At 35.5% G+C, this 72,089-nt stretch overlaps 4 protein-coding genes and 3 long non-coding RNA genes across 9 annotated transcripts in view; all 7 read right to left on the bottom strand.

The window, feature by feature from the left end:
• Nucleotides 1-3,023, bottom strand: part of LOC593339 (cytochrome b561) — a 9,946-nt gene extending 6,923 nt beyond the window's left edge. Inside the window, exons 1-2 of one of the 2 annotated variants that reach the window (XM_030974493.1) lie at nucleotides 2,290-3,023; nucleotides 325-538 (exon numbers count right to left, since the gene is read on the bottom strand). In XM_030974493.1, coding sequence (XP_030830353.1) covers nucleotides 325-505 — 181 coding nt within the window. In that variant the 5' untranslated portion in view covers nucleotides 506-538; nucleotides 2,290-3,023. The remainder of the gene's footprint in view (nucleotides 1-324; nucleotides 539-2,289) is intronic. The other variant, XM_030974487.1, reaches the window with a different exon arrangement.
• Nucleotides 3,024-9,380: 6,357 nt separating this feature from the next.
• LOC115919979 lies at nucleotides 9,381-13,053 on the bottom strand. The gene is made up of 3 exons (XR_004062101.1): nucleotides 12,963-13,053; nucleotides 11,342-11,442; nucleotides 9,381-10,094 (listed from the first exon to the last, which is right to left on the bottom strand). It is a non-coding gene; the product is annotated as an uncharacterized LOC115919979 (long non-coding RNA).
• A 3,699-nt stretch (nucleotides 13,054-16,752) lies between these two features.
• LOC115919746 (tyrosine kinase receptor Cad96Ca-like) lies at nucleotides 16,753-19,728 on the bottom strand. Its single transcript, XM_030973841.1, has 6 exons — nucleotides 19,704-19,728; nucleotides 19,269-19,439; nucleotides 18,998-19,102; nucleotides 17,950-18,131; nucleotides 17,196-17,298; nucleotides 16,753-16,778 (listed from the first exon to the last, which is right to left on the bottom strand). Exons 1-6 carry the CDS (start codon nucleotides 19,726-19,728, stop codon nucleotides 16,753-16,755), a joined length of 612 nt encoding a protein of 203 aa, XP_030829701.1.
• Nucleotides 19,729-20,195: 467 nt separating this feature from the next.
• LOC115919976 lies at nucleotides 20,196-21,954 on the bottom strand. Its single transcript, XR_004062099.1, has 3 exons — nucleotides 21,833-21,954; nucleotides 20,715-20,745; nucleotides 20,196-20,266 (listed from the first exon to the last, which is right to left on the bottom strand). It is a non-coding gene; the product is annotated as an uncharacterized LOC115919976 (long non-coding RNA).
• Nucleotides 21,955-41,274: 19,320 nt separating this feature from the next.
• On the bottom strand, nucleotides 41,275-43,806 carry LOC115919974. Its single transcript, XR_004062097.1, has 3 exons — nucleotides 43,716-43,806; nucleotides 41,979-42,079; nucleotides 41,275-41,415 (listed from the first exon to the last, which is right to left on the bottom strand). It is a non-coding gene; the product is annotated as an uncharacterized LOC115919974 (long non-coding RNA).
• A 952-nt stretch (nucleotides 43,807-44,758) lies between these two features.
• LOC105437489 (angiopoietin-1 receptor-like) lies at nucleotides 44,759-57,347 on the bottom strand. The gene is made up of 12 exons (XM_030973824.1): nucleotides 57,257-57,347; nucleotides 56,535-56,579; nucleotides 55,052-55,096; nucleotides 50,731-50,775; nucleotides 50,001-50,132; nucleotides 48,883-48,913; nucleotides 48,374-48,444; nucleotides 47,442-47,612; nucleotides 47,171-47,275; nucleotides 46,117-46,298; nucleotides 45,201-45,303; nucleotides 44,759-44,784 (listed from the first exon to the last, which is right to left on the bottom strand). The coding sequence occupies exons 1-12, from the start codon at nucleotides 57,345-57,347 to the stop codon at nucleotides 44,759-44,761; spliced, it is 1,047 nt and encodes a 348-aa protein (XP_030829684.1).
• Nucleotides 57,348-61,706: 4,359 nt separating this feature from the next.
• On the bottom strand, nucleotides 61,707-68,952 carry LOC100890994 (cytochrome b561). Of its 2 annotated transcripts, XM_003728586.3 has the most exons (5): nucleotides 68,622-68,952; nucleotides 65,571-65,816; nucleotides 63,789-63,988; nucleotides 63,095-63,231; nucleotides 61,707-62,247 (listed from the first exon to the last, which is right to left on the bottom strand). In XM_003728586.3, the coding sequence occupies exons 2-5, from the start codon at nucleotides 65,788-65,790 to the stop codon at nucleotides 62,112-62,114; spliced, it is 693 nt and encodes a 230-aa protein (XP_003728634.1). In that variant the 5' UTR covers nucleotides 65,791-65,816; nucleotides 68,622-68,952; the 3' UTR covers nucleotides 61,707-62,111. The 2 variants fall into 2 exon arrangements, with proteins under 2 accessions (XP_003728634.1, XP_030830333.1); XM_030974473.1 differs by lacking the exon at nucleotides 68,622-68,952 and having other exon boundaries at nucleotides 65,571-65,994.
• Between the last annotated feature and the right edge of the window lie 3,137 nt (nucleotides 68,953-72,089).

Raw genomic sequence — 72,089 nt, 5'->3', positions numbered from 1 at the left:
ACGGCCTTTGACCTTTGACAACCATACTCCGAAATCGACATCAGGTTAAATTTTGATACCATGCCATGTACCCTCATATCAAATTTCTTTAAAATCCGTCAAATATTACTGGTTATCGAATACAAACAAAATTTCGATTAATTACCTTTTTCGAATTTTTTTATTCAAAAAAGTAAGCTTCATGCATTCTGTGATTATTTTCGGGTCATATTTCGGGTTATATTTCGGGGTTGCTGAAGAGGTCAAACTAAACTGTAAAAAATTCCATCATGAATAATGAAAGGGGGGGGGGGGGTAAACCCCAGAACCACCAAGTGAGTTTACCTTCCGCATAGAGAAAAACCATGCCGATCGTTAGCAGAAGATAATGATAGCTGCCAACTCCGTTTCCACAGTCCCAGTCATAGCCTCCGCCGTATTCTGATAACCATGTTGCTAACAGGATCACACTGACGACTCCCAGGACTTGAGAGAAGAGCACAAGCGTCCAGAAGAGCGCTTCCATGGCGATAGAACCTGTCTTCTAACTACCTGAAGTCTGGAGGAAACAATTTGTAAACAGGATTAGACAAACTTTATTATTGATTCATCATGTATTCTACATTCAAACATGATCAATGATGACGAATCCAAATCTGATCAAAGACATTTAAAGCTCATCAACACTAGTGTGGCTAGGAGGGATAAGACCACACAGCGAGGTCACTGACAGGTGGCTATCTTATTAACTCAGCTCTCAAAGAACATAAGAAATAGAGGATCATGGGGGACCAACATGCACCGCTTGTGGAAGTTTTCTATATAGAGGGAGCAATTAGCTACAAGTAGGACAGTGGGGCTTTAAGATTGTGCTTGGGAGTGAGAGTCGCATCTTGACAACAAATATGGACAAAATTGATAATTATCTTGGTGTTAAAATTTAAAAGATAACTTTGTCATGAAAGGTCAGCAATCAGTCAAAATGCAACTTTGTCAATTCTTCTGTGTCACTTGTATTCAAATTTCAAAAAGAAAGAAGGTTCTTGCTCGTATCAATATTATTATTGGAACTACACAGACGTCAACTTTTCCTCTCATTCTACTCAAGGGGGGAGGGGGATCATTGAGAAAAAGATTCTTTAAATGTTCGCCGTACGATATCATAATTGACAGAAATTGCGAGTATATTTATGTCAAGTTACGGTACACCTTATTATTTCAAGTGCTCTTGCTTTCTAACATAGTTATCTGCCTTTTTATCGACATGTCATCCCTTTGCCTGATTGTCTCTCCTTCTCTTCTTTTTTTTCCATCTTTTTCTGCATCTTTTTCTTCCTCTTCCTCCTCTTCTTTTTTCCCTTCTTTTTTGGATCGTGCCGAGTTTGTATGGTCAAGACACATTAACTTCTCATGAAGGCCTAATATGACAGATCTACATGTAATTCTATAATACTGTTTCAAACAATCAATCATCTTCTAATTTTTCATTCTATTATGCCATAAAGCAGGCACTAGCCCGTCCCATTCATCTACTTTTCTCCTTTATAAAGGCCTCGGGCCTATGGTTGACACAAAACAAATCAATAAAATGAAGAGAAAAGAAAACAACCATGTTATCGATATCTCCCACCCTTTGGTTATTTGCCAATCGGCACGTGCTTCTAACTCAAATCCATATTACACTAAAAGACGGATTTCAAGATTTGCAATGCTTTATTTTCAAACAATATATCTGAATATTGCTTTTGATATATATTTTTGTTATCACTGTTCCACAATAGGCTAAAATGTAATGTTTTACTTTAAATGTAGTTTAACTTCACAAACCTGCGAGTTGTTACATGCAGCTAGCCTTTGGTTATACTTACAAATTTTATTTATTTTTTCTTCCAAACTTTAAAATGTTTTTGCTACATTGAAAGAAAACACAAATTAAATGAAAAGTCGAGAATGTAGTTTAACTTCACATACCTGCGAGTTGATATATACAGCTAGCCTTTATTATATATATTTTTTTTAAATCTTCCAAACTTTTGCTACATTGAAAGAAAACACAAATTAAATGAAAAGTCTACGAAGTTTAATCTTTTTTTCTGTCTCCGCAGTGTAAATACCCCCCCCCCCCCCCCCCCCCCCCCCCCCCCCCCCCCCCCCCAATATCCTTCGTTCCGTTACGTACTAAAGGGATTCGGGGGTGCTGGTATGTGCTATCAAATAATAATAATAATAATAATAATAATAAAAACGTTACTTATAAAGCGCTTACCACCGAAGTCTCTATGAAGTTGTTATGAAATGAACTAGGCATACTTATTTGACCTGAGGTTACTCACGAATTTAAGACTCCCGCATGAGTTGAAGATCTCAGGAATCTACAGATCCAGATGGACGAAATATAGACAGGTCGATTTCTTCAACAAGTTCTCAATTTAGCACACACAATTACGTGTAACGACTCTATTGTTCCCTGCCGCTGGACAGTGATGATTTGAAAGACGTAATCCCAAATAATATCCACGGATTAGATTCGTCCATTATCCAGTCAATAGAACTCTAACAATTTGCCCAATCTGATCTCACTATTCGTAGGAAACAGTCTCTGAAATCGCTCAAACAGCACTGGAGAAAGAATAATTCAGGAATTATAGCAGTCGCTTGATCCTACACGGCCTTCCGACCTCCCGTGATCCCGATCTTGCGTGAGTTTCCTCCCGGCAGTCTCGGCGGAGTTGCACGTGACAAATTCCCAGTCCGCAGCAAGCCTTATCTCTGCAGGATTCACTGAACAAACGATCAAATTTCACTGCCCTGATAGCTGTAGCACTCCTAAATCAAAGTTCATGTCAAGAAAAAAAATGTTGTATGTTCCCTCCTCTATCAGAATGTATAGTGTTGGCCAATTCTAAACGTGATTTAGTCACGATTCTATACATCTGTCTGTACGATGGTTTACACACAACTTACAATATTGACAGTTACACCTGTCGCTGCTTCGTGTGTGCGTTGTACATGTACTGTGTGTACATGTGAAAGTGTGCGTAAGAGTTTTGTACCAAATGAAAGTATCGCATTCATTCACCCGTGTACCGCAAGTCGCTCCTAATCGCCTTTTCTTCGGATTATGAGTCATTTTAGCCCCCATAATTTGGCCCATTGTATTGAGTGACGTCATTGTTTGGCTTTCACTTTCACTTTTGTTGCTCCATGAAAGTTGTGAGAGGGCAAAGTTCCCCGTCTCGACAAGTTTTAGAGATACAAAACGTGTTAAAATAAAGATTTCCTTCGTATAATGGTCAAAGATAGGGCAACGATAGGTTTCTTTCGTCTGTTTGAACTCCAAATCGTGATAAAAAAAATTGACTTTGATATCTAAATGATGAGCAGTTTCTTCTTATTAAATATTATTTCATCTTTATGAAATATTTAGTCATCCTTATAGTGAATACTACCACGGTATAGGTAATAAAGGTATATGCCTATCGTAATAATTTGGAAAATAGCTCCACCTTTAGGTTATGATGGGAAGCAAACTTGTATGGATGTCGACGTTATGGAATGTTCTTTGAAATGATCTATTTATATATTATATAGTATTCATTGGAGTTATTCGTACTATCCTAGAACAGAATTATTGAAAGTCAACTTTCAACAGTATTTTCTCCTGTTTTCACGGCTAAACATTGAACAGTTTTCTTAAATAATATTTTCTCTTTTGTATAACATTCATGAACAGATCAAAACGATTCAAATGCATTTATCAGGAGTCGAGGAAGAATCCCTTCATCGCTCTCTCGCTCTCTCTCTCTCTCTCTCTCTCTATCTCTCTCGCTATCTCTCCGTCTCTCTCTATCTCTCTCTCTCTTTCTATCTATCTCTATTACCCTCCCCTCCCCCTCTCTCTCTCTCTCTCTCTCTCTCTCTCTCTCTCTCCATCTCCCTCTACCCCGCCCTTGTCCCTCCAACCCGCTCTGCCCTCTTCTTCATTTTCTTCTTTTCTTCTTCTTCTTCTTCTTCTTCTTCTTCCCTTTCTCTCTCTCTCTGTCTCTTTCTCCTTTATCCTTTTCGCTCTTTCTCTTATCCCTTTTTACCCTCTCTATCTCTGAAGTGATAAAGAATATAAATTTTAAATCCCATAGCCTCTCGTTTACATGACTGACTCAGTACGCTAGTGTATGTTCAGTACCACACGGATTTAGGATTATTTCAAACTTCAGGACATTTTAAATAAAAGGACATAATTACATACATTTTCACTTCACATTGATTTCCTTTTATTTATAAGTATCAACCATTTCCAGTCACTATTAAAATAAGAAGGCCCTATCTTACGTAAAGTTTGTGACTTGTGTCAATTCCGTCTTATACTTACTATTATTCCTACTTCCCTACCGATACATTATAGAAAATAAAAAATAAAAAACTTGTAAATGTGTTTTTGTATTTTGTAACTTCCTCTTTTTATTTCCCAGGTAGCCTAATTTGTGTCGATCATAAATACGTACATAAACAGAAAGGCCAATTTCAGGATATAATTATCAATGCTCATGAGAGAAGGGCCCTTTGTTATAATATACAAATGCGATGACAAAACAAATATTGTGGGCCTTTCCGTAGAGCAGAGATCGTGTTTGAATCAACTTCAATATAATTTTGGATATTTTTGATATATTTTACTTCGGGTACACCACATAACGATCTTAGGAATAACGAGGCCTCTGAATGAGCTTCACCCTCAACTATACTACTACCACACTCACTGGCGTATACGGTTACGGGGGGGGGGTAGGTGCTTCAGGCCCCATCGAAGGCAAATATGGGGGGGGGGCAAACAAAACTGGGGAAACGAAAGGGATGGGAATGATGGATCGTTAATGAAAGACGTGTCACACTGTGTCACGTAACAAATGCCAGAGGTAAAAATGCGGAATGTTTTACCTTTGGCATTTCTACCTCTTACATTTCTACTTGTGATATTTTTACCTTTAACGTTTTTACTTCTGGCAGTAGTTCCCTTTAACATTTTTATTTCTGACATTTTTATCTCTAAAACTTTTACTTCTGGTGTTTTTACCTCTGACATTTTTACACCAAACCCTCCCACACATTCTTCCTTTTCTTTCTCTGTCCGTAAATGTCATGCATCTTGTAAGATTGCGAGCCCCCCCCCCCCCCTCAATCATCATTTCTGATTATGTGAAACAAATATTGGATACTTCAAAGTACTCACATCCACAAGGCGAGGTGCTAATGGAGTTGAAAAGGTGCACACTTTGCCTTAATTTGATGATCGCAAAATTATTATCATTCCCACTCGTATTATCATTGCTACAATTTTAGTATTCTTGCTAATAACAACATTTTGCCCTTCTTCAACCGTTGAAATATATCGTTGCTAATAATTACGATATGAGTAGATATCAATAAAATATAGTTGCTAAAAATAGTGATATGAATATACACTAAGTAAATATATCTTTGCAAATACGTATGATATGAAACGACATACATTGAATTCCAGTGGCGCTTGATACAAAAGTTTGTTCAGCTCTTTACATGACTTTTTTCAAAAACATACAAAAGTGGCGAATCTTGAAGAAAACAGAAACAAGATAAATGCTTAGATTATCCCGTATCAAAACAATTAACCCCTGGACAATCACCCCCGGAAATTACCCCCCAGAAAATTACCCCACAAGGAAAATAACCCCCATGAATATTACCCCCATCCCTAAAAATACCCCCCCCCCCCCACCAAGGACACGGAAGAACAATTACCCCGAGGATGATTACCCAAACCCTAAAACTTACATCCTAGGGCAACCAAGGAAATCCACCCGAGCACAAGTAACCCGCCCCCTCCCCCTGAAAATCACCCCTCCTCTCGAAAATCACCCCTTCCCCTGTTCTTTAAAGGGGAATCCTACCATGATTATAAGTTGATTTTTGATAAAGCATAATTTTGTTTGGGTAATCGTCCGCGCGGGGTGATATTGTCCTAGGGGGTAATATGTCCAGGGGGTAATTGGCCTCGGGGCTGGTTGTCCTTTGGGGTTATTTCCAGGGAGGGGGGGGGGGAGGTAATTGTCCTTGGGGGTATTTTTCCGGGGGTTAATTTTCCAGGGGTTGATTCCCTCTCTCTGTGTCTCTCTCCCTCTCTCCGTATATACATTTTTTGTCTCTACTTTATGTTTCTGCTTCCAACTTCTTTTTTTTTTTTGGGGGGGGGGGGCTGGATTTACCCGTGTTTTGTTTAACCCTTTGTAGTGCAATAGGTGAGGCGGGTTCTCATGCAATACACGCTTCGTTTTTGTATTAATTGCTGTGTATTTTTTGTAGTGTAATCCATGAAATAGGCAACAATGAAACCTTGATTATTTTTATAATACGCAAACTTAATTTGCATCCATCACATTTATTTTTACTCTATATTTGCCCTATCTACGTTTGGCATCAGCAGTATCTCTTCGATTGTATCAATATTATATATTATATTATTTGTTAGAGAAATAGACTTTTAATAGACCTAGTCAGTAGTACAATATCATGATCTTTTGACAAATCATCGTCAGTTTGATTTGAATCATCAGTGTCAAAGGTTAATTAAAGTTTGATATTTCTTGAATAATAGCAGTACTCATTAACAAATTGTGAAAAAGTATCAATATCAAATAAATTCACAATCATATCAACTTTTCTTTAACAGATGTTAATAGGCTTACAAGCAATAAATATGTGATTTACCTTTAACCATTGCAACAGTACGCAATCAATATATTGGGAGAAGTTTATATGTTAAAACACCTTGCATATCAAACACAATAGATCCATCAATAGATCCATTCTGTAAAAAAAAAATGTATGAGAAATTATATATATACAGATCTTAGCGATGAAGAGAAATGTGTAAGCAATAAGAAACTTTAGAATATTAAAAAAATAAAATCGATCACTTCTGTAAGTATATTAAAACAATCAAAAATACCTGAGGGGAATTTTAAGATCCAACCCATTTTTTTTTAGAACATCAATATCGAAATTGTCATTCCCATTTGTTTTGTATCTTTATTGTCAAACATAGACTGGTACGTATCATATAATTATTTGTTATAATATAATTTACCACTGCATATACAAGCTACAATGTTTATGGTTAATTTGTGATTACTCGGGAAACTATACTACTTGCTGATTTTCTTGTTTATAAAATTGTTTTATATATGTATTATGAAACAAAATGTTCATGTATATGATTGAAGTTTAATAATAAAATTCAAAATTCATACATACTGTGTAGATATTTTTTGCCTAAGTAGGGGACCTTTTTAACATTAAAATCTTTGAAATCTTTAGAACATTAATCATGCACAAATAACACAAAAGGTAAGTACAACATCAAATTTAACTTACACTTGTTATTAAAAATTTAAATGAACTTTTATCTTTTCGTTTGTTATTGTACACTTTCCTTTCTGCTAGATTGTTATTCTATGCCTTTTCTGATCTCTCTTTCAAATACAGAATATCCTTGTATCTTTCTCCAATTTTGTTGCGTTGTAAAATATCTTTATGTACACTCCCGAATGTTGTCGTCTATATCTAGTAAGTGCTGAGTTGTATATATATTTATATAATACGTTGAATATTTAGCACAGTAGAAACATTATGTACAAAGAGAATTGTGCAAAAAAGAGAAGCATAGAGAATATCAAAACCGTAGAACCATACGATGATATTTTACCGTCTAAACAATATTGACATAACCTTAGCACAGTTACTGTGAACTAGATATTAGAACATACCCTTTATATTTATAATCAACACAAACATACACGCCCGCATACACACACGCACACACACGCGCGCGCAGACACACACACATACGCACAGGCCAACATAATAGTATACCCTGATGCCGATGAAGTTGTAATTGTGACATTATTTTTGTTTTCTTGACAGATAAAGCTTGTTTATATTCCCATAACTTTTTTGATGAATCTCTATGACCCTTTAAATTAATGAATATAGTTCCTAACAGACATAAACTTAATTGTTCAAAAATAAATAAAATGTAACAATTATTTCATGAAAATAGGTAAGCAAATAATATTCCAATTTTGGGGGAATAGAGCACGTACCTATGGGGTCAGGCCAGCTCAACAATCGATCAGACATAGTATTGCGAGGCTATTTGGTTTTAATGTAGGGTTAAAGTATACTATAAAAGGAATAGTTATTATATTATAATACTGCATCGCAGCCAGGGGCTGAATTGTACAATAATTTTACAAAAGTATCTACATAATAAGAAATACATTAAAGGTATTACAAAGTTTTGGTATGGGGTCATGAATTTGGTTCAAATGAACATATTGGAAGCATATACTATCCTACAATATTCAGTGATCGTTGTCGCGGTTGAAATCGAGTCTAAAGTTATGAAATTGTAAATAACTAAAGTTTTATGTTGTATAGCTACCTCTCAAGGTCAATATATTAATTAAGCTATAAAACAATGTTTATTGACTAAAATCGACCGATTAGCTATTCCGGTTTGGAAATTATATATCACAACTACATATTCTAAGATTTTCATGGTCGCAGTTACCATTGTATGGCCGTAGGCGCTATTAGAAATTCATCAAAATTTACCGGGAGCACCGTTAAATTTTTATATTCAATTTTTCTCGAAAACAGAAATGTTTTAGGGGCTAAATTTTATAGTGCTTATAATACATCCACATGGGCATCCAAATATATCAAAATTGTAAAGAATCACCATCCACCCAATTCAAAATTCCCCCAAACTTTGTATTACCTTTAAGCAGGAACATACAAATACGAGTAAACAATCTTTATGCGACTGGAAATTACTCAAAATTGTGATAATTGTGTGTCTACTATTGAAAGAGAAGTATATGTTTTTAAAGGTAAAGACCAGTATTGGAAACGCCCCAATTTCAAAAAATGAAATGGAAGCTCTCATTACCAATCATGTGAAAGAATATGTTTTGACTAATACATGATGATAAAAAATTTGCCGGGAAACTGCCTACTAATTCGTATATTTGGTAAATTTGTTTCTCTCATGATCTGTGAGAGATATAGGGTAGTCCCATATACATCTTTCTGTGTATAGTGCTTGTAACTTTACGAAGACTGGGCCAAATTTCTTATCATTTTGATGATTCCAGAACCTTGCAGATGCTAGATGCTGGATGATCAACCTTTTCTGATCGATTCCACAACGTTTCTTTCACAATGCATTCGCATGACCATAACTGGTCTTTACCTTTAATGTATAGATGAAGGTTTCGAAATAGTATTGTGTGATGTAAATGATACCCTAAAGGGAAGAGTGAGCCATATTAAAGTAAGCTCTATGTTTTGAAAAGGCAGGTGAAGGGGAGAGGGTGAGAAAGAGGACTAAGAGTGCAAAAGATGGAAAGAAGAGGAGAATAGTGGAGAGAGATAAATATGGATTGACAGACGGAGGGGAGAATGGAAACAAAGGAAAATATATATATAGAGAGAGAGAGAGAGAGAAGAGAGAGAGAGGGGTGATGAAAAGAAAGAAGAAAGGGGGTAGGAGGTCATCCACATATACAATACTATGAAATAACACAAAGATTGGCAAACGTTGCAAGGTAATTAGAAATAAATTTCACACAGTAAAAACAAAAAAATTGCTGTTGAATGTATGAGATCAGTTGTTATACTAGGGCCTCTTGATATTCACAAATTTCATGTTTTCTAAAATAGCTGCACATCCAGACATTGTCAATTAAACTTCTTTAACTATTTTACAAATTCTACTTATTGATATTGAAAAAAAAGGAAAATCTTTCAAAATGACGTAAACTCAACGCAAAATATTTTTTTAAAGTATTTGCGATAGCCTAATTCTGCACTCTTGGCTAAATCTAACACAAGTTAGTCCTTTTAATGTCCCTACAACGTCCCTATAGTCCAATTAGTTGGCTCGGTTCCAGTCATCATACAGCGAAAAAGGTGAAGATGCATTGTAGTACCGCTGTATATCCGACCTAGGCTTAATCTCACATGTCCAGTGTAGACACAAACAATCCTTCATCTAAGTCATTGAGAGACAGGTAAATCTGTGAAATTCAAAATGATAATACTATTAATATGAAAATGATAATAATAACAATTGCAATGTTACACCATATCACAGGCACTGATAGCACGTAGGACCATGTATCTCAGACTAAACATTAAACGATGCCTATAAAACTAAAGTAGTATTTTGACCCTGGCTTTAGATCTGAAAGCATTTCTTCCCGGCATCATTCTGACGCTCACATTGCAATTTTAATGTTGACAAATAAAAAAAGGAATTGTCAATATGAGACGTTTATTGCCTCCTTCTTAATTCTATGGAAAAATTGAAAATAAGAAAAATTATGATTATATATGAATACAAAAAAACTTAAATATATATGAAAAGGCATCGGAAGGATATGGGAGATAAATAAATTAAAAAACATAGATAACCATTAAAAAAGGAAAAGAAGTTTCAAGATCATTATTAAGTCAGGGTTTTTCATGATACCTGTTCAACTGAGGTTAATATACCGACGGGATTATATAAATGAATATAAAGGCCCGGTCCCACTGCACTTACGGATGCAAAGAGGATGTAAAGCGTAACAAAATCTTGCCATCCGTTGGAAAACGCTATGCATCCGTTGTGTACTCATTGCATACGTGTTTCATACGCTCTATCCATCGAGCATCCGTCCACTGTGATTTCATCCGCGCAAAAAGTTTTGAGCTGCACAAAACTTTTAGAACGGATGAACTTCCGCCGTGTACGATGTAAATCCGCGACAAATACGAGCAACAAACGTTCTATGTCCGTTATCATCCGTTAAACGTCCGCTGTATCCTCTCTGCATCCTCTGGGCATCCTCGCAACTCACATCCGCTACACCTGAAAACGGAAAGAGGGAGGAAAGATAAGGTACACGGAACGTCTGTACATCGTTAGTAGCACGGAAATAGAAAGGATGTAAGCGTATGCATCTCGTATATAAAGTTTTCAAAGCTGTCATCCACTTCCATCCGCTTTCATTCGCTAGGCTTCCGATGAACATCCGTTTAACATTCCCGCTACATACTACCCACGTCCGTTATTTTCCGTTCTGTTTTCGCAAATTTTCGCAAATTTTGTCCATTTCTGGAGCGGATGAAAACGGATGGAGCCACCCGCGAAATTTTGCTCGTCCGCTGTGTCCTTTATGCATACGTGTTGTGTCCATCGGCCAGTGGGACCGGGCCATAACATGGGGAAAATAAATTCTGCATTGGACATATAAAAATAATGCAGTTGAGTTCATCTTACGTGATTCTTTTTCTAGAATCCTCTCCAAACTCGTGAGGGTCTGATCAAAGTTACTCCGATTCGTAGGTTCCTTCTCCCAACAACCAGACATGACCGTATACCTGAAAGATAAGAAGAAGTTGATACTTATCTAAAAGAAGTGCTAAACGTTTTATTTTCAGGTTCCCATATAGAGTCAAAGGAGAGATTTTTCGTGTAACTTACCTTAGATATATATCGGTGGGAAATATAATCCGCATCTGATGATCAACATCATCATTAAATCTATCCATTATTATATATATATAACAATCATCGTCATGTACATGTATGTCAAGTATTGATATGGTAGACATTGAATCGAAAATAAATTCTTTGTACTTATCTTTGATGAGCAAATTATTGGATGAACAAATTTTGCAGATGAAAATCATTACTAAATATTTGATCGAAATGATAGGAAATTTTCCAGATATCTTTAGATATTTAAATATTTAGAAAAATATGAATATGTTAAGTAAACAAAATAGACTGCCAGAGTTTTATCAAAATCTTTGTAATGCATGGTACAATTTTTAATATCAAGGTTTGGTTGAGGTAACAGAAATAAAAGAGGAGATATTATGGAAAAATAGTCATATCACATCAACAATTCGACATTATTGTTCTCAATGTGGTACGTAACATGAATGTGTAAAGTGAAGCACGTGATTATAAATGTAAGTTGGAAAGATTCGATTCTGTTGAATAGTAAAGTTGGTATTCATCAATTATTATTTTAGTTCGAATACGCGAAATTTAAGAAATGTTTTCCAAGCCATAAGTTAAATGTATACTGAAATTGGATATGAGTAGCTACAGGAGATTCGTTAAACTACAGTATTCAGTTTGAAGGCGAAACATTATTACTTATCCCTCCTGAAAAAAAAACTTAAAAAAACCTATTGTAACACGTCACTGGGTAAATTATTTGAATATACCTTTTTCATTTACTTGGCAGAAAGTCTTAAATTGTCAATTTTAACAAAAATAATATATCAAGTTTTTTTAAGTATTGCTTTATATCTTTCCATCAAATCATAATCTATGCACATGGCGTATAATGGACAATGACCAGTTTGATGTATGTTAAGAAACATAAACCAATTTTATTATTTTGTTAAAATATAATAAGGTTCGAGTTTTTTGGAAAAAATGAAAAGTTGTTTAATAATCACTTTCATGAGAAAATAGATATTATAACAAAATTAAAAGTTATATTGAAGAAAAGGGAAACATGATAAACCTCATGTTAAATTTAGGCCATTACGTAATAAACATAATATATATCAACATTCTCTATGATGGTAAAGAGTATAATAGTAATATTAAAATTCTGTTTCTTTATTCATTAAAAAAAATGCAATATCATATAGCAAATAAGCAAAGCGTTTTATTGACGAAATACAATGAAATTATTCAAGAAATAGTAAGGTTATAACCATTCATTCATTCATTTCCCTTTGTTATTTATCTTGTGTTTAAAATGTAAATTTATGTAAATATATATGATGATCAGTATGTGATGATCAGTATAGTCTCCAGTTATCCATTTAAGCCTAAAAGCCTAGACAAAGTAAAGCCTAAAAACATGATACTTTACACTTCTTGTGCACAATGACGAGGGCGTGGCATCTGGTAACCATTGTCAACCTCCGTTTGAACAGCGTCAAAGGTCATATTAGGGTACGGCCTCGCACCTTTAAATAATCAAAAAAAATAACAAGTAAAACATTTAATCCAATATATGAATATGGGGCATCTGGAGGTCTTGGGAGGAATTAGATTTAAAGGTAATACAAAGTTTTGGTATGGGTTCATGTATTCGGTTCAAATGAACATATTGGAAACATATGCGATCCTACAATACTCATTGATCGTTGTCGCGGTTGAAATCGAGTCTAAAGTTATGAAATTGTAGATAATAAACTCTTTATGTTGTATAGCTCCCTCTCAAGGTCAAGATATTAATTAAGCTATAAAACAATGTTTCTTGACCGAAATCGATCGATTAGCTTTTCCCGTTTGGAAATTATATATCACAACTACATTTTCTGAGAATTTCATGGTCGCAGCTACCATCGTACGGCCGTAGGCGCCATTTGAAATTTATCAAAATTTACCGGGAGCACCGGTACATTTTTATATTCAATTTTACTCGAAAACAAAAGAGTTTCAGGGTCTAAATTTTCTAGTGCTTATAATACACCCACAGGGGCATCCACATATATAAAAATTGTAAAGAATCACTACCCAATAAACAGAACACCAAAAAGTAACCTCTTTTGGGAGTGTATTTTAAGTGATTTTAAAGTATAGTGCCTTTTGAACTAGATTTAAACGTTATCGACACGTGCCTTCATTTAAACAAAAAAGGTACTCCTTGTTCACGTTTTCATCTAACCTAAAAACCACCAGTTTATCACGCGACTGGAGTAACGGGATTCCACTTACCTCTGTAAATCAAGTGTTTATGACCAAATAACCACTTGACCAAGGAACGAGTTTTTTGTCAGTTAACCGATGGTGGCGATAAATACGTAATTATTTGGTCTTGTAAGTACCTTTATTGATTGGTTTCACAGGTTATCCAAGGTTGATGGTAATAATCACGTTACTTACACCGGCTAATCGTCTTATTGTTCTGTCCGTGAATCTCTGGTTATATTCAACTAGTAATTCTGAAGTGTCTTACACACCTCTTTAAAAGGTTTCAAAGTTACCATAAATTTCTTGGTTATGATCACGTGGCTCAAGCTGATTACTAATCTAAGGTGTGAAAACGTGATATGTAGGTGTGAAAATTAGTAATTATTAAGTGTTTTAAAACACCTTTTTAAATGGTAGTCAAAGTTGCCATAAGTTCCGGGGTGATGATCTCGTGACTCAAACGGATTATTGATCTAAGCTTGTCATACGTGACTTTTAGGTGTGAAAATTAGTCATTATTAGGTGTCTTAAAACATCTATTTAAATGGTTTCAAAGTTACCATAACTTTTTTGGTGATGATCACGTAGTTAAAACTGATTACTAATCTAAGCTGTGAATCCGTGATATTTAGGTGTGAAAAATTAGTCATTATTAGGTGTCTTAAAACACCTATTTAAATCGTAGTCAAAGTTGCCAGCAGTTCCGCGGTGATGATCGCGTGACTCAAACGGATTATTAATATAAGCTGGGAATTCCGTGTTTTCCATGTGTGAAAATGAGTTATTCTTGGGTGTCTTGATGGTTTCACAGTTACCATTTAAGGTACCATATAACTGACTGTTGGCATATTTTCATTGCACCAGTTGATAACTGGAGTGTGCATATTTCCAGTTGCACCAGTTGATGACTGAGCGTTGGCATATTTCGAGTTGACCCAGCTGACACCAATTCATTTGCATATTGAATATGGGGTGCGTGCAGATCTATGTTTTTTAAACAATTTATCTGAATTTACAGCATATTTCTTAATTACTGATGATTTAGTTATATGCAATTCATTTCGAAAATACTACAAATATAAATTACCAGTTATTAGGACATTTCGCTACTACGTATAAATAGTTAAACATGAATAAGGGAAACATTAACTATGAACTAAAAATAATTTCAATAAAGTACAAGTATACGAATTTATTTCAATTAATTCAATTATGTAAGTCTACTTATTACCAATGCCCTTACATTGGAAATACAGACGTACCAGTATTGAAGTATTGTTGCTGTTCAACTGGTTGGAAGTTTTACCAAATGGTTCTAATGGCTCAGCTAGACCAGTTGAATTATAACTGGCCTGGATCAACTGGATCATTTAGCCCATTTCAATTTCCAGGGTTACCAGTTGGCATTAAATGGTTCATCAACTGGACCAGTTGCAACTAGCTTTCTCTTCTGGGATGTTTGCACCCCCCCCCCCCCCCCCCCACCCAACCCCCTCTAATCCCAAACTGCTTCCGGCGTGCCTGGACGTAATTATGGAAGATCCACGACACAATGTTCAGAAACGGGATGAGAACGTCATTATTTTGGTTCATTTATTGTGTAACATTTGCGTAATTATTGGGTTGAACGCGGGTTACAGTAACATACTTCCTCTTCGACGTAAATTTCACGTGAATGAAGAACATGATTCATCTCAAGTCAGCCTCGTAATATTCACGTGAATTTCACGCAGATATTCTGACTAAAACTATCACTAACGCTTCACGTGTTTCTGTGACGCGATAATTTCGTGTATGAAGATGTAATTTCATAACCAAACAAACACGGGAGTGTTAGGTTTACAAACCATGGTCTCCAAGGTGGGGATAATCACGTTATTATAATGGTGATATTGCAGTGACAATTGCATGATTTAGTGTACGTGTGTTTTAAGTTACCTATTGCAAGAAACGTATTAACACATTTACGTAAATGTCCGGTGTTTGAAGAACGTAACTCTCCTCAAGTCGATACCTTGATATTGACGTGATTTTCACGTGATTTTGTTTATTGGGTATCCACCCAATTTTCAAAATTCCCCAAAACTTTGTATTACCTTTAACCACATATATAATTTTCTATCAAACTTTGATAGTACACGCAGAACTAGTGGGAAAACGTTAGACCTAATGTTATTAACATCTGTGACATGTATTGTGATAGGAACAATACAATGAATCTAAAATCGCACTTATTATCGGTAAATAAATATACATAAAATGTAGAAAAGGTAACTTGCATTCTCTGTCCTTAACGTACGCCAAACAAATATCAATAATTTTCTATTTGATTACTAAATTCCAATGATATATGTTACTTTAGTTACTAACATCATATGAACCACTTAAAGTGAAGAAAACGTTGTATAGTGGTTCATTCTTTTGACTTTCATTCCAAGGGTTTCGAATTCCAGCCTGGCACTAACGTCCTTCGGTAAGATGTAAATCCATAGTTGTCACTCTCTACCCATTCCACCCACCTGGCTATTATATTGCTAGGGTAATATTAATGAAAAGGCCATGCGGATGAACAGCTGTACAACTGATAAGGCTTCCTATGGTTACCAAATATTATCCCTATTATTATTATCATTATTATTATTATTATTATTTATCATCAATTTAATCTTTATTATATGATAATATCAGGGTCTTTAGGATGGAACGAAAAATTTGTTGTGATATTATTTTTCTTTTTTTACCCAATGTCACAATTTCCCACAAGACGATACCAAAAGACCAGATATCTCCATTTATCATCAATTTAATCTGTATTATATGATAATATCAGGGTCTTTAGGATGAAACGAAAAATTTGTTGTGATATTATTTTTCTTTTTTTACCCAATGTTACAATTTCCCACAAGACGATACCAAAAGACCAGATATCTCCATATGTTGATTGGTCACCAGTACCCATGGATTCAGGCGAACTCCATCTTGTTGGTTTCTTAAAAGTTGGAAAATACAAAGAAGGTTGAAAATCATCTTAACGTTAAGTTTCTGAGAATTACAGTTTTTCTTTTCATTTCTTTAAATAATTTAATATCATTTATTCATGGTTTAACACAAATCATGATTAGCAGGCTGAATTGTTCACAAGTATACAAAATATACAATATAGCAAATGGCAAAACTATACAAAAACCACTGTCGATAAAGTAAGTACAGTACAGGTTATATATATAAATATATATATATATATATATATACTATTGTGTTTAAATAATTTAAGGGAAAACAATAACAAACGTGAAAAATCATAAAACATAATTCCATGGGTCGCGTTTTCCTAGTTTCAATTATGTTTCGATATTTTTTTCTATGCTGACAATATATCATTGAATATAAGCGATAATACTTACACCTTTGTCGCTAAACAATGATGAAGATAGTCCATAATCTGATAACTTGCATTGCCTTCCATCAGCTAGTAACACATTGTGAGCACAGAGAGTTCCATGGATGATCTTAAAGGTAATACAAAGTTTTGGTATAGGGTCATGAATTTGGTTCAAATAAGCATATTGGACCGATTAGCTATTCCCGTTTGGAAATTATATATCACAACTACATATTCTGAGATTTTCATGGTCGCAGCTACCATTGTACGGCCGTAAGCGCTATTTGAAATTTACCAAAATTTACCGGCAGCACCGGTAAATTTTTATATTAAATTTTTCTCGAAAACAGGAGTGTTTCTGAGGTTAATTGTTTTAGTGCTTATAATACATCCATGGGGGCATCCAATTTTATCAAAATTGTAAAGATTCATTATCCACCCAATTTTCTAAATTTCCCAAAACTTTGTATTACCTTTAAGAGTTTAAAAAAAACGATAATAAAAAATTTAAACAGTAACAATAAACAAATTAATAAAAAACATTATAAAATAATTCATTTGTGGAGTAAGCTTCAGCTCATTTTCACCATTCTCATTATGAATTTCATTTCCGACTCTCGCATCGTTCCTCATGTTTTATCACCTTTTCCTCGGCCTCAACGTACATGCTCACAACCACCCCCTCCTCATTGTCTCCTTTTTTCGGCTTCTCAATTATTCCTCATTATCTCCTCCTTTAAAAAAAGAATACTCCCCTCTCCTCTTGAAATAATTTTACCTTCTTAGATCCAAGAAATTGCATCCCTTTTGCAATTTGCCAAGCCAAGTTGAGTAGACTACCTTCATCGAGACGAACCCCCTTTGGTTTGAGATTGCCGTATGTGGGTTGGGACTCCACCCCCGTTGTCTGTAGATGGGTGAGTAGGGTACCCCCAGAGATGAACTCATACAGAATGCTACCTGCATCAAGGGCAATTCGTTCAATTGAAGAAAAAAATGTATGAAAAACACGATAGCACCTACTTCCTGGAAAAAAATCAATCTATCGCCTTTTTAATCGCCATGTGCGACCCCTATGTGGGAACATGGCAATGTCTTATTACGAAATCCGAACAAATATCCGAACAAAAATATTGTGATGGTGTTGAAATTCAGCTGTTACATTGTGTTTCATCAAAAATCTCGTTTTATTAAAAGAAAAACATTAACTATCCAATAGATTGGAATGGTCTTCAAAGACCTTGAAGTTCTTGTTTTACTGATTAAATCGTTCCTTGTTCGTCAGGCGCGGAGCATACACAAAAATGTTTCATACCCTTAACTATACCGAATTTATTAGATAAAATTCTCATATTCACATTAAAGGAATCTGGTAACTTTGTCTCAGATTCTGAAACAAAATCCTGGATTAAGCTCATGCTGCAATAATAATTATAAACCTTTAGGTCAGTCAGGAACCCCATGACTTTTACAAGCCGATCGCCTGTCTGATTATCAAGATATATATGATTGGAAAACGAAACCAAATTCCGCTTGTTCCTAACGGTTTTCATAACACTACAGTCTATATGGGAAAACGAGTATGGTAAAACCGGTCACTCAAAGACTTTTAATTTTGTGAGGCACTTCTTGATCATTTTGAATGGCGATTTTCTTTCTTTTCTTTTCGGGGGGGGGGTGGGGCTTCAATATTACAACATATCACAGACATTGATAACACGTAGGGCAGTGCATCTCAGATTTAGCATTGTTAAATGATGCCTTTAATAAGTATGATATTTGGCAGACAATGGACAGCTTTTTTTTTTACCGGAGGAGGTTTTTACCTTGTTCTTGACAATATCCCAGGCACGTGACAACATTTGGCTGATCCGCTAGCTCAGAAAGTACACTGACAGCTTCAAGAACGTTGCTTGATTTGGTCACTTGATCTAAGAGAACATAATAAATGGCTTACTTTACAAGCGATGTGTTATTAGTGATTATTAATGATAAATACAACGTTTCATGAAGTTCAAGTTATTTTAGGCTACATTGATATTCATGAAAGCGATTTTCCCTTTCGGTCTTTTTAAGGAGTGGTTGGCAAAACCTCACCTGGAATCTGCCTGATAGCAACGTCTACTTGACTTTGATTCGAGCGAAGTTCTCCCTTCCATACCTCGCCGAAATCACCCCGTCCGATTGAACCGAGTCTAGTGAAAAACGTCACGTTTCCAGGAGCAATGATGGGGGAGTAGGATGGACCGAGTTTGAGGGCTGTGCATGCTATAAAATAAAAACAAAAACAAAATATTATCACAAGGATTCTATTATTTAAAAGATAAAATGCAAGCAATCTTTTACACTCTAAAAAAGGGTTAAAGCTACCCTCGGACGATCATTCTACATTTCTTTTGAAATATAAAACGAACGTGAAAGAGTATTCACCAGAAACTAATCATTGAGTGTGTGTATGCGTGTGTGTACGGGAAGGGATGTGAATTCGCAATTTAAAAAAAAGTGGCTATTATCAGAGGTAAGATTTTAAACCTCTGTTGAGTAGTAGGCCAAGCATGAATATGATCGGGGAGAATGATTAAGCTTATGTTTTCTTCGGAAAATATACTACTAATTTAATCAATTGATACAAAGTATGCACTTGATAGTTACGACATATTGTCAGTTTGGGCCCGCCCCCCCCCCCCTACTCCGGGAACGAAGGGATATCAAGCGTGTTACCAAAATGTCCAAAAAAGGGGTACTTTTCGCGCACCAAAGTCCGGCACGTAGTACACAGAAATCCGGCCCGTATTGACTTTACACACTGGACTTTGGGGGGCTTTTCAAATGGAGGGAGCAAGCATATGCGTACCCTAATTGGGGGGGGGGGAGGGAGTTTGGGGCGACATGATTATCATTTAGTATTTGTATAACTATGAGACATTTATTTGGCCACGTACAAAGTCATAAATATCTCCACTACTTATGTTGTGAATAAATTTTCCAACGCAAACATTTGACTGATTTCACACATTTTCTCACCGCTATCTCCGGTCTGAATCATCTCATATGCCATGTTCTCATTCGCCTCATGGGATACGCATCTTTTTTCTCTGACAAAAAAACAAATGTTATTTCTTATAAGGCATTTAAATCAATACTAACATGTTCAACTTTCTGCCCTAGTAGCGTACTGTTTATTGTACAGCGCCATCTCATAGCCATCTCACAGAGCTAATTTCCAAATACTTGTATTAGAAAAGGGATGCTCATTTTTGGTGTGATAATAAATACCGAATCATTTTCGTTTTCCGCATTACGAAACATGTCTTCATTCTGCATTCAAATTAACTTCTTTTTAATCCCCTTAAAGACGAGAGTTTCATATGAATACAAGCTCGAGTTTCACTTTACTTTTAAACATATTTAACATGATTGTAAACACATGATAAATTGTGGGCGCATATGTTTGTGTAATCGATATATATATATATATATATATATATATATATATATATATATATAAATTCTGTTCAATATTCCAAACTGCTTAATACTAACCTAGGAACAGGTTTCTTTGATGCTTCAAAACCTGCAAAAAGAAAAAACAAAAAGAAGAATCCAATATAGAAATGTTGATATATCTTCTGCGCACAGAAAAAAGGTATATGACACATTTATCAACATGGAAACTAACTTTAGTCCGTAGTAAATGAGCACTATCCTGAGGTATTGACATGGTACATGTATTGGTAAGTACTTTCGAGAAAGCGATACGAATTATGATATGCAAAAAAAAATACCTTCGCTATCAATTTTCAGTAATATGTTTCCCTAATCTGCTAAGGCAATTATTAAGTCAATGACAATTAAATACATACATTTTAAACACTAACACGAATCGGTTTTTCATGATAGGCCATTAACTTGTAACATATTAGTTTCGTCAGCTTGATTAGGATATCCTGATAAGGATTACTTTATCTTTGATAATTAAATATTTTATGCATGTTACCAAAAAAAAAAAATTACTTTACAGAATGACATATATATAGTCCAATCAAATTTAAATAGTTCCATTCATTTTCATAAGACATAATGCAGTCGCTAGGGATATTACAAAACTAATTTTAGTTCAATGACATTCTGTGGATATATAAAAAAGCTACTATTCCTATGATTTTTATAATAAATGAATATCTGCATTCATTTATAGAAAGCTAAGTGAATCAGTGATACAATTACAAGAATACAAATTATTTACACGCAAATCTGATGAGTAAAATTGTTGATATGTATTTTTTTTAATAGAACGAATCAATATGAGGTATATAATTGAAGGATACTTTCATTTGTAAACTGTTTAAATAGACTATTCTAATACCAAATCATAGTTACCAATTTCCGCCAGTTTTTCTTGGAAAGTAACTTTGCGATTAATATATGTATGTTTTGTAGAATTTACTTTTACACATAGTTCGAGGGCTGTAAATGGACAAAAGAAGAAAGAATACACCATTTAAACCCTTCCCAAAACCACCCCTTTTAAATGGATATATTTTCATATCATAAGGAAATTATGTCAACTTGATTATTAGTTATAGTAATTGTTATATGGGAGGTGGGATCGGGTTGAAACACAATACTTTTCAGGGTGGGGTTGGGGTAGTTCAGTTAACCTGATATTGTTTCTTGTCTTCTCCACACAATGAATTGAATGACGTTGGTGATGATAGACACAGCTAACAGGATGGCTAAGACTGCGATGCCTACAGCAGATCCAGAACAGTTACACGGTACACGGGATGGCTCTGTTACAATTAGAAATATCAAGTAAATATCATTCATAAGAATACTATCTATGTGTTTGAAATAATGCAAGAATATTCAGGACAGACATAAAACGAACCCTAACTGCCCCTTGATTAAATACAAGAAAAATCATAGGTTCCGTTTACTATTAAGACTACTACTGTTTTTAATACTTTTTGACTGTTTCTTCTACTACTAATACCACTAATCCTACTATTACTACTGGAACTATTACTACTACTACTACCACTACTACTACTACTACTACTACTACTACTACTACTATTCCTACTACTGTTTCTCCAACTACTAATTTCCTACTACTCCTACTCATACTGCTGCTACGGCTTCTCTTACTGCTACTACTGCAACTACTACTATTCCTATTTAAATGAAAGAAAAGGACTAGCTATTGCGGATTCTGTTGCACTTTCTGGAGTACTAAGTGTAGATCTTCCTAAGGTTTTGAGGTGTAATGTTTTGGTTATTTGTAGTTATACATCATATGATAAGATACAGTCTTATAATTATTTAGAATAGAAAGGGGTTCCCTATATTACATATGAGACAAATGGCTAATTTCTTGCATAAAGACAGACCATGAAAGCCAGTTGATATAGGTTACAATTTAAACAAAAACACCTATTAACTGAAACATGAGCTTCGGGTGAAAAAAAAAAGAATCAGACACACTCGATACGAAGTATATAAGTCGGGTTGTATTTGATCACTATTTAAAGAGTTTCCGAGTCACTATTTAAATGCATTGTATTTCAGATTCTCGTACAGTACATACAATTCAGAGTTGTTAGGGCAATTAAACTAATTCGAGAAGGTAAATTTATTGCATGTCTGTTAATATGTATATTATTATTTTTTGCCTGCTCCTTTTTGTTTCCAGAATTGTAATGTATTAAGTGAATTGTTTCACAATAAGTTTGCCAATTTATTAGAGAAGTATTAGTTTGACATCTTTATATTGCTTTCTTGAAATACATTACGTGAACATGAACAATTTTAGATCAAAACCATACATTTAAATTACTTCTTGCATGTTAATTCCTTATTATTCCATTAACCTAGGAAAGGATTGAAAGAAGCAGGATAATATTGTTTGTTTAATGTTATTTATCAACTGAGATCATAACAAGATTCCAATAATTACATAAATACTCTTGGTGTACAAAACTCGAGAGGATATATAGATCTCGAATGTAAATAATTTATTCACCTTCTGGCGTCTCTAGAGTAGTTCCTTCAGTCGTGAAAGATCCCGCTGTAGATAGAAGATAAATAAAAAGTATAGGTTACCAGATTGGTGTAAATATTATATAGATATGACATAGCTGGTATTATTAAATGACAAGGGTCAATGAGCATGATAATTGTATTTAGTTTTTATCTTCAAACTATTGTTATCATTATCATTATCAAAATTGTTATCATCATCATTATAATAATTGATATAAATATTATCAATATTGTTGTTATTGTTATTATTAATTTATTCATTATTATTATTATGGTCGCTAGTTACTATTACTTCTTCTTCTACTACTACTACTACTACTACTTCTATTAATGATAATAAAAATTCCCCTACTACCATCACTTACACTACTAATGATAATGATAATACCACTATTACCACCTCTACTACTACCAATTATAATAATACTACCTCTACTCCCAATAAGACTACTACGTGTGTTACTACTATTTAGACTATTTATACTATTACTACTACTACTACTACTACTACTACTACTACTACTACTACAACTGCTAATCCTACTACTTCTATTACTACTACAACTACTACTACTACTACTACTACTACTTCTTCTTCTTCTTCTACTTCTACTACTTTTCCTATTATAATCAAAGAAAGAAAATCCTAGTTATTTTGGATTATGTGGTACTTTCCGAGTACTAGGTGTAGATCGTCCTGAGGTAATGAGGGGTAATCCTTTGTTTATTTCAGTTATAAATCAGATAAATTCAGGTCATTATTTAAAATAAACATGATACCACCCCCTTCCCTTTATCAAGATACAAATTGCTACTTGCTTGCCCAAAGATAGACCCTGAAAAGCCAATTGATACAAAGTACAAGTTACAAGTTAAAAATAAAGACCACTTATGGTCATGCGATTGCATTGTGAACGAAACGTTGTGGAATCGATCAGAAAAGGTTGATCATCTAGCATATAAGTATTGGTGTGTACTGCAAGGTTCTGGAATTATCAAAATGATAAGAAATTTGGCCCAGTCTTCGTAAAGTTACAAGCACTGTACACAGAAAGATGTACATGGGACTACGCACACGTGCGCAAGACGTGCGTTTATCTCTCACAGGCCAATAGATAAACTAATTTACCAAATATATCAATTAGTAGGCGGTTTCCCGGCAAAATTGTTATCATCACGTACTAGTCAAAACATATTCTTTCACATGATTGGTAATAAGAGCTTCCATTTTATTTTTTGAATTTGGGGCGTTTCAATTACCGGTCTTTACCTTTAAATATATCTTTGCAAATACGTACGATATGAAAAGACATACATTGAATTCCAGTGGCGCTTGATACAAAAGTTTATTTAGCTCTTTAAATGACTTTTTGTTTCCAGAATTGTGATACGTTAGGGATCTTGTCTCATCTTGTTTTACAAAATTGCTAAATCAGTTTTCAAAGTTATTAGAGCAGTAATCGTTTAATATCTGTCATATTGCAGTCTTGAAATGCATTGCGCGAACAAGACATCACGAAACCAATACAATTTAACAATTAGAACCATGAATTTGAATTTACATCCTATTATCTTATTATTCAATTAGACGTGGAAAGGTAAGAGAATTCGGCTAGAATTGTGTGTTTTATGTTATTTATTAACTGAGATCATAATAGAAATAAATAATTTTATAAATACTCTGGATGTACAAAATTGTAAAGGATATGTATATTTCGAATTTAAGGAAAACATATTCACCTTCTAGTGTTTCTGTAGTCGTCTTTTCAGTAGAGAAAGATCCCGCTGTAGATAGAAGATAAATAATAAATTGTATAGGTTATCAAATTGGTGCAGATGATATATGACGCCGCTGGTATCGTATCCAGACACCTACCCCCTGGAGTGACATCCACCCCCGGATAACCACCACAGTCAACTACTACCTAGGACAATTACAGGACAATTACCCCATTTGGACAACTACCCCCAGATAGCCACCCCCAGTGGATAGTTGTCCGGGGTAGTTGTTTTAGAGGATGGTTGTCGAAGGGGGTAGTTGTGTGGGGGTAGTTGTCCGGGAGTTGTTGTCCTAGGGGGTAGCTGTCCTAGGGGGTAGTTGTCCTAGGGGTAGTTGTCCGGGGGTAGTTGTCCCGGGGTGTTGTCGTCCTAGAAGGTGGCTGCCCTAGGGGTAGTTTTCCTAGGGTGTAGTTGACTGGGGTGGTTTTCCGGGGGTGGATGTCCCTGGGTAGGTGTCCTAGAACCGCTGGTATTAATGACAAGGGTCAATGAGCATGATTATCTTATTTAGTCTTTATTATTATTACAGTTGTTATTGTTATTATTGATAAATAATCATTACAGTTGTTCTTGCTATTACTAGTACTACTACTCCTACTTCCATAATGATAACAATAAATTCCTTTACTACCACTTCTACTACTACTATTACTACTAATATTAATACTACCACTATTACTACTACTACTACTACTACTACTACTACTAACGACAATAATAATACAACTACTACTACTACTACTACTACTACTAATAATAATAATAATAATAATAATAATAATAATAATAATAATAATAATACCACTACTAACATCATTCCTACTACTAATTATAATAATACTACCACTACTACAACTACTACCGCTACGGCTTCTACTTTTGTTACCAATATTTTGACTACTTCTACTTCTACTACTACTACTACTACTTCTACTTCTTCTCCTAACATAACGATAACAATAATACAATTATTTTCATTCTTCTACTACTACTACTTCCACTACTAACGACAATAATAATACCAGCACCACTGCTTCTACTACTACTACTACTACTACTACTACTATTTCTTCTATAACTTCTACTATTACTACTACTACTACTACTACTACTACTACTACTATAACTACTATTATATCTACTATTATATTTTTGATCAATGAAATCCTGTTCAGTGATCGGTCAACATAGCATCATGTGACCAAACATAACATTGCTATGATTTAACTGTGACGTCATCCATGGTATAGTGCACTATACCTTAGCACTATACCATGGATGCCGTCATATATATATATATATATATGCGATCGATCAAGATCAATGTGCTATCGGTCGCGGTACTGTCGTCTGTGCTGCTCTCACTGCAGTCTACACTACTTCGGTGACAGTAAACATTATTATTATTAGTATTATTTTAATGAAGGTTGGTTTGAAAAATATAAAACAGATATATCCTGCACTATTTCAAGCCACTAGTGAAATTATGGATTCCTCGGCGACAGAAAAAGCACTATTTTTTTCGGGGCTACGCCCCTCAAAAAATAGTGCTATTCCTGCCACCTCGATCCATTATTTCAACTAGAGCTTCTCAGTGCATGGTATATTTGTTTACTACTCCTAATACTGCTACTCCTACGTCCTACTACTGATACGGCTACTCCTACTTCTACTACTAAAGTATTTGATTGAAAGAAAACGCCTAGCTATTTTTGGATTCTTTGGTACTCTCTGGAGTACTAAATCTTGGGTTATTTTAGTCCTAAATCAGGTAAAATCATATTAATATTTAGAATTAAAAAGAGGCATCCCTAGTTTTACATAAGAGACAATTGGTTACTTGCTAGAACAAAGACAGACCATGAAAAGCCTGTTGATATAAGTTACAATTTACAAGTTATACAAAAAACGGAAACCCCCAGTACAAACACCCAACTGAAAAATAAACTTCGGGTGAAAAAAATTAGACTCACTCGATACGACGTTCATGAGTCGGTATATATTTAATAATAATTTAGCCTTGACATTAGATGTTTATTTAGACTTTGGAAAATACACAAAAGAGTCTCCGATACACTATTTACATGCAATTTGGTGTTGGTAGAGCAATTCAACAAATCCGGAAGGAAAACTTTAGGGGAAGATGTATTGCTGCCTGTTAAAATGCTTAATGGCTGTTATTTCAATTTTGTTTGACAAAAATGCTAGATCGCTTTGCCAAGTTATTAGCAAACAAATATTCGTTTAACATCTCTCGTATTGCTTTTTCGAAATGCATTTTGTGAACAAGACATCAAGAAACTAAAACAATTAGATAACAACGAGATATTTGAATTACTTTTGACATCTTTTTTTCTTATTATTCCACTAAACTAGGTAAGGTAAGAAAAGCAGGCTAGAATTTTTGGTTATTTATCAACTGAGGTCATAACAGAATTCTGATAACTAGATAAATACTGTGGATGTACAAAACTGGAGAGGATATATAAATTTTTGAATGTTAGGAAAACATATTCACCTTCTGGGGTTTCTGTAGTCGTTTCTTCAGTGGTGAAGGATTCCGCTGTGGATGGAAGATAAATAAATAGTATAGTATTAATGACTGCTTTGAGAGAAATAGTTGTTTTATTACGCTCAAGGGAAGGTTAGAATTGTGCTATTCCCCGAGGCTTGCCGAGGGGAATAGCCCAATTGTAACCTTCCCGAGAGCGTATGAAAACAACTATTTCTCGAATATTAAAGCAGTCATTAATACTTTTATATGCCGAAAAAAAATAGACTAAAAAATGAAAAATTAAAAATATTTATCATTTTTGTCGAAGACGGGATTCGAACTCTTGCGTACAACAAGAGGTGTATCGAAAACCAACGCTTAGACCACTCGGCTATGGCCCGCCGTTAACATGCTTGGCAGTTTTCTCCAATATATACATTAAAATTTATTGAAACCGGCTTCGCGTGTGATGAATGCTTCGCAAAAGCTCCATATACGGACTCTTCTTTTACTTTTACAATGCATATTGGCACGAACTTAGATCAAGATCTATCGGCAGATGTTGTTTTTTTGTTTTTGGAAGTTTATTTTCGTCTTCATGTCAACAATGCAAGATAAAATTGTCGGTAAGATCGATCGAGATTCAATTGTATTGAAATTACCGACCAATCATTCGCACACATACGGCATCCTCCATCGCTCAAACCATTTTTTAACATGTAAACCTATGGGGTAACCATGGAGGCTGACCAACTTTTTTTAATAACCATGGTTATTAAAAATATTGAAATGTTTTATGCATGGTAACCGAGAATTTTACAGGAACAGTTGAAGTTTATGAATGCAATTCGACCAATCAGATGGCTGAATTTCTTAAGTGAGGTATATAATATAGGCTATCAAATTCATTCAAATCGTATATGAAATAGTTGGTATCAATTACAATTAAGGCCATTGAGCATGATAATTCTATTTTGTTTTTATCTCGAATTTTCTTTAATCAGTATCATTATTAATATTTTTATTATTATTATTGTTGTTGTTATTACTGCTAGTGATAGTACTCCTACTTCTACTACCATAATTAAAATAATAATACCACTACTACAACCACAACTACTGCTAATGATGATGATAATACTACCACGACTACCACTAAGACTATTACTTTTCATTGCATTTGTTTGCGATGAATTTGCAATCAATGATACACTGTCGCTCATAATGTTGGAATATTTTTTTTACCCCAATTTATGGAATTATTTTGACAAAGATTTATTCCTAATAGATCTAGATAATAGTATACATTCTTAGATTTTATTGGATAATAAGATGCCTGCTAAAGCATGTGTATGCTAATATGCTTATCAACTAGGGGACTTACGCCCTCAAGTCATAAATGACAGTAATGAGGATTAATGCCCCACAAAACGGCACTAATGTTGCACATCGACACGGTTTTGATCCTGGGGCCTCACAGTTACGAGGCCATTGCTTTGCCACTGAACCATGACTGTACGCAGCGGGGGCTAGGGTAGGGGGCAGTTCCCACAAATAAAACAAATCAAAGAAAATGCAATACATTTTCAATTATTCATTGAATTCCCCACCCCCCCCCCCCCGGTCCCCCAACATAAAAAAATCCTCTGTACGGCCATGCATTATGGCTCAAGGCATGGGCACACAACAGATTTTTTTTCTGTTGGAAACCGGGCGGAAATTTAATGAATTATTGGAAATTTATTCCATGTATACAGCGCGCGCATATGATCGCGCGGGTGAGGTTTTTGCGGTTTTACGATCAGACCCCCCACTGTTTCTCATTCACATATCGCTCGTGTGAGATCAAAAAAGTTCTATTAAGACGGGGCTTTAGGGGAATACCGAACCCAAACATTCAACTGGTGAAAAAAGAATCAGACGTGCTCGATACGAAGTTCATGAGTGAGTATATATTTGATACCAGTTTAGCCTTGGCACAAGATTTAGACTTTAGACTTTGGAAAATACACAAAAGAGTCTGCGAGTCACTATGTACATATATTTAAGATTCTCATTCAATACATACAATGAATTTGGTGTTGGAAGAGCAATTCAACAAATTCGGGAAGGAAGCCTTCAGGGGGAAATGTACATGTTAATACGCATAATAGTTGTTTTTTGACAATGTTGTCCTCCTTGTTTCCAGAATTGTAATATATAAAGGGAAATCATCAACTGAGATCATAAAATAATTCCAATAATTAGATATAAAGTGTAGAGGATATATCGATTTCGAATGTTAGGAAAAACATGTTCACCTTCTGTCGTGGCTGTAGTCATTTCTTCAGTGGTGAGGGATGCCGCTGTAGATAGAAGATAAATAAATAGTACAAATAATACACAGCAGTGAGGGCATTATGTGGTACTTTCTTGAGTACTGCTTGTAGATCCTCCTAAGGTATTGAGGTGTACTTCGGTTATTTTAGTTATAGATCAGATCAAATCATATCATTCTTTAGAATAGGAAAAGGGGCAACCCTATTAGAGAAGAGACAAAGAGCTACTTGCTTACACAAAGACAGACCATTAGAAGTCAAATGATATAAGTAACAAGTTACAAGTTATACAACAAAATATTAATCAGACGCACTCGATTCGAAGTTCATGAGTCGGTATATATTTGATAACCATTTAACCTTGACACAAGACGAATACTTTCGACTTTGGAAAATTAAACTAAAGAGTTTCCGAGTTCCTTTTTTACATACAGTGTATTTCAGATTCTTATTCAATATATACAATTTGGTGCTTGAGGAAGAGTTCAACAAATTGGGGAACGAAGACTGTAGGAGGAAATGTACGGCATGCCTGTTGATATGCAAATGTAATTTTTTTATTCCATGAGCCCATTGATTCTCTTTAGGTACCAGTATATGTAACCCAAAGATCATGTAAACTTCTAATTTGAATGAAGAGTTACATAGGCAGGAACTTTGTTAACATTTATTGCGATAGAATGTTCAAAGTTTCTATAACTCACCTTGTACTGTAAGTTCTGCTTCCTCACTTCCAAACAATGTATAACATCTATACAGTCCTTCATCTTCTATCTGGGTATTACTTATTGTCATAGTGGATGTATTCCCACTTACTGTTACTCCAAAATTGAGATATTTGGTTTCTCCAGGCCCGTAAGCCCTATACTCATTTAAGAATATAATGACATTTGCTGAAATATCTTCCCAGCGAAAGTAATAGGGCGCTGCTCCTCCAGTACAGGTAAAAACTGTATCACGTCCTTGCTCTATAGAAGGACCTGTCAGCGTCACAGATTGGCCGTTGGAGAACCCTGTGGTCTTAAGAAAAAGATGGGGGCTTAATTATTCGTAAAAAAGAAATCGCTCGAAAGCAGCGTTCCGGTTTCACATGCTTGTTTAGGGGAGTGAAAAAGATTTTTTTAAATAACTTTTGCCCCGTCTGAAATCGTGAGTTTGTTAGAATGAAGCAAACTCAATAACATTGAATTTAGTTACCAGAATGGTGTCTCATTTCATTGTTTATAAAAAATATAAAAAAGGGAATTTTTTAACTATTAAGTTATTATAATGAGCTGATGTGAACTGAAATGAATATTTTCCCTTCATATTGCGCTCTTTCTTAACGGTGTACGTCATATATTATACAATTTAGTTACCAAAGAACAAATCTTTGAATGTCTATTCAATAAAGAAGACGTTTTCTCGTTAAAAAAAGAGTCCATAATATTCTGCTCCTACGCTTTGAATATTTTTAAACCACGGGGAGACTTCCAAACAGCAAAACATATCGTATTGTACAAAGTTTTTTTCCTTCCGAGACGATTAATGCCTCCTGCTCGGATGTTCCAATTTTAGCAAAACAATATTTGTAGTAACACCTACTTAATTATGAACTGTATATTTTTTCCTAATCAAAATACACTAGATTAGATATCAAAAATACGTTTCATGTTTTAAACATCGCTAACGAGGTGCAAAATGCTTTACCCGAATATTGGCATTTTACAAAATTATATATTATATACTGCATGTACCACTCCCCGCTCCTCCCTCCTCAACACTAATGGCCTTTGACAATACATCAATCCACATTTTCCACACCCAACTCAGGTGAGATAAATTTACATCAGCATGCCCCCGACCTTTCTGTCATGGCAGCTTATAACCCCGTTACAAATATATGGGTATCTAGCAGGAATTAATTCCTTACAAAGCTTGAGCGCTGTATTTGCAGCCGTGTTTACTGGAGCGCCATAGAATGGCATTGTGCAAAAAATGAGCGCTTGAACCAACATATACTATATCTAAAAGACGTGTCTATTTGACTGGTTATAACAGCTTTTATTGCTTTCAAACCGCAATATTGCAGACAACTTACCATCATTAACAGTCCGATGAAATACAAAATGACTCTCATTTGTTGGATATCCATTTTAGAGCTGTCCAGTTGACTCATTCTGTAAATGATCAATATCACGATTTCTTTGTTAGCTGGTTTAAGAAAACATGAATGTAAACGAAGCGTTAAGACCCTCAATAGCCTATAAAGTTAAAGGGGAGAGTCCAATACAATCAAAGATGAAATTTAGCATGATGACAGGCGAAATATATATGCTAGGCCTATACACTCAACTTACGTGGAAATTCAAATGTTAGCAAAAGTTGTAGGGCCTTCGTGAGGTCCATCAACAGGCTTAGGCCTTTAAAAAAAAGATGATACATTGCCCTTTAGGTGCCAATACATGGGTCGGTCGGTCGGAAATCTTTTTTATTTCTTCATCTTTTTTTTTTTTTTTAATTCCCTCCTTGGGCTGATATTTTTCAGTTTTGAATGCATTTTTTTCTAAAAAACAGTACCCCAAAAAAAGCCGATCGTACATTTCAAGATTTTTAGGTCTTATACATGTAATTGTAATGTATGCTATAGCTGGAAAAATATATAATGCAAGACCTCCCAGCAGGCATCTGAATCTATTTGGCTACTGCAATTTTTTCCCCTTTAGAATCAATGTAATTTTTTCCCTGTTACACATGTTCTGTTATATCTTAAAGAAGAATTTTAGATCAAATTACAGACAAAATTTATCTATTGATTTAGGGTCATTAGAGTAACACATACTTGAATTGATCGAATAACATAATTACTTCTCAATTGCACTATGATAAACAATAAACAAATAGAACAGTACAGGGAAAACATTAAACAAATATAACAAAGGAGGCAAAAAATATGCTTGTGTAGGGAACACCTAATGGTTAAAATATGAATAAATGATTCATTGAGATCAATGGGGAATAATAATAATAATAATAGGCATTTCTATAGCGCCATCTATCTAGACAATTCTATTCGGAGGCACATTTATTATTACCCTGGCTGTTGCCTAGCAGCCGTTTATATAATGTCAGCCGATCCTGAGCCTAATAGTAAACGTGGCTTCACTCATGACGTATCGTACTGTACTGTATGCTTATGTTAATGGGGGTGATGAGAAACAATTATAGTGAAAAACATTTTTCACCCAATCATTTTTTTTCAAAGAGTTTCTTTTCTTTCTTTTTTCTTTCAAACATGAGCTACGAATTAGAATGTTAAATCACCATTTTTTAAATGTCCAAAGAGTGTTTGCTAAAAGTGACATTCTACCATTCTGAAAAAATAATCACTATTCGGCCCTTTTAAATGGTGGCTTAACAGTTTAGTTTCTAGAGTGATATAGAAGAAAATGAATTGACAACAGCACTTTAATCTTCGAATCATCGTTATTTTTTTACTTATGCGATTTGATATGAGGGGGCAAAATTGTATTCAATATACTGGACGCGCTATAAGACTGAATTTCAGTAGAGCTACCTAAAAAATTCGGGGAATATACATTATATCGAGATTAACTTAGAGCTGTTCATTTTAGCTATGTTTACTCACCCAAAGTCTGTCTTGAGCTTGCACGAACAGATCACAACGATGTAGGTTTATTATTCAATTAAACGGATATACCACATGCTTTGCGGGAGATATAATGTTAAAGGTTCTGGACCGAAAACTGGCTTTTATACCAATGTCGTTGAACAAGCCGCGGAAGCAGACCCATACTGTTTGAAGACGTATTAACACTGAGGGCAGTATATAAGGCTTCTTTTCCAATATTTTGATTATACACTGTTACATGCAAGAAAACAAAATAGAATCATGTATAATCTGAGATTTTTTCTATGTTGTTCATTTATTGATGTAATTCATAAAGTGTCTTGGTTCAAAAATCTTGTTTTATATTACTTATTGTGATCATTTCTTATTATGTGAATTTCTTGTTATGTGAAATTATGAGGAAGGAACTAAAATATCATTTAAAACAAAAAAAACTGCAAAATTATTGAATAAAGGGAAAATAGTAGCTTGGCCTAATCATGGTAATAACAGGCCTACCGATGTGACTTCCCTGGGTAAATACGATCTTTAGTAGAAATGATGTTGAGCAACCGTATTAATGAGTAGTCTTTTTCGCTCTACTCTATTTTACTATACCTGTATTTATCGATCGGGTCGACTATATAATTAACTCCGTTATTAAGGATATAGGCCAATTTAATTTCATGAATTTTACGTTAATAAGCCATTGTAAAAGGATTAGGGCAAAAGTCTCTCTCGAAACAGTCACCATCTTTTAACAACAATATTTCACCTCTCAAACTTACTTAACCCACACAACTAATTTATAATCCCATAGCCTCTATTTTACAAGTAAGAGTACACTAGTAGGATTGTTCAGTATAACACGGATTTAGGATTGTTTCAAACTTACTTATAAGATGATATAAATAAAAAAAGACACAATAACACACCTTTACTTTTTTTTTTTTTTTACTTTATCAGCCGTTGTCAATCCACTGCAGGATGAAGGCCTCCAAATGCCTCTGTTCAGTGCCTGTTGGTGCCAATTTGTCTCTCCCCAGAACTGTTGCAGCTCGTCTCGCCATCTTTTTCTTTGACGTCCTCTGTTTCGCTTTCCCCCATATGGTGTCCAGTGAGTGATTGCTGAGCTCCAGCGATTATCATTTCTACGGCTGATGTGGCCCGCCCAATTCCATTTCGTTCTCTTCACTGTTTCAAGGATGTCCTGGACTTTTGTCTGTTCCCTGATCCATTTGTTCGTTTTTCTGTCTTTGTATGTGATGCTTAGAATACTTCTTTCCATGTTGTGTTGAGAGGCTGTTAGCTTTCTTTACATTTTTGATGTTAGTGTCCATGTTTCTGCAGCGTATGAGATTGCTGGGATGATGCACTGGTTATATACTTTCTTTTTCAGGCATAATGGAAGTTTGCCTTTCATGATGTCGCTGTATCTGCCGAAGGCTTGCCATCCAGCTTTGATTCTTCTTCTTATTTCGTTATCTTGATTTTTGTCTTGGAGGGAGAAACGTTGTCCTAAGTAAATATACCCCTCTACTTGCTCCATTTTGGTACCGTTCACTTGGATTTTGTTTTGGATCTTTGGCTGATCCTGCCATGACTTTAGTCTTCTTCATGTTCATTTTGAGGCCTGTTAGTCGGCTTTCATCGTCCAGTTCTTGCAGCATTATTTCGAGGTCGTTTAAGTTGTGAGATGTGATGACTATATCGTCTGCAAATCTTAAGTGACTCATGTTTTCCCCGTTTATGTTGATTCCCTTTGATGACCAGTCTAATGTTTTGAAGATGCTCTCTAGGCAATTAAGCAGTGAAGAATTTTGGTGAGCCGGTGTCTCCCTGTCTAACTCCCTTTCTTATCATGATTTTGTTGCTGGCCTTGTACATTCTGACAGTGTTGTAGCAGTCTGAATAAATGTCTTTAAGAATTTTGATGTATGCATTGTTGATTCCTTGGTCTTGAAGTGCCTTCAGTACTGCATAGGTTTCTACGGAATCAAATGCCTTTTCGTAGTCTACGAATGCTACGCATAGAGGGATGTTGAACTCTTGGCATTTTTCTTTCAGTTGATTAATGGTGTGGATGTGGTCCATAGTTGAAAAACCCCTTCTGAAGCCTGTCTGCTCCCTTGGTTGGTTGTTATCAAGGATTTTCTCTAGCCGGTTGGTGATGATTTGTGTGTACAGCTTATACAGGTTTGAGAGGAGGCTGATGGGTCTGTAGTTCTTTAGGTCTCGCCTTTTTGTGCAGAATTATCATTGTGGCTTCTTTCCATTGATGTGGTATCCTCCTTGTTTGCATATACATGCATTGTAAAGTTTGGCTAGTTCCTTAGTAATTGTGTCTCCTCCTTCTTTGATTGTGTCTATAAGTATGTTGTCTGGGCCTGATGACTTCCCTCTCTTCATTTGATTTATTGCATGTTGAACCTCCCAATCAGTTACAACTGGGATCTCTTCTTGTGGTTCTCCTGGATCTTCTGTCTCTTTATTGCTATTGTATAGTTGTTCATAAAACTCTTCAATTCTTTGAAGTATCTGGTCCTGATCTGTGATTTCTTGTCCATTGCTGTCGAGGAGGCTTGTGATTTTCTGTTTTCCATGTGCTAGTTTCTTGTAAGTTTTCTTCAGGCTTCTGTTTTCCTCAATTGTGGATTTGATCATTGTTGTGTTGTAACTACGGATGTCTTCACGTAGCTTTTTCCTTACTGTTTTGCAGGTTTCTACGTATTCAACATTGTGGTGGCCTATGCCTTCTGCTTTCATGTTCCTTCTTTTTTCCATGAATTTTCTGGTAGAATCTGATATCTTGTTTTCACGGGTTTTTGGTTTTTTTCCTGCGATCTTTATGGCGGTTTCTTGGGTTTTTTTCCACTAGCAGATCAGTCCATGTTTCAAGAGATCTGTTTCCTTCTTCGTCTGTGCATTTGTCCGTCAGGAGTTGAAATTGGTTTTTCAACTCCAGTTGAAATTCTGTTCTCTTCTCTTTTAGTTTCTCTAGGTTGATGCTACTTTGTTTTGGTTTTAGGAGTTTTTGCCTCTCTAGTCGGGTGTTGATCTTCATCTTGCCCATTACCATCCTGTGGTCACTTCCCACGTTCACCTTATTTATTGTTTTCACGTCTTGGATGATGTGAGGATTATCAGTTAATATGAAGTCAATTTCATTCTTTGTGTTTCCGCCTGGGCTTTTCCATGTCCATTTCCTGGATGCTCCTTTTTTTAAAGAAAGTGTTCATTATTTTCATTTTGTTGCTAATGGAAAATTCAAGAAGTCGGTCACCCCTGTCGTTTCTTTGTCCACTTCCGGAGGGGCCGATTGGGCTTTCTTCTCCTTCCTCTCTTTTCCCGACCTTGGCATTAAAGTCACCCATGACTATTGTAAACTGTGTTTTACTGCCTTTCATCACGTCCGTTATTTCATCGTAGAGTTTCTCTACCTCTTCATCGTCGTGTGTTGAAGTTGGAGCATAGACTGATTGATTTTTATTGTTATTTGTGCCAGACGTTCATTTATTCCTTTTATTTCAGAAATGTTACCGGCGATGCTTTTGTGTACCAGGAATCCTACTCCTGCTTCACTCTTATTCTTCTTTCCTATATGGTAGAAATGGTGCCCGCTTTTCAGTACTGTGAGTTCTTCTCCTCGTCTGCGGACTTCACCCAGTCCGACAATATCCCACTTTATTCCTTGTAGTTCTTCCTCGAGTTCCAGTAGTCTCTCTTCTTGAAGTAGTGATCTTACGTTATAGGTTGCAATGTTCAGTTTCCATTGGTGGCCTGTCCGAACCCAGGGATTCTTAGCACCCCCTGCTCCTTGCTTTATCGGGCCGCCACCTTGGTCCGGAACAAATGAGCTGCTGGGGACTGGGGGCCTTTGCTTATTTGTGTCTGTCATGCTGGTTTGTGTGGGCCTACCCATCCACGCTGGCCCAGTGCGGGTTGAATGGGGGATTTTACATCAGAGCTCCGACTCTTAGGTTGATGGCCTTACTGGGCTACGAAGTCAACCTCTCCGCCTATTTTCCCATAGGTGGGGCTATTTAACCCATAGATGGAGCTTGGTTAATGGGCGCCAGGGCATGTCCACACACCGGTGGGCCTGCACGCCGCATCTCTGGGGCCCAAGGCTACTCCGAGATCCCTTACAGTTTTGCCTGGGACCGTGAGGTACCCAGTTACCGTGTGTTGCCGCGAGGAGGCACTGTAAGAGTCTTGATGGAGGAGAGGCTATGTACTGGCAGGGGGAGGCTTACGCACTCGGCTCCCTTTTTCACCTTGCGGTTAGCCAGCGGCAGCAGCTGAAAGCAGAAATTGCAAGCACTATGCTAAAACTACACTATGCTAATCTATTTCTACACACTACTGCACTAGACGCTCCACTACATCCTGTGTCTACTGACACTAACACACTAATACACCTTTAGTTTGCACTGATTTCCTTTTATGAATATAAAACATTTCCAGTCTTTACTTTTATCAATACCTTCTAGGGTATATTAATTGTTTGAATATACCTGTTTTATAATCGATACATGATATAAATTATTAGAAAAAAAGGGCTTATAATTGTTGTTTTTTATTTTGTAACTTCCTCTTTTCATTTCCTAGGAAGCCTAATTTTGGCCGATCAATGTATACATAAACAGATAAATACGTACATAAACAGAAATCTCTTTTTTTTTTTTAAAGGGCATATCAATGTTTTTGATACAAGGGACTATTATTAATATATACAAAAGCGATGACGGAACAAATTATAGGTCTTTCCGTAGAGCAGAGATCAACTTCAATATAATTTTGGACATTTTTATATATTTCACTTCGGGTACACCTAATAACAATTGTGGGAATAACGAAGCCTCTGAATGAGCTTCAATGAGCTTCAACCTGAAATGTACTCAGTGTATATGGTTAGTGGTGACGTATGTACTCCAGGCCCCATCGTAGGCAAAAGGGGGGAAAAGGGAAACAAAAATGGGGAAATGAAGGAGAGGGGACTGATGGATCGTGGATGGAAGACGATACTAACACCTCCCACACGGGGCCAGGTAAAAGTAGCAGAGGTAAAAATGCGGAATTTTTTACCTTTGGCATTTCTACCTCTTATATTTATACTTGTGGCATTTTTACCTGTAACATTATTACTTCTGGCAGTAGCTCCCTTTAACATTTCAATATCTGACATGTTTATCTCTAAAACTTTTACTTCTGGTGTTTTTACCTCTGACATTTTTACATCGAACCTTCCCACACATTCTTCATTTTCTTTCTATTTGTCAATATAAATGCCATGCATCGTACAAGACTGCGAGCCCTCCACCCCCCCCCCCCCCTTCCTCAATCATAATTTCTGATTATGTGAAACAAACATTGGATACTTCAAAGTACTCACACCCACTCCAATTTTGTTGCGTTGTAAAATATCTTTATGTACACTCCCGAATGTTGTGGTCTGTATCCATTAAGTGCTGAGCTGTATATATATTTATATAACACGTGGAATATTTTCACAGTAGATACATTATGTACAAAGAAAATTGTGCAAAAAAGAGAAGAATAGAGAATATCAAAACAGTAGAGCCATACGGTGACATTTTACTGTCTAAACAATATTGACATAACCTTAGCACAGTTACTGTGAACTAGATATTAGAACATACCCTTTACATTTATAATCAACACAAACATACACGCCCGCATACACACACGCACACACACGCGCGCGCAGACACACACACATACGCACAGGCCAAGATAATAGTATACCCTGATGCCGATGAAGTTGTAATTGTGACATTATTTTTGTTTTCTTGACAGATAAAGCTTGTTTATATTCTCATAACTTTTTTGATGAATCTCTATGACCCTTTAGATTGGAAAATATAGTTCGAAAAAGACATAAACTTAATCGTTCAAAAATAGATAAAATGTAACAATTATTTTATGAAAATAGGTAAGCAAATAATATTCCAATTTTGGGGGAATAGAGCACGTACCTATGGGGTCAGGCCAGCTCAACAATCGATCAGACATAGTATTGCGAGGCTATTTGGTTTTAATGAAGGGTTAAAGTATACTATAAAAGGAATAGTTATTATATTATAATACTGCATCGCAGCCAGGGGCTGAATTGTACAATAATTTTACAAAAGTATCTACATAATAAGAAATACATTAAAGGTATTACAAAGTTTTGGTATGGGGTCATGAATTTGGTTCAAATGAACATATTGGAAGCATATACTATCCTACAATATTCAGAGATCGTTGTCGCGGTTGAAATCGAGTCTAAAGTTATGAAATTGTAAATAACTAAAGTTTTATGTTGTATAGCTACCTCTCAAGGTCAATATATTAATTAAGCTATAAATAATGTTTATTGACTAAAATCGACCGATTAGCTATTCCGGTTTGGAAATTATATATCACAACTACATATTCTAAAATTTTCATGGTCGCAGTTACCATTGTATGGCCGTAGGCGCTATTAGAAATTCATCAAAATTTACCGGGAGCACCGTTAAATTTTTATATTCAATTTTTCTCGAAAACAGAAATGTTTTAGGGGCTTAATTTTATAGTGCTTATAATACATCCACATGGGCATCCAAATATATCAAAATTGTAAAGAATCACCATCCACCCAATTCAAAATTCCCCCAAACTTTGTATTACCTTTAAGCAGGAACATACAAATACGAGTAAACAATCTTTATGCGACTGGAAATTACTCAAAATTGTGATAATTGTGTGTCTACTAGTGAAAGAGAAGTATATGTTTTTAAAGGTAAAGACCAGTATTGGAAACGCCCCAATTTCAAAAAATGAAATGGAAGCTCTCATTACCAATCATGTGAAAGAATATGTTTTGACTAATACATGATGATAACAAATTTGCCGGGAAACTGCCTACTAATTCGTATATTTGGTAAATTTGTTTCTCTCATGGTCTGTGAGAGATATAGGGTAGTCCCATATACATCTTTCTGTGTATAGTGCTTGTAACTTTACGAAGACTGGGCCAAATTTCTTATCATTTTGATGATTCAAGAACCTTGCAGATGCTAGATGCTGGATGATCAACCTTTTCTGATCGATTCCACAACGTTTCTTTCACAATGCAATCGCATGACCATAACTGGTCTTTACCTTTAATGTATAGATGAAGGTTTCGAAATAGTATTGTGTGATGTAAATGATACCTAAAAGGGAAGAGTGAGCCATATTAAAGTAAGCTCCATGTTTTGAAAAGGCAGGTGAAGGGGAGAGGGTGAGAAAGAGGACTAAGAGTGCAAAAGATGGAAAGAAGAGGAGAATAGTGGAGAGAGATAAATATGGATTGACAGACGGAGGGGAGAAGGGAAACAAAGGAAAATATAGAGAGAGAGAGAGAGAGAGAGAGAGAGAGAGAGAGAGAGAGAAGAGAGAGAGAGGGGTGATGAAAAGAAAGAAGAAAGGGGGTAGGAGGTCATCCACATATACAATACTATGAAATAACACAAAGATTGGCAAACGTTGCAAGGTAATTAGAAATAAATTTCACACAGTAAAAACAAAAGATTTGCTGTTGAATGTATGAGATCAGTTGTTATACTAGGGCCTCTTGATATTCACAAATTTCATGTTTTCTAAAATAGCTGCACATCCAGACATTGTCAATTAAACTTCTTTAACTATTTTACAAATTCTACTTATTGATATTAAAAAAAAAGGAAAATCTTTCAAAATGACGTAAACTCAACGCAAAATATTTTTTTAAAGTATTTGCGATAGCCTAATTCCGCACTCTTGGCTAAATCTAACACAAGTTAGTCCTTTTAATTTCCCTACAACGTCCCTATATAGTCCAATTAGTTGGCTCGGTTCCAGTCATCATACAGCGAAAAAGGTGAAGATGCATTGTAGTACCGCTGTATATCCGACCTAGGCTTAATCTCACATGTCCAGTGTAGACACAAACAATCCTTCATCTAAGTCATTGAGAGACAGGTAAATCTGTGAAATTCAAAATGATAATACTATTAATATGAAAATGATAATAATAACAATTGCAATGTTACACCATATCACAGGCACTGATAGCACGTAGGACCATGTATCTCAGACTAAACATTAAACGATGCCTATAAAACTAAAGTAGTATTTTGGCCCTGGCTTTAGATCTGAAAGCATTTCTTCCCGGCATCATTCTGACGCTCACATTGCAATTTTAATGTTGACAAATAAAAAAGGAATTGTCAATATGAGACGTTTATTGCCTCCTTCTTAATTCTATGGAAAAATTGAAAATAAGAAAAATTATGATTATATATGAATACAAAAAAACTTAAATATACATGAAAAGGCATCGGAAGGATATGGGAGATAAATAAATTAAAAAACATAGATAACCATTAAAAAAGGAAAAGAAGTTTCAAGATCATTATTAAGTCAGGGTTTTTCATGATACCTGTTCAACTGAGGTTAATATACCGACGGGATTATATAAATAAATATAACATGGGGAAAAAAAATTCTGCATTGGACATATAAAAAGAATGCAGTTGAGTTCATCTTACGTGATTCTTTTTCTAGAATCCTCTCCAAACTCGTGAGGGTCTGATCAAAGTTACTCCGATTCGTAGGTTCCTTCTCCCAACAACCAGACATGACCGTATACCTGAAAGATAAGAAGAAGTTGATACTTATCTAAAAGAAGTGCTAAACGTTTTATTTTCAGGTTCCCATATAGAGTCAAAGGAGAGATTTTTCGTGTAACTTACCTTAGATATATATCGGTGGGAAATATAATCCGCATCTGATGATCAACATCATCATTAAATCTATCCATTATTATATATATATATAACAATCATCGTCATGTACATGTATGTCAAGTCTTGATATGGTAGACATTGAATCGAAAATAAATTCTTTGTACTTATCTTTGATGAGCAAATTATTGGATGAACAAATTTTGCAGATGAAAATCATTACTAAATATTTGATCGAAATGATAGGAAATTTTCCAGATATCTTTAGATATTTAAATATTTAGAAAAATATGAATATGTTAAGTAAACAAAATAGACTGCCAGAGTTTTATCAAAATCTTCGTAATGCATGGTACAATTTTTAATATCGAGGTTTGGTTGAGTTAATAGAAATAAAAGAGGAGATATCATGGAAAAATAGTCATATCACCATGGGTGTCGATCCGTAACTGATACCTATTCATCAGGGGGATGATCTATTCATTCATCCCCCCCCCCCTGATGAATAGGTATTACGTAAGGATCGACACCCATGCATATCACATCAACAATTCGACATTATTGTTCTCAATGTGGTACGTAACATGAATGTGTAAAGTGAAGCACGTGATTATAAATGTAAGTTGGAAAGATTCGATTCTGTTGAATAGTAAAGTTGGTATTCATCAATTATTATTTTAGTTCGAATACGCGAAATTTAAGAAATGTTTTCCAAGCCATAAGTTAAATGTATACTGAAATTGGATATGAGTAGCTACACGAGATTCGTTAAACTACAGTATTCAGTTTGAAGGCGAAACATTATTACTTATCCCTCCTGAAAAAAAACTTAAAAAACCTATTGTAACACGTCACTGGGTAAATTATTTGAATATACCTTTTTCATTTACTTGGCAGAAAGTCTTAAATTGTCAATTTCAACAAAAATAATATATCAAGTTTTTTTTAAGTATTGCTTTATATCTTTCCATCAAATCATAATCTATGCACATGGCGTATAATGGACAATGACCAGTTTGATGTATGTAAAGAAACATAAACCAATTTTATTATTTTTTTTAAATATAATAAGGTTCGAGTTTTTTGGAAAAAAATGGAAAGTTGTTTAATAATCACTTTCATGAGAAAATAGATATTATAACAAAATTAAAAATTATATTGAAGAAAAGGGAAACATGATAAACTTCATGTTAAATTTAGGCCATTACGTAATAAACATAATATATATCAACATTCTCTATGATGGTAAAGAGTATAATAGTAATATTAACATTCTGTTTCTTTATTCATTAAAAAAAAATGCAATATCATATAGCAAATAAGCAAAGCGTTTTATTGACGAAATACAATGAAATTATTCAAGAAATAGTAAGGTTATAACCATTCATTCATTCATTTCCCTTTGTTATTTATCTTGTGTTTAAAATGTAAATTTATGTAAATATATATGATGATCAGTATGTGATGATCAGTATAGTCTCCAGTTATCCATTTAAGCCTAAAAGCCTAGACAAAGTAAAGCCTAAAAACATGATACTTTACACTTCTTGTGCACAATGACGAGGGCGTGGCATCTGGTAACCATTGTCAACCTCCGTTTGAACAGCGTCAAAGGTCATATTAGGGTACGGCCTCGCACCTTAAATAATCAAAAAAAATAACAAGTAAAACATTTAATCCAATATATGAATATGGGGCATCTGGAGGTCTTGGGAGGAATTAGATTTAACCACATATATAATTTTCTATCAAACTTTGATAGTACACGCAGAACTAGTGGGAAAACGTTAGACCTAATGTTATTAACATCTGTGACATGTATTGTGATAGGAACAATACAATGAATCTAAAATCGCACTTATTATCGGTGGGTCTTATAAAATGTAGAAAAGGTAACTTGCATTCTCTGTCCTTAACGTACGCCAAACAAATATCAATAATTTTCTATTTGATTACTAAATTCCAATGATATATGTTACTTTAGTTACTAACATCATATGAACCACTTAAAGTGAAGGAAACGTTGTATAGTGGTTCATTCTTTTGACTTTCATTTCAAGGGTTTCGAATTCCAGCCTGGCACTAACGTCCTTCGGTAAGACGTAAATCCATAGTTGCCACTCTCTACCCATTCCACCCACCTGGCTATTATATTGCTAGGGTAATATTAATGAAAAGGCCATGAGGATGAACAGCTGTACAACTGATAAGGCTTCCTATGGTTACCAAATATTATCACTATTATTATTATCATTATTATTATTATTATTATTTATCATCAATTTAATCTTTATTATATGATAATATCAGGGTCTTTAGGATGGAACGAAAAATTTGTTGTGATATTATTTTTCTTTTTTTACCCAATGTCACAATTTCCCACAAGACGATACCAAAAGACCAGATATCTCCATTTATCATCAATTTAATCTGTATTATATGATAATATCAGGGTCTTTAGGATGAAACGAAAAATTTGTTGTGATATTATTTTTCTTTTTTTACCCAATGTTACAATTTCCCACAAGACGATACCAAAAGACCAGATATCTCCATATGTTGATTGGTCACCAGTACCCATGGATTCAGGCGAACTCCATCTTGTTGGTTTCTTAAAAGTTGGAAAATACAAAGAAGGTTGAAAATCATCTTAACGTTAAGTTTCTGAGAATTACAGTTTTTCTTTTCATTTCTTTAAATAATTTAATATCATTTATTCATGGTTTAACACAAAATCATGATTAGCAGGCTGAATTGTTCACAAGTATACATAATATACAATATAGCAAATGGCAAAACTATACAAATACCACTGTCGATAAAGTAAGTACAGTACAGGTTATATATATATATATAAATATATATATATATACTATTGTGTTTGAATAATTTAAGGGAAAACAATAACAAACGTGAAAAATCATAAAACATAATTCCATGGGTCGCGTTTTCCTAGTTTCAATTATGTTTCGATATTTTTTTCTATACTGACAATATATCATTGAATATAAGCGATAATACTTACACCTTTGTCGCTAAACAATGATGAAGATAGTCCATAATCTGATAACTTGCATTGCCTTCCATCAGCTAGTAACACATTGTGAGCACAGAGAGTTCCATGGATGATCTTAAAGGTAATACAAAGTTTTGGTATAGGGTCATGAATTTGGTTCAAATAAGCATATTGGAAGCATATGCGTTCCTACAATATTCATTGATCGTTGTCCCGGTTGAAATCGAGTCTAAAGTTATGAAATTATAAATAATAAACTCTTTATGTTGTATAGCTCCCTCTTAAGGTCAAGATATCAATTTAGCTATGAAACAATGTTTCTTGACTAAAATCGACCGATTAGCTATTCCCGTTTGGAAATTATATATCACAACTACATATTCTGAGATTTTCATGGTCGCAGCTACCATTGTACGGCCGTAAGCGCTATTTGAAATTTACCAAAATTTACCGGGAGCACCGGTAAATTTTTATATTCAATTTTTCTCGAAAACAGGAGTGTTTTTTAGGTTAATTGTTTTAGTGCTTATAATACATCCACGGGGGCATCCAATTATATCAAAATTGTAAAGATTCATTATCCACCCAATTTTCTAAATTTCCCAAAACTTTGTATTACCTTTAAGAGTTTAAGAAAAAAACGATAATAAAAATATTAAACAGTAACAATAAACAAATTAATAAAAAAACATTATACAATAATTCATTTGTGGAGTAAGCTTCAGCTCATTTTCACCATTCTCATTATGAATTTCATTTACGACTCTCGCATCGTTCCTCGTGTTTTATCACCTTTTCCTCGGCCTCAACGTACATGCTCACAACCACCCCCTACGCATTGTCTCCTTTTTTCGGCTTCTCAATTATTCCTCATTATCTCCTCCTTTAAAAAAAGAATACCCCCCTCTCCTCTTGAAATAATTTTACCTTCTTAGATCCAAGAAATTGCATCCCTTTTGCAATTTGCCAAGCCAAGTTGAGTAGACTACCTTCATCGAGACGAACCCCCTTTGGTTTGAGATTGCCGTATGTGGGTTGGGACTCCACCCCCGTTGTCTGTAGATGGGTGAGTAGGGTACCCCCAGAGATGAACTCATACAGAATGCTACCTGCATCAAGGGCAATTCGTTCAATTGAAGAAAAAAATGTATGAAAAACACGATAGCACCTACTTCCTGGAAAAAAAAATCAATCTATCGCCTTTTTAATCGCCATGTGCGACCCCTATGTGGGAACATGGCAATGTCTTATTACGAAATCCGAACATGATTTAACAGGATGTACAAAGGCTATTGTGATGGTGTTGAAATTCAGCTGTTACATTGTGTTTCATCAAAAATCTCGTTTTATTAAAAGAAAAACATTAACTATCCAATAGAGTGGAATGGTCTTCAAAGACCTTGAAGTTCTTGTTTTACTGATTAAATCGTTCCTTGTTCGTCAGGCGCGGAGCAGACACAAAAATGTTTCATACCCTTACCTATACCGAATTTATTAGATAAAATTCTCATATTCACATTAAAGGAATCTGGTAACTTTGTCTCAGATCCTGAAACAAAATCCTGGATTAAGCTCATGCTGCAATAATAATTATAAACCTTTAGGTCAGTCAGGAACCCCATGACTTTTACAAGCCGATCGCCTGTCTGATTATCAAGATATATATGATTGGAAAACGAAACCAAATTCCGCTTGTTCCTAACGGTTTTCATAACACTACAGTCTATTGGGGAAAACGAGTATGGTAAAACCGGTCACTCAAAGACTTTTAATTTTGTGAGGCACTTCTTGATCATTTTGAATGGCGATTTTCTTTTTTTTTTTTCGGGGGGGGGGGGGGGCTTCAATATTACAACATATCACAGACATTGATAACACGTAGGGCAGTGCATTCCAGATTTAGCATTGTTAAATGATGCCTTTAATAAGTATGATATTTGGCAGACTATGGACAGCTTTTTTTACCGGAGGAGGTTTTTACCTTGTTCTTGACAATATCCCAGGCACGTGACAACATTTGGCTGATCCGCTAGCTCAGAAAGTACACTGACAGCTTCAAGAACGTTGCTTGATTTGGTCACTTGATCTAAGAGAACATAATAAATGGCTTACTTTACAAGCGATGTGTTATTAGTGATTATTAATGATAAATACAACGTTTCATGAAGTTCAAGTTATTTTAGGCTACATTGATATTCATGAAAGCGATTTTCCCTTTCGGTCTTTTTAAGGAGTGGTTGGCAAAACCTCACCTGGAATCTGCCTGATAGCAACGTCTACTTGACTTTGATTCGAGCGGAGTTCTCCCTTCCATACCTCGCCGAAATCACCCCGTCCGATTGAACCGAGTCTAGTGAAAAACGTCACGTTTCCAGGAGCAATGATGGGGGAGTAGGATGGACCGAGTTTGAGGGCTGTGTATGCTATAAAATAAAAACAAAAACAAAATATTATCACAAGGATTCTATTATTTAAAAGATAAAATGCAAGCAATCTTTTACACTCTAAAAAAGGGTTAAAGCTACCCTCGGACGATCATTCTACATTTCTTTTGAAATATAAAACGAACGTGAAAGAGTATTCACCAGAAACTAATCATTGAGTGTGTGTATGCGTGTGTGTACGGGAAGGGATGTGAATTCGCAATTTAAAAAAAGTGGCTATTATCAGAGGTAAGATTTTAAACCTCTGTTGAGTAGTAGGCCAAGCATGAATATGATCGGGGAGAATGATTAAGCTTATGTTTTCTTCGGTAAATATACTACTAATTTAATCAATTGATACAAAGTATGCACTTGATAGTTACGACATATTGTCAGTTTGGGCCCGCCCCCCCCCCTCCCCCTACTCCGGGAACGAAGGGATATCAAGCGTGTTACCAAAATGTCCAAAAAAGGGGTACTTTTCGCGCACCAAAGTCCGGCACGTAGTACACAGAAATCCGGCCCGTATTGACTTTACACACTGGACTTTGGGGGGCTTTTCAAATGGAGGGAGCAAGCATATGCGTACCCTAATTGGGGGGGGGGGGGGGGGAGTTTGGGGCGACATGATTATCATTTAGTATTTGTATAACTATGAGACATTTATTTGGCCACGTACAAAGTCATAAATATCTCCACTACTTATGTTGTGAATAAATTTTCCAACGCAAACATTTGACTGATTTCACACATTTTCTCACCGCTATCTCCGGTCTGAATCATCTCATATGCCATGTTCTCATTCGCCTCATGGGATACGCATCTTTTTTCTCTGACAAAAAAACAAATGTTATTTCTTATAAGGCATTTAAATCAATACTAACATGTTCAACTTTCTGCCCTAGTAGCGTACTGTTTATTGTACAGCGCCATCTCATAGCCATCTCACAGAGCTAATTTCCAAATACTTGTATTAGAAAAGGGATGCTCATTTTTGGTGTGATAATAAATACCGAATCATTTTCGTTTTCCGCATTACGAAACATGTCTTCATTCTGCATTCAAATTAACTTCTTTTTAATCCCCTTGAAGACGAGAGTTTCATATGAATACAAGCTCGAGTTTCACTTTACTTTTAAACATATTTAACATGATTGTAAACACATGATAAATTGTGGGCGCATATGTTTGTGTAATCGATATATATATATATATATATATATATATATATATAAATTCTGTTCAATATTCCAAACTGCTTAATACTAACCTAGGAACAGGTTTCTTTGATGCTTCAAAACCTGCAAAAAGAAAAAACAAAAAGAAGAATCCAATATAGAAATGTTGATATATCTTCTGCGCACAGAAAAAAGGTATATGACACATTTATCAACATGGAAACTAACTTTAGTCCGTAGTAAATGAGCACTATCCTGAGGTATTGACATGGTACATGTATTGGTAAGTACTTTCGAGAAAGCGATACGAATTATGATATGCAAAAAAAAATACCTTCGCTATCAATTTTCAGTAATATGTTTCCCTAATCTGCTAAGGCAATTATTAAGTCAATGACAATTAAATACATACATTTTAAACACTAACACGAATCGGTTTTTCATGATAGGCCATTAACTTGTAACATATTAGTTTCGTCAGCTTGATTAGGATATCCTGATAAGGATTACTTTATCTTTGATAATTAAATATTTTATGCATGTTACCAAAAAAAATAAATTACTTTACAGAATGACATATATATAGTCCAATCAAATTTAAATAGTTCCATTCATTTTCATAAGACATAATGCAGTCGCTAGGGATATTACAAAACTAATTTTAGTTCAATGACATTCTGTGGATATATAAAAAAGCTACTATTCCTATGATTTTTATAATAAATGAATATCTGCATTCATTTATAGAAAGCTAAGTGAATCAGTGATACAATTACAAGAATACAAATTATTTACACGCAAATCTGATGAGTAAAATTGTTGATATGTATTTTTTTTAATAGAACGAACCAATATGAGGTATATAATTGAAGGATACTTTCATTTGTAAACTGTTTAAATAGACTATTCTAATACCAAATCATAGTTACCAATTTCCGCCAGTTTTTCTTGGAAAGTAACTTTGCGATTAATATATGTATGTTTTGTAGAATTTACTTTTACACATAGTTCGAGGGCTGTAAATGGACAAAAGAAGAAAGAATACACCATTTAAACCCTTCCCAAAACCACCCCTTTTAAATGGATATATTTTCATATCATAAGGAAATTATGTCAACTTGATTATTAGTTATAGTAATTGTTATATGGGAGGTGGGATCGGGTTGAAACACAATACTTTTCAGGGTGGGGTTGGGGTAGTTCAGTTAACCTGATATTGTTTCTTGTCTTCTCCACACAATGAATTGAATGACGTTGGTGATGATAGACACAGCTAACAGGATGGCTAAGACTGCGATGCCTACAGCAGATCCAGAACAGTTACACGGTACACGGGATGGCTCTGTTACAATTAGAAATATCAAGTAAATATCATTCATAAGAATACTATCTATGTGTTTGAAATAATGCAAGATTATTCAGGACAGACATAAAACGAACCCTAACTGCCCCTTGATTAAATACAAGAAAAAGCATAGGTTCCGTTTACTATTAAGACTACTACTGTTTTTAATACTTTTCGACTGTTTCTTCTACTACTAATACCACTAATCCTACTATTACTACTGGAACTATTACTACTACTACTGCCTGCTCCTTTTTGTTTCCAGAATTGTAATGTATTAAGTGAATTGTTTCACAATAAGTTTGCCAATTTATTAGAGAAGTATTAGTTTGACGTCTTTATATTGCTTTCTTGAAATACATTACGTGAACATGAACAATTTTAGATCAAAACCATACATTTAAATTACTTCTTGCATGTTAATTCCTTATTATTCCATTAACCTAGGAAAGGATTGAAAGAAGCAGGATAATATTGTTTGTTTAATGTTATTTATCAACTGAGATCATAACAAGATTCCAATAATTACATAAATACTCTTGGTGTACAAAACTCGAGAGGATATATAGATCTCGAATGTAAATAATTTATTCACCTTCTGGCGTCTCTAGAGTAGTTCCTTCAGTCGTGAAAGATCCCGCTGTAGATAGAAGATAAATAAAAAGTATAGGTAATCAGATTGGTGTAAATATTATATAGATATGACATAGCTGGTATTATTAAATGACAAGGGTCAATGAGCATGATAATTGTATTTAGTTTTTATCTTCAAACTATTGTTATCATTATCATTATCAAAATTGTTATCATCATCATTATAATAATTGATATAAATATTATCAATATTGTTGTCATTGTTATTATTAATTTATTCATTATTATTATTATGGTCGCTAGTTACTATTACTTCTTCTTCTACTACTACTACTACTACTTCTATTAATGATAATAAAAAATTCCCCTACTACCATCACTAACACTACTAATGATAATGATAATACCACTATTACCACCTCTACTACTACCAATTATAATAATACTACCTCTACTCCCAATAAGACTACTACGTGTGTTACTACTATTTAGACTATTTATACTATTACTACTACTACTACTACTACTACTACTACTACAACTACTAATCCTACTACTTCTATTACTACTACAACTACTACTACTACTACTACTACTACTACTACTACTTCTTCTTCTTCTTCTACTTCTACTACTTTTCCTATTATAATCAAAGAAAGAAAATCCTAGTTATTTTGGATTATGTGGTACTTTCCGAGTACTAGGTGTAGATCGTCCTGAGGTAATGAGGGGTAATCCTTTGTTTATTTCAGTTATAAATCAGATAAATTCAGGTCATTATTTAAAATAAACATGATACCACCCCCTTCCCTTTATCAAGATACAAATTGCTACTTGCTTGCCCAAAGATAGACCCTGAAAAGCCAATTGATACAAAGTACAAGTTACAAGTTAAAAATAAAGACCACTTATGGTCATGCGATTGCATTGTGAACGAAACGTTGTGGAATCGATCAGAAAAGGTTGATCATCTAGCATATAAGTATTGGTGTGTACTGCAAGGTTCTGGAATTATCAAAATGATAAGAAATTTGGCCCAGTCTTCGTAAAGTTACAAGCACTGTACACAGAAAGATGTACATGGGACTACGCACACGTGCGCAAGACGTGCGTTTATCTCTCACAGGCCAATAGATAAACTAATTTACCAAATATATCAATTAGTAGGCGGTTTCCCGGCAAAATTGTTATCATCACGTACTAGTCAAAACATATTCTTTCACATGATTGGTAATAAGAGCTTCCATTTTATTTTTTGAATTTGGGGCGTTTCAATTACCGGTCTTTACCTTTAAATATATCTTTGCAAATACGTACGATATGAAAAGACATACATTGAATTCCAGTGGCGCTTGATACAAAAGTTTATTTAGCTCTTTAAATGACTTTTTGTTTCCAGAATTGTGATACGTTAGGGATCTTGTCTCATCTTGTTTTACAAAATTGCTAAATCAGTTTTCAAAGTTATTAGAGCAGTAATCGTTTAATAACTGTCATATTGCAGTCTTGAAATGCATTGCGCGAACAAGACATCACGAAACCAATACAATTTAACAATTAGAACCATGAATTTGAATTTACATCCTATTATCTTATTATTCAATTAGACGTGGAAAGGTAAGAGAATTCGGCTAGAATTGTGTGTTTTATGTTATTTATTAACTGAGATCATAATAGAAATAAATAATTTTATAAATACTCTGGATGTACAAAATTGTAAAGGATATATATATTTCGAATTTAAGGAAAACATATTCACCTTCTAGTGTTTCTGTAGTCGTCTTTTCAGTAGAGAAAGATCCCGCTGTAGATAGAAGATAAATAATAAATTGTATAGGTTATCAAATTGGTGCAGATGATATATGACGCCGCTGGTATCGTATCCAGACACCTACCCCCTGGAGTGACATCCACCCCCGGATAACCACCACAGTCAACTACTACCTAGGACAATTACAGGACAATTACCCCATTTGGACAACTACCCCCAGATAGCCACCCCCAGTGGATAGTTGTCCGGGGTAGTTGTTTTAGAGGATGGTTGTCGAAGGGGGTAGTTGTGTGGGGGTAGTTGTCCGGGAGTTGTTGTCCTAGGGGGTAGCTGTCCTAGGGGGTAGTTGTCCTAGGGGTAGTTGTCCGGGGGTAGTTGTCCCGGGGTGTAGTCGTCCTAGAAGGTGGCTGCCCTAGGGGTAGTTTTCCTAGGGTGTAGTTGACTGGGGTGGTTTTCCGGGGGTAGATGTCCCTGGGTAGGTGTCCTAGAACCGCTGGTATTAATGACAAGGGTCAATGAGCATGATTATCTTATTTAGTCTTTATTATTATTACAGTTGTTATTGTTATTATTGATAAATAATCATTACAGTTGTTCTTGCTATTACTAGTACTACTACTCCTACTTCCATAATGATAACAATAAATACCTTTACTACCACTTCTACTACTACTATTACTACTAATATTAATACTACCACTATTACTACTACTACTACTACTACTACTACTACTACTAACGACAATAATAATACAACTACTACTACTACTACTACTACTACTACTAATAATAATAATAATAATAATAATAATAATAATAATAATAATAATAATACCACTACTAACATCATTCCTACTACTAATTATAATAATACTACCACTACTACAACTACTACCGCTACGGCTTCTACTTTTGTTACCAATATTTTGACTACTTCTACTTCTACTACTACTACTACTACTTCTACTTCTTCTCCTAACATAACGATAACAATAATACAATTATTTTCATTCTTCTACTACTACTACTTCCACTACTAACGACAATAATAATACCAGCACCACTGCTTCTACTACTACTACTACTACTACTACTACTATTTCTTCTATAACTTCTACTATTACTACTACTACTACTACTACTACTACTACTACTATAACTACTATTATATCTACTATTATATTTTTGATCAATGAAATCCTGTTCAGTGATCGGTCAACATAGCATCATGTGACCAAACATAACATTGCTATGATTTAACTGTGACGTCATCCATGGTATAGTGCACTATACCTTAGCACTATACCATGGATGCCGTCATATATATATATATATATATGCGATCGATCAAGATCAATGTGCTATCGGTCGCGGTACTGTCGTCTGTGCTGCTCTCACTGCAGTCTACACTACTTCGGTGACAGTAAACATTATTATTATTAGTATTATTTTAATGAAGGTTGGTTTGAAAAATATAAAACAGATATATCCTGCACTATTTCAAGCCACTAGTGAAATTATGGATTCCTCGGCGACAGAAAAAGCACTATTTTTTTCGGGGCTACGCCCCTCAAAAAATAGTGCTATTCCTGCCACCTCGATCCATTATTTCAACTAGAGCTTCTCAGTGCATGGTATATTTGTTTACTACTCCTAATACTGCTACTCCTACGTCCTACTACTGATACGGCTACTCCTACTTCTACTACTAAAGTATTTGATTGAAAGAAAACGCCTAGCTATTTTTGGATTCTTTGGTACTCTCTGGAGTACTAAATCTTGGGTTATTTTAGTCCTAAATCAGGTAAAATCATATTAATATTTAGAATTAAAAAGAGGCATCCCTAGTTTTACATAAGAGACAATTGGTTACTTGCTAGAACAAAGACAGACCATGAAAAGCCTGTTGATATAAGTTACAATTTACAAGTTATACAAAAAACGGAAACCCCCAGTACAAACACCCAACTGAAAAATAAACTTCGGGTGAAAAAAATTAGACTCACTCGATACGACGTTCATGAGTCGGTATATATTTAATAATAATTTAGCCTTGACATTAGATGTTTATTTAGACTTTGGAAAATACACAAAAGAGTCTCCGATACACTATTTACATGCAATTTGGTGTTGGTAGAGCAATTCAACAAATCCGGAAGGAAAACTTTAGGGGAAGATGTATTGCTGCCTGTTAAAATGCTTAATGGCTGTTATTTCAATTTTGTTTGACAAAAATGCTAGATCGCTTTGCCAAGTTATTAGCAAACAAATATTCGTTTAACATCTCTCGTATTGCTTTTTCGAAATGCATTTTGTGAACAAGACATCAAGAAACTAAAACAATTAGATAACAACGAGATATTTGAATTACTTTTGACATCTTTTTTTCTTATTATTCCACTAAACTAGGTAAGGTAAGAAAAGCAGGCTAGAATTTTTGGTTATTTATCAACTGAGGTCATAACAGAATTCTGATAACTAGATAAATACTGTGGATGTACAAAACTGGAGAGGATATATAAATTTTTGAATGTTAGGAAAACATATTCACCTTCTGGGGTTTCTGTAGTCGTTTCTTCAGTGGTGAAGGATGCCGCTGTGGATGGAAGATAAATAAATAGTATAGGCTATCAAATTCATTCAAATCGTATATGAAATAGTTGGTATCAATTACAATTAAGGCCATTGAGCATGATAATTCTATTTTGTTTTTATCTCGAATTTTCTTTAATCAGTATCATTATTAATATTTTTATTATTATTATTGTTGTTGTTATTACTGCTAGTGATAGTACTCCTACTTCTACTACCATAATTAAAATAATAATACCACTACTACAACCACAACTACTGCTAATGATGATGATAATACTACCACGACTACCACTAAGACTATTACTTTTCATTGCATTTGTTTGCGATGAATTTGCAATCAATGATACACTGTCGCTCATAATGTTGGAATATTTTTTTTACCCCAATTTATGGAATTATTTTGACATAGATTTATTCCTAATAGATCTAGATAATAGTATACATTCTTAGATTTTATTGGATAATAAGATGCCTGCTAAAGCATGTGTATGCTAATATGCTTATCAACTAGGGGACTTACGCCCTCAAGTCATAAATGACAGTAATGAGGATTAATGCCCCACAAAACGGCACTAATGTTGCACATCGACACGGTTTTGATCCTGGGGCCTCACAGTTACGAGGCCATTGCTTTGCCACTGAACCATGACTGTACGCAGCGGGGGCTAGGGTAGGGGGCAGTTCCCACAAATAAAACAAATCAAAGAAAATGCAATACATTTTCAATTATTCATTGAATTCCCCACCCCCCCCCCCCCCCCGGTCCCCCAACATAAAAAAATCCTCTGTACGGCCATGCATTATGGCTCAAGGCATGGGCACACAACAGATTTTTTTTCTGTTGGAAACCGGGCGGAAATTTAATGAATTATTGGAAATTTATTCCATGTATACAGCGCGCGCATTTGATCGCGCGGGTGAGGTTTTTGCGGTTTTACGATCAGACCCCCCACTGTTTCTCATTCACATATCGCTCGCGTGAGATCAAAAAAGTTCTATTAAGACGGGGCTTTAGGGGAATACCGAACCCAAACATTCAACTGGTGAAAAAAGAATCAGACGTGCTCGATACGAAGTTCATGAGTGAGTATATATTTGATACCAATTTAGCCTTGGCACAAGATTTAGACTTTAGACTTTGGAAAATACACAAAAGAGTCTGCGAGTCACTATGTACATATATTTAAGATTCTCATTCAATACATACAATGAATTTGGTGTTGGAAGAGCAATTCAACAAATTCGGGAAGGAAGCCTTCAGGGGGAAATGTACATGTTAATACGCATAATAGTTGTTTTTTGACAATGTTGTCCTCCTTGTTTCCAGAATTGTAATATATAAAGGGAAATCATCAACTGAGATCATAAAATAATTCCAATAATTAGATATAAAGTGTAGAGGATATATCGATTTCGAATGTTAGGAAAAACATGTTCACCTTCTGTCGTGGCTGTAGTCATTTCTTCAGTGGTGAGGGATGCCGCTGTAGATAGAAGATAAATAAATAGTACAAATAATACACAGCAGTGAGGGCATTATGTGGTACTTTCTTGAGTACTGCTTGTAGATCCTCCTAAGGTATTGAGGTGTACTTCGGTTATTTTAGTTATAGATCAGATCAAATCATATCATTCTTTAGAATAGGAAAAGGGGCAACCCTATTAGAGAAGAGACAAAGAGCTACTTGCTTACACAAAGACAGACCATTAGAAGTCAAATGATATAAGTAACAAGTTACAAGTTATACAACAAAATATTAATCAGACGCACTCGATTCGAAGTTCATGAGTCGGTATATATTTGATAACCATTTAACCTTGACACAAGACGAATACTTTCGACTTTGGAAAATTAAACTAAAGAGTTTCCGAGTTCCTTTTTTACATACAGTGTATTTCAGATTCTTATTCAATATATACAATTTGGTGCTTGAGGAAGAGTTCAACAAATTGGGGAACGAAGACTGTAGGAGGAAATGTACGGCATGCCTGTTGATATGCAAATGTAATTTTTTTATTCCATGAGCCCATTGATTCTCTTTAGGTACCAGTATATGTAACCCAAAGATCATGTAAACTTCTAATTTGAATGAAGAGTTACATAGGCAGGAACTTTGTTAACATTTATTGCGATAGAATGTTCAAAGTTTCTATAACTCACCTTGTACTGTAAGTTCTGCTTCCTCACTTCCAAACAATGTATAACATCTATACAGTCCTTCATCTTCTATCTGGGTATTACTTATTGTCATAGTGGATGTATTCCCACTTACTGTTACTCCAAAATTGAGATATTTGGTTTCTCCAGGCCCGTAAGCCCTATACTCATTTAAGAATATAATGACATTTGCTGAAATATCTTCCCAGCGAAAGTAATAGGGCGCTGCTCCTCCAGTACAGGTAAAAACTGTATCACGTCCTTGCTCTATAGAAGGACCTGTCAGCGTCACAGATTGGCCGTTGGAGAACCCTGTGGTCTTAAGAAAAAGATGGGGGCTTAATTATTCGTAAAAAAGAAATCGCTCGAAAGCAGCGTTCCGGTTTCACATGCTTGTTTAGGGGAGTGAAAAAGATTTTTTTAAATAACTTTTGCCCCGTCTGAAATCGTGAGTTTGTTAGAATGAAGCAAACTCAATAACATTGAATTTAGTTACCAGAATGGTGTCTCATTTCATTGTTTATAAAAAATATAAAAAAGGGAATTTTTTAACTATTAAGTTATTATAATGAGCTGATGTGAACTGAAATGAATATTTTCCCTTCATATTGCGCTCTTTCTTAACGGTGTACGTCATATATTATACAATTTAGTTACCAAAGAACAAATCTTTGAATGTCTATTCAATAAAGAAGACGTTTTCTCGTTAAAAAAAGAGTCCATAATATTCTGCTCCTACGCTTTGAATATTTTTAAACCACGGGGAGACTTCCAAACAGCAAAACATATCGTATTGTACAAAGTTTTTTTCCTTCCGAGACGATTAATGCCTCCTGCTCGGATGTTCCAATTTTAGCAAAACAATATTTGTAGTAACACCTACTTAATTATGAACTGTATATTTTTTCCTAATCAAAATACACTAGATTAGATATCAAAAATACGTTTCATGTTTTAAACATCGCTAACGAGGTGCAAAATGCTTTACCCGAATATTGGCATTTTACAAAATTATATATTATATACTGCATGTACCACTCCCCGCTCCTCCCTCCTCAACACTAATGGCCTTTGACAATACATCAATCCACATTTTCCACACCCAACTCAGGTGAGATAAATTTACATCAGCATGCCCCCGACCTTTCCGTCATGGCAGCTTATAACCCCGTTACAAATATATGGGTATCTAGCAGGAATTAATTCCTTACAAAGCTTGAGCGCTGTATTTGCAGCCGTGTTTACTGGAGCGCCATAGAATGGCATTGTGCAAAAAAATGAGCGCTTGAACCAACATATACTATATCTAAAAGACGTGTCTATTTGACTGGTTATAACAGCTTGTATTGCTTTCAAACCGCAATATTGCAGACAACTTACCAGCATTAACAGTCCGATGAAATACAAAACGGCTCTCATTTGTTGGATATCCATTTTAGAGCTGTCCAGTCGACTCATTCTGTAAATGATCAATTTCACGATTTGTTTGTTAGCTGCTTTAAGAAAACATGAATGCAAAAGAAGCGTTAAGACCTTCAATAGCCTATAAAGTTAAAGGCAATACAATCAAAGATGAAGTCTAGCATGATGACAGGCGAAATATATATGATAGGCCTATATACACTAAATTTACGTAGAAATTTAAATGTTAGCAAACGTTGTAGGGTCTTCTTGAAGTCCATTGATAGGCCTATATAATTGTAGTGGGTTTCTTTTCTTTTCTTTCTTTCTAACATGAGCTACGAATTAAAATGTTAAATCACCATTTTGAAATGTCCGAGGAGTGTATGTCCAAAGTTTCTAACTGTACGTTTTTTAAAATGGTAAATTCAACCTTTCTAGTTTTGGATCCAACATGTTCAAAGTGACAATCTACCATTCTGAAAAAGTAGTCACTCTTCGGCCCTTTTAAATGGTGGCATAACAGTTTAGTTTCTAGAGTGATATAGAAGAAAAAATACGTCAACAGCACTTTAATCTTCGAACAATTGTTATTTTTCCACTCAATCATGCGGTTAAATATGAGGGGGCAAAATTGTATTCAATTTATTGAAAGCCCAATAAGACTGAATTTCAGTAGAGCTCCCGATAAAATTCGGGGAATATTAATTATATATATATCGAGATTAACTTAGAGCTGATCAGTTTAGCTATGTTTACTCACCCGAAGTCTGTCTTGAGCTTGCACGAACAGATCACAACGATATAGGTTTATTACTCACTTCAACGAATGTACCACATGCTTTGCGGGAGATTTAATGTTAAAGGGTCTGGACCGCAAGCTGGCTTTTATACCAATGTCGTTGATTGAACAAGCCGCGGCAGCAGAACAATACTGTTTGAGGATGTATAAAGACTGAGGGCAGTATATCATTTTCTATGTTTTGAATATGGATCAATAACAAATCCATTTATCTATCTATTTATCTATGAGGCTACTTTTCCAACAATTGCCAAATTATTGAATGAAGGAAGAATAGTAGATTTGCCTCATCATGGTAATAACAGGCCTACCGATGTGACTTTCCTGGGTAAATACGACCTTTAGTAGTAAGATATGATGTTGAGCAACAGTATATTATGAGCTGTCTTTTTCGCTCTACTCTACTTGACTAGACTTGTACGTTGTAACACTCGATCAGGTCGACTATATAATTAACTCCGTTATTAAGGATATAGGCCAATTTAATTTCATGAGTTTTACGTTAATAATCCAGTGTTAATACGTTAGGCTAAGAGCCTCTCTCGAAACAGTCACCATCTTTTAACAATAACATTTCACCTCTCAAAGTTACTTAACCTACATAACTCATTTATAACCCATAGCCTCTCTTTTACAGGTACATGTAAGAGTACACTAGTATGACTGTTCCATGTCACACAGATTTATATAATTATGTCATATAATTATTTTGTAATAATATCATTTCTCACTGTACAAGCTACATTGTTTATTGTTAATTTGTGATTACTCGAGAAACTATACCACTTGTTTAATTTCTTATTTATATATTTGTTTGTTTTATTTATGTATTGTGAAACAAAATGTTCATGTATATGAATGAAGTTTACTAATAAAATTCAAATTCAAATTCAAACTTATAAGATGATATGAATAAAGGACATAATAACATACAATTTTAGTTTGTACTGATTTCTTTTTATTTATAAATATAACACATTTCCAGTCACTATCATAATGAACAGACCCTATTTTACTTAAAGTTTGTTTCTTGACATACCTTCTTCAATATACTAGCTGTTATACCTATTTTCCAATCGATACATTATGGAGGAAAAAAATTAAAGGGCTTGTAAGTGTTTTTTTTATTATTTTGTAACTTCCTCTTTTCATTCCCTAGGAAGTCTAATTTTGGCCGATCAATGTATACATAACAGATAAATACGTACATAAACAAAAATCTCTTTTTTAAAAAGGACATAATAATAATGAAATAATACATGAGATTTATATCAATATCCATGTTTTTGAGAGAAGGGACTATTATTAATATACGGTATACAAAAGCGACGATGGAACATAATTCTAGGTCTCTCCGTAGAGCAGAGATCAACTTCAATATAATTTTGGATATTTGTATATATTTTACTTCGGGTACACCAAATAACGATCTTGGAAATAACAAAGCCTCTGAATGAGCTTCAATGAGCTTCAACCTGAACTGTACTATACTACCACACACAGTGACGTATATGGTTAGGGGTGTTGGTGCTCCAGGCCCCATTGAAGGCAAAAAGGGGGGAAAGGAAAACAAACATGGGGAAACAAAAGGGAGGGGACTGATGTATCGCGAATGGAAGACGATACGACCACCTCCCACGCGGGGCCAAGTAAAAGTAGCAGAGGTAAAAATGTGAAATTTTCACCTCTGCTATTATTACCTTTAACATGTTTATTTCTGACATTTTGACCTCCAGGTATTTTACCAAAAAAAACTCCCACACATTCTTCATTTTCGTTGGCTTTGTCAATTCAAATTTCATGAATGGTGAATGTCGGGAGCCCCCCCCCCCCCCACACCCCCCTCCCCCCTCAATTTGTGCAGCCAAGTAAAAATCAACTCTAATTTACTTTCCTTCTTCTCCAAGTAAAAGTGGAATCATCTCTAATTTACTGCTCTGATTCAGTCGTTTGAGTGTGGATTCCAACAGTAGTTAGCGTTGATTTCCACTCTGAAACAAAAGGATCCCTACTATTCACTATGAATATGACGGACAAAGAAAGAGGACAAAATATACAGTTCCTCAGGTAGACAAAGGAACATCCCTTCACTGCTATTATGTAAAAATGTGTAGAACAGGTGTCACATGCATATTCACCTGTTCTACACATTTTTATCTTTTGTCTACCACAGCAATTGTTGAGGGTAGAATGAGGAACTGTATACTTTGTCCTCTTTCTTTGTCCAATCCTGTTCGCTATTTTAGAGAGTAAATGCCTGAATCTACGTACGCTACGTCACATAATGCTTTATTTTCATATTTTTTACCAGTATAATAATAAATGTATAATATTAGGTCCATTTATATAGCGAAGCTACATGTACTGTATGAATATACTTTACTGCGCCTAAGACGAAGTATCATAATTACCCCGGCAGTAGCTTAGTCGCCATAATAAGGTGTATAAAGCATTCTAGAATTTTCTTCCTATACTGGGTACCCATTTACTTCACTTGGGTGGAGAGTGGCAAATGTAGATTAATGTCTTGCCAAAGGACATTGGTACCGCGGCGGAACTCGAATCGCGAACAATGTGATCCACAGTCCATTGTCGTATCCGCTTGACCACGACACCTCTACAATCATGACTATGTTTAACGATCAGACGATTGAACTAATTAATTTGGTGATTTCTCTTTGCACGATAAACTTCATTGCTCAGGATGTATATGATGATTGCTGTGAAGGCTGGGATGAACATGGTCAAAGACAGGGAGATTGCTGGATGACTACCGAAAAAAGCTTGACCGCTGCAAACAACAAGAAAATCCGAATTAGAGAATATTATCAGATTATCAAACGAGATTAAACATGGGGTATTTGGTGAAGACGGGCTGTAAATTCGTACCTAGTAAAATAGAAAGCCTCCCAACCTGTTTAACAGGGACCCCCAGTGCCCTTGTATTTAAGGTAATTATTTTCTTCTCAATGAGTGCATGGGCGAATCAGTACGATATTCAGTGGCATATATTAGCTATGGAACGGTACACGTTCCCCCTATAATCGGATGCCGAAAAAAAAAAACATTTTTAAAATAGAGAGCGAGAAAGCGAATAGAAAAGAAGAGAAGAGAAAAGAGAGAGAGTGTGTGTGTGGGTGTGAGAGATGAAAGAGAGAGAGAGGGAGAGAGAGAGAAGTACAGATAGAAACAGATGGAGAGAGAGAGAGAGTAAGTAAGAGAGAGAGAGAGAGAGAGAAGGGGCGAGAGAGAGCAGGGGAAGTGGAGGAACGTGACAAGAGGTGATAGAACCTCTGTTCCCACCACCCTCCCCAATCGATGGCCTTATTTCGAATTTCATCCACCAAAAGGGGTGTGCACCCCCATTGTTACCGATGCCCCCTTAATGTCTGGACTCACGCTACGTCACTGTAACCATAGCCTTTTGACAAGGCCTCGTTGACTCTGGCTAAGCGGCTGAGATGAGTCTAGATACCCGGAGTGAACGCGCGACCGAATGACGAAGGTCTGGACAATTCGCACTGGCGTTCATTCAGGTTTTCGCGATTAGTCTCTTTTTAGTCGCTCGGCGTCTATCAGGCATGTGGCCTTGTTTAAAGGCTACTGTAACCAAGGAGTCAATCCCCAATCCTACTTACACTTGAATTCCAGTGAGACAGGTAGCCGTAGCAGACACCAGTGTCAGGATCCCGATGAAAGCGTGGAGGTGCAAATAGGACACTTTTAACCATTCAGGTGCGCATGGTGTGACGAAGATAAACAACGCACATATAAACTGCGACGAGAAAGGAGAAAAGTGTTTGTTTAATATTGGTAATATATCAATAATTCTGTTTGAGGAAGTCATGGGGTGGATGCGAAATTAGACAAATTTTAATCTTAGAATGTAAATGGCAGCATCGAAATTATAAAGGAACGACATACCACTTTGGATCAGAGAAATATATTGTATCATTTGTATGCCACCTCCAAAATGTTTTATTTTAAACGCACTCCTTCCCCGGATGAGCTTATTGTATGAGTCTATCGTTTAGCACATTCAAATCTTTGTGAGCACTTCGGTATCTTTTTGTTTTTAGCGCCTCTAGTTTTTATTATAGTTATCATATAATTATCTAGAAAACAATTCCTGTCTTATTTGATAATGGGTATTACAATGACACATGGCACACCTAGGTAAAACTGTACTATAACTTTGAAACTTTCAATTGATTATATAACTTCTCTGTAAATGTGTCAACAAGGTCAATTAATTATCATGATTTTTCTGACGACTCGAAAAGGACACGAATTTCGAGAGGGGCTGGGGGTGTTAAGCGGGATGTTTAATACCTGTAAAACGAACAAGGTGGTGGTCGCAATGCCCAGCACGGCATGAACGTTGTCCAATGTCTTCCCTATGATGGAGGTAACGGCAAGGTAGATGCCAACGGCTGTACATGCGAGCACGATCATCATCATCACTACATGACATGTTTTTACAAGCTTGGGACGGATAGATAGCCGGTCAGAGATGCGATAGAGTAGTGTGCCTGCATGTGTGAAAGGAATAGATCAAATCCAATCCAAATATTCAGCTCCATGTATTGACACAAAATCCTGTTTTGGATTATCATCAAATACATGAAAATATGAAATGAAAATGAGTCCTTATAATAATCTGAGGGGTATGCCGTGTGTGGAGGCACACTCTGCACAGTGTTGAGCTGGCACACTTCCCCTCTCCCATTTCCAAACCCTAATGCCTTTAAACAAATGAAGAGCTTGATTCCAAAAGGAGCTAAATCCATATTTTATCAAAACTGAGTTTTTTGTCTTAAAATAATGGTTTCCTACATGGGAACAAAATGCACTATATCGCATTCTAAAATTTCACCAGGAAATATGAATTTTGTTAGTTACAATATCATGTTTCATTCCAAAAGGAGCTAAATCCAAATTGGTTTCATTCCATAAGGAGCTAAATCCACTTTGGGTAAATCAACATTTTTTGTTTCTCCACTTTCCCTTCAGCCATGTACCTTTATGTTGTTATTTATGTTAAAGGTGTCGCCCTGGACCAATAATATATGATAAGAAAAAAATCTACCAGTTATTTCTGATTTTTTTACTAAATTATTAAAATTTATGGATTTAGCTCCTTTTGGAATGAAACATGGATTTAGCTCCTTTTGGAACGAAACGGATTTAGCTCCTTTTGGAATGAAACTGTGATATATTGTTTAATTTCTTTGCATAAGGTAATTTTAGATGTGATTTCACTGTTATTATTTAAAAGGAAAGGTTTGCAACTAAATTTGAATAAATTTCAGTGACTTTATTGAGAAAATATTCTAAAATTTCACAAATTTTAGGTACAATATCATGTTTCATTCCAAAAGGAGCTAAATCCACGAAAAATGAAAATCTAAATATTAATAAAAAATCAGAAACAACTTCTAGATTTTTTTAAATCATATATTATTGGTCAAGGTTGACACCTTTAACATATATAACAGCATGAAGGTACATGGCTGAAGAGAAAGTGGAGAAATAAAAAAAGGCGATTTACTCAGAATTACCCAAAGTGGATTTAGCTCCTTTTGGAATGAAACTCTTCAAATATTGGCCCCTCCCCCTTTGTCTATTTCTGGATTGTTGTCATGTGCCATGTAATTTTTCAACAACCAACGACTCGAGGAACTTAGTCATCTTCAGTATTCCAAAATTTTAAATTTTAAATGCAATATCATTTTAAGGGGCGTTGTCTATCATGATTGGGGGGGGGGGCCTAATTCATACTGTGTTAAAAAAATTCAATAGCCATGACAATAATGATAATGATGACATGAATAGCATAGGTGTTTGCGAGGATGACACAACCGGCCCTTTTCAAACCCAATTTAAGTTTTGAAAAAACTTTCTTTTCATTTCTTATTTTTTAATTCTTTGCTTATGAAAATTTGTCAGTCTAATCCTCCCCCTTAACAGAATGGTATTCAGCTTATTAATACAAAATACTTCACATACACAATAAATATATTGAAACTATATCACTGATAATGTAGGCCTAATGTTGATTATGCTATTGGGGGTTGGATGAAGAAAAATTAGGAAATACATTCAAATACTTACTATTTCCGAAAACGAAAACCATGCCCACCGTCATAATGAAAGGATGAATATAAATTTTTCCCAGAAGGTCCCAATGAAATCCAGATCTAACCGGGTAATAAGCCACCCATACCCCTATGAGGACCACCGATAGCACCCCTAAGATCTCGGCTAAGATGACGAGGGGTGTAAAGAGACGCCGCTTCAAGTCCCTAATAATTGACGGCGCTGGTAGATCCATGATGTCGATGAAAGTCCTTACGAGAGCTATGATGACAAAGAAGGGGAGATCGAGAAAGATATAATGTTGACTAGATGACATCTATATTGGACGCATATGCGGCGCGCTACCTCATTTCCATTTATGTTTACTAAAAGTAATCAAGGTTCCACCAGCTTTCTAGCACTATTTTAACATTACACGGTTTGATCGTGTATCATGGAAACATTATAAAACTACATACACTACATCTGCATTCACATTTTGTACATCACAAAGCACATGATAAATCCAAAGCTTTGTGCGTTTTACCAATCTGTTCACGTGAAAGACACATGTGCAGAGGCGGAGGTGGATTTAACTGTGTATCGTATAACTTACTTCAAATGATGCGTTTACCTCTTTATCGCGTAGGTTGATGCACCTCTAAAGGTGAACACTTAAGTATTGATAAATAACTGATAGTACTGAAGTACCCTAATAGTAAATATAATGTGGAGTATGGTTATGTAAACAGGAACACACGACTGCTGATATACAGTGTGAGTAAACACGTTGAGAAACGGGCATTGGAACAACGTGAGGGGGCACAAGTCTTACCCGGAAAATGGCATTCAAAACAAGTCTCCTGATTAGGGGGAGGGTATCGAAAGTTTTCATGACATTTCCCCCCTTCTCCCGTTCCCTTCTCTGTTTGCTCGTTTTTTCTGTTTAGTTTATTCATCTTTTGGGTGTACACATGCCTCCGTGCTCCCCCTCCTCCGCCTTGCAAATTCGCATTTCATTTCCATGTAATACCGGTGCCCCGGCCCTGCCTCCAAATCCTCTCAGTGTCCCCTCAGTGGGTGGACCCACGCTGCGCCATTGTTTATCATGAACCCGAAACAAGAGAAAGATTTGTTTTGTCCCCTAGCTCTTATCCTGGGAATAAATTCCCCAATCTGACAGCTCATATATGCTGCCATCTTTCGATCAGTTTTGACCAGTCTAGTGCTGATCATATTGTGCGTATCAATACTTGGAGGCCCGTATGCTCGACTTTAGTAACTCCTAATTCAAATGGTACAACCTATAATGACCTTCAAATGCATGTGTTATGGTAATGAGTAACTTATATGCTGTCGAATGATTAACCATTCATAAATGCGCTGCCACGAATGAGTGAGCATGCCTTGAAGTCATGATGACAGAAAACAAGTTTTCACTAACCATGCAAGACATCTCAGGGTCACATTGCTTAAAACTTTTTATTTAGTATTAAAGATAAACTCCAGTTCTGGTAAAAAAAATGAAAATTAATTATCACAGAATCAAACGAAACTTACACTGAATGTTCAAGATTACAATGGATGTCATGTGCCAAACAATTTTGGAAGAAAATGTATACTGGCTGAGTAATGAGCATAGAAAGACAAGGAAATCAAGGTAGTACTAGCCCGGACACCATGTGTGTTGTCCCATATATAGCTTTCTGTGTACAGTGCTTGTTACTTTACCAAGACTCTGTCAAATTTATTATGATTTTGATGACTCCAGAACCTTGCAGTGCAAACCAATACTTACATGCTACATGATCAACTGTTTCTGATCCTTTCCACACCTTTTTTTCACAATGCAATCGCATTACCAGTACTAAAGTTTATCTTTAATACCAATGTTTCAGTACACTTACTTAGTACTGCGCACTGTACAATGAAGTAAATAAATGAGACATCCCCAATATGCTGTCGTCGATCATACTAAATGTGTGTACAATTAGATTATGAGCATGTAGCCCATGTTTCAACATTGTACACACAATTGTCTTCTGATATCAAATTAATTTAAACAAACGCACAGATGTAGTTCCTTGAGCAGAAATTCAAAAGGAATTTGCGAGAGGGATCATGGAGAAGGCGATAGAAGATGTATGAGGAAGAAAAGTTTCTTTAGGAGAAGAAAATCATTTCAAGAGGATGGAAGGGTGCAGGAAGGGGCGGACCCAACCGGCGGCATGGGAGGGGGCAAAAGAGGGGCCCAATTCGTGAGAAAATTTGAAAAAACTCGCCAGCCGATATTTCGCTTAATGGAGGGAGCACTCATTTTGTTTACATTTTTTGCCCCCGTTAATTTGAAAATCAAGCCGACGGATATTTTTTTGCCAGGGGAGCCGGGGCCCGTCTTCTTCTTTTTTTTTTACAAAAGAGGTAAAAATGTACGTGTTTTTATCTGAGTTTTTTGCCAGGGGAGGGGGCCGGACCACCGCCCCCTCCCCCCTCCCTGGATCCGCCACTGGGCGCAGGAGAGATACAGAGAAGGATGATATGGAAGAATATTGCTGATACAGAGGCATGACGATGGCACGTGCAATCCTCACACTACACCCCTCCCCTTCCCCCATCACATTGCGACAAACAAGGGGCAAGATAAAAATGAGAGAGCAAAGGAGAGAAAAGGAATGTTAACCAAAAAATCTTACTTGTTGGGACTACCAAGTAATCCCGTAAAAAGAGAGCAAAATCGGCAAAATTATGTGATTGATTATCAGAATGAGACTAATCCTCAGTTATTCCCCACTTTACCAAATTTGTTTTTCTTCTTCATTATGATAGCCTTTTGGTATGTCCTAAAAGTTATAAAGTTTACTTTTTTCGATTTTTTTTGAATTTCTATAACCCTTTGGTCTGTCCTTATGTCAATTTATATTCCCTTTGAGGACATTCTTTATGAATACAAGCGAAACATTATGCTTATTCTGACTATTGCGACAAGAAAATGGTAGGGAAACGACCGGACAAAGATATTTGCAAACAGCCATCCTCGATTTTAGTATTTACAATATTGAACAACAACAGAGAAAAGCATTGTCTTACCTGAGAATCCACTCTGGTTCGTCGAAAACGTAGCCGGGAGAGACGAGGTCCTGTGAAAGCCCACTAAACAAATGCCGGCTTCCAAAAATATCAATTAAGTTCCTTGTATTAAAGCTTTCTCACATTACATGAGTCACATGTGAATGAATTTAAAAGCACAATGATATAAAGTTTATTTTATAGCTTCCATGTGATGCCAAATGAAGACGTAAACGTCAGATGTCGGAAGTTGTAAAGAGAAGATTTATCTGACAGCATGCAGATTGCCTGAATATCATAATACTTATATCACGGATAGTAAGTAAATAGGTTGTGTCCGCCTGCACTTGGTACCGAGTGCACTACCATTTATTAGACTGGAATAAGAGATCAATCTCCTGTATAAGTCTAGATTCTATCAGATATCATTATATAATAGGCATTCTCGTCCATCGATTAATCCAATAAATCTCAGACTGAACCTTGAGCCTATCAATATTTACTTTATTGTCTGTATCAGTTAAGTATTTGTCCGGTCATATCAATGAAATGCTTCGTCATTGTTGTCGCATGAAATTCTTTCATTTGTAAAATGGCATGTGAAACCGATTTGTGTGTAATCAATCTTTCTTTCTTTTTTCGTACAGTTACTTGCATTAACCGGGCGTTGAACTTTGGCCACATCTTTCTTTTGTAGTTTGTTTCGAAGTTTGGGACCGCGCTTAAGGGAAAATATAAAAACTATACTTCTAGCGACTTTTCAAAGAAGAATTATATCACTGGCGGTTTATTTGCCTACATTAGGAAGATTGCACCTAAGAGGATCTGGGGGGGGGGGGTGTTTCACAAAGATCCTAAGTTGAACTTATCTCTAAGTTGGACTTAACAATTATGGAAAGCCGCTAGCATCTTTGAAAATATTTTGTAAAAGTTATTTTAAAAGGCATAAAATGTTGATTTAAATCATCTATATTTTCTATTATCCAGGAGATTTCATGTTCTTGATGTGGAATCTATGAAAAGTCTAAAATACTTCAATTTTTGCTTTTGGGTATATTTTAGTTTAAGGCTACAAACGGCTCTCCATAATGTTTAAGTCCAACTTAGAGTTAAGTTTGACTTAGGATTTTTGTGAAACACTCCCCTGTAAGCACCGACCCGCTGTGCGAGGCTTCAAACAATGGAATTGGACAATCTAATCAAGAACGTTGTGGCGTAATGGCTCGAGTAGAAGAACCCATTTTAAATCCAAAACACTTTGCATACAGAATTTTTTTCATTTGGTTGGGAGTATAACAAAAAAAATCATAACATGAAGTTTAAAGCGTCAACTAATCATAGAAGATAAGCTTTTCTCTGCTTGAATGTGGATTTTCTGAAGCCAAGTGGTACACTACACGGTTTGTCAATATTAAAATGGAAAAAAATACCTTAATTTTATCATTGGGCAATACATATTGTGCCATAGGGGGGTATGACCTAGAAATAGGTGCCCTCATTTCCCTCCACACACACAAAATGGAAACCAAATGCCCCCAAATAAAAAAATGCTTCATACTTCATACAATGGGACTGCCCCATTGCCGGGGTTTTATGTTTATTTTTGTGTTAATTTATCATTTTTTATTAGCTTTATTTATTCATTTATTCATTCATTTATTCATTTATTTATTTATCTGTTATCTTTATATTTGTTAATTTCTTATTATTTATTTATTCACTCACTCATTTATTTAATATTTTTTTATTCATGATCTATTCATTTGATAGTTTGTTCATTTTTTTGTATTGACTTTTATATTTCAAGAATATAAATTGGGGTCCCCCACTCTCTTTACTGTGCCACGGCCACCAGGACGTCCTCCCCTGAGGTGGAAAGACCAAATCCGCCAAGACTCTGGATTAAGCCTGGAGGCTGCCCAACACCAAGCCCAGGACAGAAATGAATGGAGGCAGACCACCCGTAGGAGCGCAAGGGGACACTCCGTCCTGAGCACTTAAGTCAAGTAAGTAAGTCACTCTCTTTGTTAAGGCCCGGTCACACAGCCCTCCACGGGCGTATCGCGGCCGAATCACGGCCAAAAATTTCTGCCCGTGAAGCAGACGCTGTTGGACGCTTTGAGGTCGCGATAAAGACGCGATACAGCCGTACTTTACCCGTCGTTACACGCGGTAAGAAATTCACACGCGGTTGGCCGCGCGAAAAAGTTTTGGGCTGCCCAAAACTTTAGACCGCGGGTAATCGCGGGCGGTACACGTGGTACACACGCGGTAAAGACGCGGTACAGACGCGGAACGAACGTGCTAGGACGTGCTACGGCCGCGGTTAAGACGTGGTTACACGCGGAATTGGACGCGAAATTTTAGCGGGTAATCGCGGGTGGAGCACGGTCATAGCACGTTTGTTCCGCGTCTGTACCGCGTTGTTATCACGTGCATTAGCGTGTGTACCGCGTGTAAGCGTGGTAGGCCGCGGTACCGCCGCGCTTCACCCGCGATAAGGACGCGGAACAGTCGCCGGCGTCTGTTCCGCGGGCATACCACGGGTAAACCGCGGGTAAGCCAATTTTGCACATTTTTCCACCACGGGCAACCGCGGGCAAAAAAAAAATCGCGAAATTTTACCCGCGATACAGACGCGAAAGGCTGTGTGACCGGGCCTTAAAAGTCCTATCTGCATACGCCACCGCAATAAGTATGTTCGTTCTCGTTGTGAGAGTTCATTCCCATCAAATATTGCCTATTCAGAAAAATGTATTAACCTCCAATCAGAAACACGTCATTACTTTACAATAAAAAAACACACAAGCAGATGATTATCCATGTAATAATAGAGTTTACTTAGAATCTTCAAAACAATTAACAATCATTAATACAATATAACAAGAATTCAATTGACATTATAAAGGACATGAAATAGAAACGAGCATGATGAATCGAATTTGGTCATTTCATTTTAGACGAGAATGCAGATGTAATTATATTCAGAGGTCGTGGGTATTTAAAGTATTTATCACACTGGCCAAGTCAATGCTAACGGAGAAATATATTGATTCTATGCAAAATAAAAGCTACAGAAAACATGATAATCATAAATATAGCATATATTAATTGATTTAAATTACAAAACAATGCACATTATAATGAAAAGTACAAATCAAAGATAAAATATTTAAGATCATCGTTCAACACTACTTATAATATCAATCTTTCTTCATTTTTGATTATGTCACAGATGCACGTTAATGTGAAAGCCCTTTAACTATTTCCCTCGTATTATATTGAGAAAATATTTTTATTTTTGTTCAGTTAAGTTATTAGCACACAATAAAAAGTAGAAATAGTCCATGTACAAATGTTTTGCACCGCGTAACATTCATTAATTTCTCATGGGAACTTCTTCATAATCTATTTAATAATGATTAGCAAGTTGAAAATGTTTATCTTCAAAATCTCATATAATGTCATTTAATTTTCAGAATGTTATGT

The sequence above is a fragment of the Strongylocentrotus purpuratus genome, unplaced genomic scaffold (genome assembly GCF_000002235.5).
Source record: "Strongylocentrotus purpuratus isolate Spur 01 unplaced genomic scaffold, Spur_5.0 spur5_contig_866, whole genome shotgun sequence".
In the NCBI taxonomy this organism is placed as follows: Eukaryota; Metazoa; Echinodermata; class Echinoidea; order Camarodonta; family Strongylocentrotidae; genus Strongylocentrotus; species Strongylocentrotus purpuratus.
The sequence above is the reverse complement of the archived record's forward strand: the minus strand, read 5'-3'. Positions and strand labels throughout refer to the sequence as shown.

Coding starts and splice junctions, on each gene's coding strand:
- LOC105437489 (XM_030973824.1), bottom strand. CDS start 57,347: ATGACAATAAGTAATACCCAGATAGAAGATGAAGGACTGTATAGATGT. Junction 50,133..50,730: donor TACTCTAGAGACGCCAGAAG/GTGAATAAATTA, acceptor TAATTGTAACAG/AGCCATCCCGTGTACCGTGT. Junction 48,445..48,882: donor TCAAAGAAACCTGTTCCTAG/GTTAGTATTAAG, acceptor TTTTTTTGTCAG/AGAAAAAAGATGCGTATCCC.
- LOC115919746 (XM_030973841.1), bottom strand. CDS start 19,728: ATGCTTGGCCTACTACTCAACAGAG. Junction 17,299..17,949: donor AATTTCTTGGATCTAAGAAG/GTAAAATTATTT, acceptor ATTACCTTTAAG/ATCATCCATGGAACTCTCTG. Junction 16,779..17,195: donor ATCATTGTTTAGCGACAAAG/GTGTAAGTATTA, acceptor CCAACTTTTAAG/AAACCAACAAGATGGAGTTC.
- LOC100890994 (XM_030974473.1), bottom strand. CDS start 65,871: ATGTCATCTAGTCAACATTATATCTTTCTCGATCTCCCCTTCTTTGTC. Junction 63,989..65,570: donor GGTTTTCGTTTTCGGAAATA/GTAAGTATTTGA, acceptor TCACACATGCAG/GCACACTACTCTATCGCATC. Junction 63,232..63,788: donor CCACCTTGTTCGTTTTACAG/GTATTAAACATC, acceptor TTCTCGTCGCAG/TTTATATGTGCGTTGTTTAT.